This window comes from Phoca vitulina, unplaced genomic scaffold (genome assembly GCF_004348235.1).
Source record: "Phoca vitulina isolate PV1807 unplaced genomic scaffold, GSC_HSeal_1.0 scaffold45, whole genome shotgun sequence".
NCBI lineage: Eukaryota > Metazoa > Chordata > Mammalia > Carnivora > Phocidae > Phoca > Phoca vitulina.
Window position 1 is genome coordinate 1,358,732 of NW_022589748.1, and position 70,509 is coordinate 1,429,240.

The window sequence follows — 70,509 nt, forward strand, 5'->3', positions numbered from 1 at the left end:
CATCAGTCACCAAAGCCATGTCCCCACGGCTCCCCCTGATGCCCATCATCTCTACCCTATCTCCTGATCATACTGTCTTTTCTCTTTTCCTCCCTCCCCCGCTAACTTCCTCTCTTTCCTCTTTCTTTCTCCCTCCTTTTCCTTTTTCTTGCTCCCTTCCTTCCTGTTGGGATAGAACATAAATATAGTAAGGTACATTAACAGCTCGAATCTTAAAGGTACCGTTTGATCACCTTTCATGTCTATACCTGAGTACCTGCCACCAGATCAAGACATGGAGGATTTTCATCTCCCGCAAGTTTCTCTCATGGCCCTTCCCCACCCCAGAAATAACCATTATTCTGCCTTCTGTCTCCATAAATTAGCTTCACCTGATTTTGAACTCCACATAAGTGGAATCAAAAAATATGCACTCTGAAACATCGAGTTGGATGGATTGGAAATGAGAGTCCAGATATAAACCCATACAACTCTGATGAGTTCATCTTTGACAAGGATGCCAAAACCACTCAAAGAGGGAACAGAGTCTCACTCTTCCAAATCCTGGAAGAACTAGATATCTATAGGCAAAGAATGAAACTGGACCCCTACTTCACACCATAAACAACAACAACAACAACAACAAAACCCTCAAGATGTCTCATTGTCCTAAATGCAGAAGCTGAAACTATAAAACTCTTAGAAGAAAGAACAAGCATTAAAGAACACTATTAAGAAAGTGAAAAGAGAATCCACAGAATGGGAGAACATTTTTGCAAATCATGTATCTAAAGAACCTAGTATCAAAATATATAAAGAACTCTTATAGCTCAGCAACCAAAAAGATAAATAACCCAATTTAAAAATGGGCCATAAAGCTGAAAAGACATTTTTCAAAAAAAAATATAAAAATGGTCAATAAGAACATGATAAGATGCTCAGCATCATCAATCGTTAGGGAAATGCAAATCAAAAACAAAATAAAATGCCACTTTACATCCACTAGGAGGGCTATTTAAAAAAAAACAACAGTGGGACGCCTGGCTGGCTCAGTTGATAGAGCGTGCAACTCTTGATCTCAGGTTGTGAGTTCAAGTCCCACATTGGATGTAGAGCTTACTTAAAAAAAAAATTTTGTTAATTTAAAAAAGAAAAAAAAAACAAAAATAACAGTGCTGGTGAGGATGTGAAGAAAGTAGAAGAACTTCGAACATTGCCAGTGGGCATGTAAAATGGTGCAGTCACTTTGAAAAGGTGCTTTGAAAAGCAGTTGAGCAATTCCTGGAAAAGTTAAATATAGAGTTACTATATGACCCATCAATTTCACTCCTAGAAGAGAATCAAAAAACATGTTCATACAAAAACTTGTACATGAATGTTCACAGCTCTGTTACTCATAATAGCCCCAAAGTGGGAACATCCCTAATGTCCATCAAGAGATGACTGGGTAAGCAAAATGTGGTCTAGCCATACAATGGAATGTTATTCAGCTATAAAAAGGAAAAATACCACAACACAGACGAACCATGGAAACATTATGCGAAGAAGCCAGACACCAAAGGCCATATACTGTATGACTCCATTTATATGAAATGTCTAGAATAGGCAGATCCACAGAAAAAGAAAGTAGATTGGGGGTTGTTGCGACTTGGCACAGGAAGGGATGAGGAGTGACTGCTAATGGGTTTTTTTGGGGGGCAATGAAAATATCCTGGATATGGATAGTGGTGACAGTTGCACAGCCCTGTGCGTATACTAAAAGCCACTGAATTATATACTTTAAAATGATGGATTTTATGGTATATGAATTATATCTTAATAAAAGTTATTTTTAAGTATGCTATCATTTTATTTTATTTTTTATTTTTATTTTTTTTTAAAGATTTTTATTTATTTGACAGAGAGAGAGACAGCAAGAGAGAACACAAGCAGGGGGAGTGGGAGTGGGAGAAGCAGGCTTCCCGCCGAGCAAGGAGCCAGATGCGGGGCTTGATCCCAGGACCCTGGGATCATGACCTGAGCCGAAGGCAGACGCTTAACGACTGAGCCACCCAGGCGCCCCAGTATGCTATCATTTTAAAAAGTTGAAGAAAGAAGTATGCTCTCTTTTGTGTGTGTCTTTTTCTTTTTTTTTAAGATTTTATTTTTAGGGATGCCTGAGTGGCTCAGTCAGTTGGGCGTCTGCCTTCAGCTCAGGTCATGATCCCAGGGTTCTGGGATCGAGCCCTGCGTCAGGCTCCCTGCCCCGCGGGGAGCCTGCTTCTCCCTCTGCCTGCTGCTCCCCCTGCTTGTGATTTCTCTCTCTGTCAAATAAATAAATAAAAATCTCAAAAAAAAAAAAAAAGATTTTATTTTTAAGTAAGCTCTATCCCCGACATGGGGCTGGAACTCACAAGCCTGAGATCAAGATCATCGTCTTGTTTCCAATTTGGGACTCTTATAGATCTGTGAGCTCTCACACTTGTCTTTCGAAGGACATGTGATGGACATTTCTGGCGATCTCTGTGTAGGAGTGGGAGTGCTAGGTCAGGAAATGTATCCATTTTAACTTCAGGAGGAAGTGCTGCCCCAGTTTGCAAAGGGGTTGACCCACTTCACGCTCCTGCGACCCAACTTCGAGAGTTCTGTTTGTTCTACATCCTTGCCAACACTTGGCGTTGTCAATCTTTTTAACTTTAGCCATTCTGGTGAGCGTGTTCTGTAAGGAGGTTTTCATTTGCATTTTCCTTACAAGCATTGAAGTTGAGCATCTTTTCAGGTCTTTCTTGGCCATTTGGAGACTATTTTTTGGCATTTACTTGTGTGTGTGTGTGTCTGTGGTTGTTAGCTTTCCATTAAGGATGTGTAGGATTTTTAAAAAATGTTTCTCCATGAAGTCTTTTTTTTTTTTAAAGATTTTATTTATTTATTTTTGAGAGAGAGAGGGAGAGTGTGTGAGCAGCAGCAAGGGGAGGGGCAGAGGGAGAGGCAGGCTCCTCACTGAGCAGGGAGCCCAACATGGGACTCCATCCCAGGACCCTGGGATCATGACCTGAGCCGAAGGCAGACGCTTAATGACTGAGCCACCCAGGCGCCCCTAGGACTTTTTAAAAGTATATTTGGGATATGAGATCTTTGTCAAAATCTATTCCCAACACTGGGCTTTGCCTTTTCACACTCTTCAACGTGTCTTTTGCTGAGGGGAAATGTTTACTTTTGATGAAGTCCAACTTAATGCATTTTCATTTTGTGGTTGGTGCAACATGTGTCCTCTTTAAGGAATCCTCACCTGCTCCTTAAACATCTCTTGGCTCCGCCCCCTCGTCTCTACCTTCTTGGCCTCTGCCCAGCTCCTAGGGAGCATTGCTCTGACCCCTCTCCCCGTGCCCCCACCCCACTTCTTGTCCTGCTCACTGCACCACCTTCCGGCCCAGGGACAGGGTTGGCTCGTCTGTGTGTCCCCCGGACTGGCATGGGGGCTTGGCACGCCCTAGGTGCTCAATAAAAGCTTCCTAAATGAAGGCATGTCCTGTGGCCTAGCTGGGGATCATTAAAACTGTCAATTAGTTCTAAACACCAGCTCATCAGGAACATTTGAGCAAAGCCGGGGAAGTAAAAAAGTTTTGGAAAAACCAACAACGCAGGAGTGTTTCGCTTTCTCCCCAACCGGAGCATTAATCACAAAAACTCAGGCCTTGTTAGCATTCTTTATTCTCGCTTTGCCCCTGAGCTGCAGGGCGAGGGGAGCCTTTCCTTTGCACACGTTGGCTGTAGGGGGCTCCCCGGGGGTCACCCCCAAAACATGGCAGGTGTTTGCTGCCTCCAAGCGTTGGGGGGTCCCTGGCCTCCTAGTCTTTCTCCTCTCCGTGCGTGATGACGTAGCACAGGTTCCGGTAATCCAGATTACCACACATATCTGGCGGGAAAGCCGCAAACATCTGCTTGACCTGGGGAAGGAGCAGGGAGTCAGCCTGGACTCGGGTGGAGGGGGGACCAGAGTCGGGGGGGGTGTCACCCGAGGGCGTCAGGCAGAACGTGGCTCCCCTCTCTGCAGATGGAGGCAGGGATGGCCACGGGCCTGCAGTCAGCCCCACTCATCCTTGTCGTCCTCCAAGGAGTCAGAGGGGTCATCATGTCGGCGTCTAAAGAAGAGCCATCTCTCGGGGAGGGGCTGCTGAGAAAGGCCTGGGCCGGGCAGGACCTCCCCCGGAAGATTCTAGGCAGTGTCCTGGAAAACCCATACTCACCTCCTCCTCACTGAACCGGTCGGCCTGGGTCATGAGCTTCTCTTTGATGCTGCTCAGGGGGAAGAGGAAGGGTCAGGTTCAGGGGAAGGGCCACCCCGGGTGTGCACATGCAGATCCCGGGGTGGGGGGGGGTGAGAGCGGACAGGTGGTGGGGAGGCGTTGTGCCCCAGGAGGACCCCGGCCAGATGTCTGTGCGGCCTCAGATGGACCCCTCGATCTCTTCTAGATGCACTGCTGGTTCAGCCAGGGTCTTGCGCGGACATGTGCATCGTGCCTTCGAGAGTACAAGGGGCTTGCACTCGGCCGAGGCATGAGAAAGCCTTGCCCAGGTCTCCTTTGCTCCTCGTAGCCCTGAGAAGCCAGGGCTGTGAGCCCCCTTCACAGAGAAACTGCTGAGGTTCGGGAGATGTCAGGACCGGCAGTGGCAGTGCGGGGCCAGAGCTGCCCGGGGGCCTGGAGGAGCGGCAGGAGGTGACGCTCCAGAGGCCTGATGCCCCGGGAGCTTGGAGGGCTCCCCCCACCCGGCCTCTCGGGGGGCACAGCGGGCAGGGAAAGGATCAGAGGGCCGAGCCAGGCCTGAGCGCCAAGTGTCCCGTGGCGCCGGCAGAGGCCAGCCCGCTAAGGACCGACGCGCATTTTCCATTATTTATGTTACTGTGGGACAGTCACAGTTTCCGACTCTCTGAGCTGGGGACTGTTCACAGACTCCGCTTCAGCCAGAGCCTCCTCTGTGGCCTGCCTGGCGGGCAGCCACGTCTTCCAGGTCCGATAGCCCCAGGGCTGAGGCCTTCGGTTCCCAAACTGGGTCCCTGAAGTGTTCCTGGCCTGGTGTTGGGGGGAGTGAGGGTGCGTGCCAGGAGAGGGGTTGGTCCAGACCACTCCCAGGGTTGCCCTCAGTGTCTCCTGGGGGTCCCCAAGATGGCTGTGGGAAACATGGACCCTGAGGGAGGGGTGAAGGAGAGGGCCCCAGCCTGCAGGAACCCTGAACAACCCCTCACCTACCCCTGGGGAGCATAGGCCTCACAACTTTGGGGGGTGGGGGGTGGTGAGAAGGTGTGAGAGACAAGATGGACCTTCTCTGGTTTCCCCCCTGGTTCCCCCCCTCCCTCTCCTGCCCTCCCCCGCCCGCCCCCATTATGGGATGATTCTAGTGGGCAGCAAATCTAGCCTCAAAGCCAAGGCCTCAAGCATCACAGTAATCAGTCAGGAAGCATGTGCCTGGGGAGGAAATTCTGCCTGCCCCAGGCCACCCACAGGCCCAGTGAGACCTCGGAGGCTCTGAAGGGACTTCCCCGGGGACAGTTCAGTGTCCTAGCCCCTGGGCAGGCTGCCCCACCCACCACCCTCGGCTCTGCTCAGTGCTCTCACTGGGCTGAGGCGCAGAGGACATCGGGGTCCCCACCTCCGTGATGCCAGCCCAGTGGCCCCCAGGGCAGACCCGGAGTCCAGGGCCTGTTGCATGAGCTGCCCCACCCAGACCCTTTCTGTGCTCAGCCTCTCCCACCCAGTTTCCCCCACACCCTCCAGCCGCCCCCTTACCAGTCCCGCAAACGCCAAGCCCTGTCCCTTCACAGCTATGTTCTGGCATCTAGAATGTTCCCTGCCCCAGCCTAGGCAACCCTTCGTTGCCCTTCAAGGCCCACCCCTACCACTGGGAAACCCACCCCTGGTGACCCCACACTCCCTATACACTTCCACACAGAAATGGGGACACTGGGTCCCAGAGAGGGGAAGGGGGGACACTGAGCGATGGCTGAGCTGGGCAGGGCAGTGCCCTCCTGGCTCCTGGCCAGACACTGACCGAGCTGGGTGGGGGAGGAGCCTGGGCTGCAACCCACCCTGACCTCACCCCAGCTCACTGATCACCTGAGCCTTTGGGGAGAGAAAAACCAAATGAAGGGCAGAGGGGACTTACAAATCAGCCTTGACAAAACCTTTCCCTTCGGTGTCAAACACCTTGAAGGCGTGGAGAATGGTCTCCTCCGGGTCCGTACCTAGAAACAGCACATACAGGCAGGGAGAGAATAGGGTGAAGAGCACAGGCCGGGGCTGGGGGCTGGGCTTCCTCCCCAACTTCCACTCCACAGTGGGAGCAAGAGAAGGGAGATTTCTGAGAAGGAATAGAAGGAACGACCAAGAGCACTGGGTGTAGTTATGAGCAGCCTGCTCAGCTGTACACGGAGACCCCAACTGAGCACTTACTATATGCTTAACCCTCCTGATGATTGGCCTGATTTTATAGGCGAAGAAACTGAAGCTCAGATTAGTGAGGTGGGGTTGGGGTGGGGGCACTTCTGGAGCTCCCTCGTGACCCAAGATGTGCATGAGAGCTGGCAGGTCAAAAAGACTGTGCTCTACTTGGGGGCTGAAGGCTGGGCTCGAGCAGGGGCGCTGGAGGGTCTGCAAGATGGTCCAGGCCAGAGATGGGGCGGGTGGAGGGCAGTGCGCTGGAGGGAGGGCAGAGCAGTTCTGGTTTGTCACCCCCCCCACCCCCCGGTGTGGGCTTGGGGGAAAGATGTCATTAGAAGGAATGTCTATGACCACAACGGGATGGACTAGCTAGCCCCTGGTTGTACGGATGGGGAAACTGAGGCCCAGAGAGAAGCAGGGTCTGGCCCAAGGCCTCACAGCTATGAATGACAGCCGGCGACCTGGTGACCCTTCCCTGATGCTCTCTCCCCTCTCACACTGCCACCCTGCTCACTGCAGACCAGGCACGTCCCCTTCCTTCCTCAAGGCTCAGCTCTGTCACCAGTGACATGGAGGAAAAGGTGTGTTTGCTGCCCACCTCCCAGGGTCAGCTTGCAAAACGGGTCATTAATGGTAAAGATCGGGTCAAACACTGATGGGTCACGGTCGCAAACCCCTCTGAGTGCTCTGTGCCATGTTGGCTCCTGGGACCCCACCCCCACCCCCGCCACCAGAACACCCTGTGTGGTAGGTATCGATGTCCTCAGTTTGTCAAAGAAGGAACCGAGACAGAGGACCTTGCTTGAGGTCCCCACGAAGAGCGGGAGGAAGGGTCTGAAGCCGACTGGACTCCAGAGCTCCTTGCTGCTCTGTGCTCCCACCTGCCAGACTGGGGCCTCCTCCCAACAGGATGCCATCTGAGTCACTCGGCGACTCTGAGGCCGAGCGAGGGGCCGAGCCTGGAGCAAGGCTGGCACCGCTGGCCTGGGAGATCGGGGAGGGCACAGCCGTGGGCTTCCTCCGCCGAGGGCAGCAGGGAGCCCGTGTGCCCAGGCCAGAGGCTCAGCCCAGGGTCCCTCTGGGGCAGAGCCCCAGGCACTCACCGCCTGGCCTCGGAAGCAGAGAGGGGGTGCCCCAAGGATTATGGTGGGGGGCTGGTGGGAGGTCTTGGCCTCCCAGGGCATGTGAAGAGTCCTCACTGCTGGGGCGGGCTGGCTCCAACCCACCTTCCTGAGGACCAGCGGCCCCAGGTTCAGGCCCAGTGTCCGCACAGTGACCACAGTCCAATCCTCCCCTCTCTCCCCACAGAGAGAGTCTCTGCTCTGCGGACCGCAAACCACACAAATGAATGGGCCACAGAGTGGCCATTGGGAATCACGTGACCAAGTGTCCTCATCCCAGTTAGAGGGATGACGGGGCCTGCTCCAGCCCCCCAGCTCCTGTCCCCGCTGCTGGCCAAGTGTGCAGGCTCAGCTAAGTTCACGTGACAAGCTCAGACGGAGCCCCCAGGCCTGGGACCTGGCGCGAGCCAAGCTGCTCATGCTGTTTGACAAGGTCCAAGTATGGGGGACGATCCTGAAAACAGGAGACTCCGCAGCTGGCTCCTGCTATTCTCTTTCATTTTGTTTATGGCAATCTTTATAATTGTGGGAATATTTCTGGGGTCTCATGATAAAGTGACTACTCATCTTAGTTACGCCTATCTAAGCAATCATAATGCAACTAATTCCACGAAGAATTAGTTTCTATAGAACAAAATAACAAGATGGTCACGCTCTGTCTAGCACCTCTCTCTTTGCGTACTGTTTTTTAGTTTTAGCGGGAGTCAATAAGCGGAAATCAATAAAGGTCATGTTAATCATTACAAAGGAAAAATGAAAGAAGGCTATGGCTGTAATCCAGAAAATGATCTAAGATTTGGAAAAACAAAAATATCCTAACATATAAAGTTCCTCCGAGGCTGTCAGGAGGAGATGCTTGCACCCTGATCCTGTGTCTGTCTCCTCATTCGCCAACGCCGTCCTTTCCTACGAGAGACCCACCCCGGCTGGAGCTGGACTCCGGCAGGGACCGCTGCAAAACTGAGAAAAAACTGCAGTCTCTTGGCCCCTATGGGGCCCCGCCTGGCCCTGGGTCATGGCTCTTAGCTCAGCCGTGCACCCACGCGAGCTTCAGGCCTCCCACGTAGAGTCACCGGCTAGAGTCCCACAAGTCTTTCCCAGGAGCGTACCCCTGCCCCAGCCCCCCAGGCTTCTGAGCTCTTCAAGGAGGAGGCCACGGTCCTGGGAATAAGCCCTAATGAGCTTCCCAGAGGAGGGCCAGCTCCAGGCTCCCCTCGGGCCCCACGTCTGGCCCTCAGTTTCCCTGGGAGGGCGGGTCTATTGTTGGCCTTTAGCTCCAGGATCAGCCAGGACAGGGTGTGTAGAGGTTATTATACTTCCCAGCTGGCCTCAACCCACGAGACTATTAGGATTTCTCGCCAAACATAATCAGTGATGTGGCCAGGGTCACCCCTGGAGTGGGTTGAGGGTGGCCCCCAAAACATATGCCCATGTTCTCATCTCTGGAAACTGGAAATGTCACCTCATTTGAAAAAGGGGCCTTTGCAGATGTAAGGAAATGATGTTGAGATGGGGAGATCATCCTGGGCTATCCCAATGGGCCCTAAATCCAGTGACAAGTGTCCTTCTAAGAGTAAGGGACAGGAAGGTGGGCAGACAGAAGAGGGGACGGTGGGACCACAGAGACAGGGATTGGAGCGAGGCAGCCACCGGAGGCCAGAAAAGGCAAAAAAAAAAAAAAATGGGGCTCTCCCCTCGAGCCCCTGATGGAGCGTCTTGCCGGATTTCGGACTTCTAGACGCTGGAACTGAGAGAACACATTGAGGCTTTTTTGAGCTGTCAAGTTTGTGGTTCTTTGTTAGGGCAGCCTCAGGAAACCAACACAACCCCCACTTTACAGACAGAAAATGGAGGTGCAAAGCAGATAAGCCTGGCCCAAGGTCACCCCGGGGATCAGTGGGAGGGCATCCGGCAGGGGCAGCCCGAGGGTGAGTGGGGAGGAGTCTCACCTCCCAGGGCAGCCTCAGCCCAGGTTGGCCCCCTCCCTCTGCCCAGGGAAGCCTCGAGCCCAGGAAAACGCTACAAAGGGGCAGAGGGTAGCTCCCCGGGGCCCAGAGAGAAAGGGACAGAGTTGCCTGGACCGCTGCCCTGACCCCAGGCCCCCGGCCCGATGCTGCATCTCGGGAGGCGCCATGGGTAGAGCCCGGAGTCGTGGTTAGGGTTCTATCCCTGCCACTTCGATGCGCGGGTGCGTGGCACTTGTATGGTGACACCTCTGAGCCCCTCAAGCTGTTCCCTGGAAGCTGTGTGAGTGACCCTCCCGGAGCTGGGGTCAGTCGTAGTAACCTCCAGAATCCCACTCCCAGTAACCCTCCTCCTGTTGGCCGTGAGGCAGGGCAGGTAAGGCGAGCCCAGGGGTAAGGAAGTGGGGCTGGGGCCCCTGGTGGGCGGAGGGCTTTCACACAAATTGTCCCCTCCCGACCCCGGGAGGCCCTACTCCTACCCTGGTGTAGAAGTGGAAACTGGGGTGGGGCCCGGGGGCTGGCAGCTGGGGCCACACCATGCTCCCAGCTGTCTGCACACAGAGCCAGGCTGCCCAGCCCCTCCCCAGGGCCACCTGGGGCCTCACTCACCCTTCAGCTTCTCCCCAAACATGGTCAGGAAGACGGTGAAGTTGATGGGCCCAGGGGCCTCCTTCACCATGGCCTCCAGCTCCTCGTTCTTCACATTGATGCGGCCTGGTGGAGGGGGAGGGACACCCAGGAGCACAATGAGGGACAGAGGGGACCCTGCCTGCAGGCAGCCCAGGAGAGCAGAGCTCAGGACCAGGGAGCTTCCTGCAGGGTCTCCCAGCTCTACTCTCCCACATCCCCCCCCTCCAGCCCTCAGGCCCTGCCCACCTGCTGGGGGACCTTCAGAGGGGGACACATTCAGCCACAGTTAGCACTGGGCTGCCCCCACCCCCCTGCCCCCGCCCCCTGCTACCACCCCGGCCTCCCTGGACAGGAGAGCAAGTTGGTGATTATCTCCATTTCACAGGTGAAGAAACTGAGGCCCAAAGAAGCTGAAGCGCAGGTGCATAGGGGCCAGAAGACCTGGAGCTCAGAGCTCATGTGCCCTGGGAGGAGGTCATCTGGGGGTGGGTGGACTTGGGGTTCCTCATGGTCCCAGCGGACAATCACATTTCCGAGAGCTCAAAGCTTAGTTTAGACATGACTTAGTTATGCCCCCTTCCCCTGACCTGAACCCCCTCCCCATTCATGCCTTAAGTCCTCTCCCTGGGCCCTTAGAGAGGGCAAAAGTCTCCCCTGGCAGCCGAAACCCGGTAGCCTTGAGCCCTGCGGACGTGTCCGGCCTCCTCCCCCAGCATCTCCCACTGCTCTCTTGGCTGCCTCCCCCACCCCGGCCTCCTAAGCCAGGCCTTTGCAGGGGTCATTTGTGCACCTGCTGCCCTCCCTGCGTCCTCGGCCCAGATCATACCTTCCAGTCACAGGCCACCCCTCCCCTGTGCCCCCAGGGCACCCAAACCCCTCACAACCACTACAACTGCTGCCCTGGCCTGTCCCCAGGCACCCACTCTTTCCAGAAGGCCTGGGCTCAGTTCTGCCCCCAGCCCTGAGCCCCTGCAGCTGCTGGTCACCCACCCAAGGCAGCAAAGGTGTCCCTCAGGTCCTCCTTGTCGATGAAGCCATCCCGGTTCTGGTCCATGATGGTGAAGGCCTGGTGGAGACATGGGTACTGAGCAGCCTCCTACCCACTCGCCCAAGCCCAGGCCCCTCCCCAGAACCCTGCTCCCCCAAGGGACTGTCGTCCTGCACACCGCTGCCTGGGTAACCTCTGGCCAGCCGGTGTCCTGGCTCAGCACGGCCCCAGCACGAGAGCATTGGCTGACCCACTCAGCTCCCACCGCACGCCAGCACGCAGCTGGGATGCCATGCCCATCCCTCACTTCATGCTGCAGCAACCCCATTTTACAGAGAGGGAAACTGAGGCTCAGAGAGCAGAAGGACTCGCCCGAGGTCACGCAGCAAGCAAAGGCTCAGGTAGAGAGGGGCGGGGGTTGCCCAAAGACCGCAAGTCACGTCTCTGGGCTCGGAGGCACACCATGGAGGCCTCTAAGGATAGTGACATCATCATCACCCCCAGGGACTGAGGGCGACCCGGGCCTTGCCAGCCCCCTGAGTGTTTCCATGCATTGCATTAATCCTCCCGGTGGCCCCAGAGGGCACTGACCAACCTCTTTAAACTCCTGGATCTGGGACTGATCAAACATGGAGAAGACATTGGAGCCGGCTCCACCTTCCGCTCTCTTGCGGGCTCTTCTGGGTGCCTGGGAGGTGGCAGATGGGCTACTGCAGACGGCCTTCCGCCGGAGGTCAGCCGTGCACCCCGCCCGCCCCCCGCGCCTCCCCTCCCAGCGTGTCACGGTACCGAACGACACAGCCACCCTGGGTCACAGGGTGCAGCAGACAGACAGGGCTCCTAAGGAAGCCTTGTGGATAAGGGGGGGCATTTGTCCAGCCTGAGGCCAGAAACCTGGGGGCCTCCACCCCACAGGCTGGTCAGCGGCTTCCTGACCCGGTGGGGGGAGCCCAGGCGGTATAGCGGAGAGGACACGGTCCACCCATATCTCCCTGCGGCCGTCCCACCTCGGGGCTCCCCTGCGCCCACCCAGGGCCCAGCTCGGAGCGCAGCTCCATCGGGAAACGTCTGCCCAGAGCTCAGAACCCATCTCCACCGCAGGTAGAGCAGGCGAACCCCCACACGGAGGGTCTCTGGCCAGCCTTCCTGCCTCCACGTGCTTCTCTCAGGGTATCAGGGGCCTGAGAGCCCACCACTGAGCATTCCCTGAAAGCTCTGGGTCCCCAAGACCCCCCAGGGGACCTTGCCCTCGGTGGCTATCACCAAGGACTTTCAGACTTGGCTCGTGAGGTGGGAAAGCACAGCCCGGGCTTCACAGGGCCGGAGGGGCAAGTGGGGTGTCCCCCCCAGCCCAGCGCCCCTGCCTCCATGTCAGTGGTACCAAGCCTCTGCCCACCCCACCCCAGAGCGGGGGCTTCCCCTGCCTCCCCCGCCCTGGGCCCCTGTGTGGTCTCCCCTCCCCGAGCTCACGCCTGTCCCCCCAGCCCGCGCTCACCCCCACTTCCCCTCCGGCTCCCAGGCTCAGGAGCAGCAGTAACGGCTGACTTATAATTAGCTTTTACTGGGTGCTTTGTCTCCACTAATCCTTTGAAATGGGGCTCGCAGGGCAGCCAGGACGTTATGTGCTGTAAAACCTCTGTAATATTTATAAATCCCTTCAGACATCATAAAGAAAGGAACCTCCCTGCGGGGCTCATCTCACATAATTACATACACATTTCCCTCTGATTAATAAAAAACAATCACTTCCGTCTGTGGGATACACTGCCCTCTCTCTCCTCAGACCTGCCCTCGGCCTGGGTGTCCCCCAGCCCTGTCTCAGCCAGCCTTCCGTGTCCCTGTCGTGGACCGTCGCCCCACTGTGTGCCAGGCCCTCCTCCAGAGCCCCCAAGGGAGGACTGGGTTGTTCTCTCGGACTCCCCGGGGGCACCCTGAGCCCCAGGGCCCTGAGCGGCCCCCCTGCTCTCCCAGCCCAGCCGTCTTGGAAATTGCCTTTTACAATGTGCCCCTAAAGAAACGAACATCTTCCGAAGGGAACACCTCGGGGCAGAAGGGGGTCACCCAGACCTGAGCAGCCCTGCGATGTTGAGAACATCAATTGCCTGCTCTGAGCTTCAGTTTCGCCATTTATAAAACCAAGATGACGCCTACGTCAGAGCATCGGGACATTGATCAGGTGCCCGTTGCTGACCTCCAGCCAGGCCCTGTGCCCTGTCCCGGGGACCCAGCGCTGAATCAGACCCTGCCTTGTCCCCAAGGATCCCCCTGTCCAGCAGGGAGACAGATGATCAGTGGGGAGGGATGGACAGACACTGAGAACACAGAGAAGCCCTTATGCCATTGGGGCACTCAGGGCAGACCTCTCGGGGGAAGTGGCCTTTGAGCTGAGGCTTGACAGCCAGGTGAGAGTTCTCAGGCCAGGAGGGAGAGTGAAGGTGTGAGACAGGGACATGAAAGAGCCGTGCCACTGAGAGCCTGTGGGGACACCCAAGGGGCTGGAGACAGGGGGAGGGCAGCAGGGCAGGCCTCACACCAGTCCGTGGAGGACCCAGGCGATCCTGGAATATCAACCCTGCTTCCCCAGGAAACCATGTCCTCTTAATGGGAGCAGAGTCCTGCTTCTGCCATGAAACCTCCAAGCCTCGCCCACCCTGTCTCCTTCTACCCTCCGCTTCCTCGTTCCTACCTCCCCTGCCATTTCACCTCGGCAGCCCCCTGATGAGTCCAGGAAGCAGAGATGCAAATTGGGACCTACATGGAGAGACTGGCTGCTCATTAAGGACAGTCCAGGGGGGGTCAGGTGCAGGGATAACATCAAGGGTGAAGAAAAAGGTCAGGCCTAGGGACAACATCAGGTCAAGGTCAAGGATGTCAGCAAGAGGAGCAAGGTCAAGGTCAGGGTGAGTTCAGGCATGAGGTGAAGGTCAGGATCACACATGAAGTCAAGGTCGCAGGATGAGGTCAGAGTTGAGGAATGAGGTCAGGGTCAGGAGGCAGGGCAGTCCCAGCCTACCATGGTCTGGAGAGCTCCCTCTCGTCGCCGCAGGGCTGGAGGTCCTCAGGGATGGCCCTTTAAATAGTGCTCTGGGTCCGGACGACAGTTTGGAGGATGACAAAGGACAGGATGGAGGCCTCCCTGCCAGGCACCTGTTTGGGGCCATTCAGGGTGGGTGGGGTCCAGACACTGTCCAAACCACAGGATCTCCGCCTGTACTGGGCCAACCGGATCTCTGCACCCAAGGGACAGAGGCCCAGGAAGGGGCCCTTGGCCGAGAACACACAGTATATTGAGGCCTGGAACCAGCTGGGAGGACTTGGCCTTGGGCCATTTGAGGTCAGGACTTTCCAAGGCAGGGCCACCCAAACCAGCTGGGAAAATTCAAGGCTGCAACAAGGCCCGACCCCTTGAGCTCTGTGACTGTGAGTGGGTCACCGTCCTCTGGTGAAAAATGGCGAGCACGTGTCACCTCCAGTCAGCTTGGGGAGAGGGTTTCCGCCTTGTAGTTGGTTACCAGGGCTACCATGACCCCCTCCAGCCTTCGGGCCACTGAAAATGTCTGGGGAGCTGAAAAAGCAAAGAGACAGACAAAAGAAAAGTGGACGTGACCCCAACGAGGGAGAATTGGGAAATCAGATCCCCATTCCACTCTGGCCACACATATCCCCGGCTGGGGCCCATCCCTACCAGGCCTGACCCAGCTCAAGAATTCTCCAGGAGATGTGCCAAGCCAAGTCTGCACCTGCCCCTGGCAGGCCCCCATGTGTCCAGTGCAGCCCAGCAGCCCCCGGCCGTCCAGCCAAGTTGGCTCCCATGTGGGACCCGCCATGTCTGATCGGCCGCCAGGGCCGGCAATGCAGGGCTCAGGCAGTGAGCCCACCCGTCACCAGGTACTGCACAGCTTAACTGTCCCCGGAGCTGGTCTCCAGGCCTCCAGGCCCCACGACCGCTGATCCCTGCCTTGGAGGAGGGAATGTGATGATGACAATAAGAGGAGTAGCTAACATTTATAAAACACAGAAGGTCAGGCCATGTTCTAAAACACGTGACCTCACAGCGAATCCTTACCCCATTTTCCAGGTGATAAAACTGAGGCTCACACGGGTGAAGTCACTCATCCAAGGCTGATAAGCCGGGGTGCCAGGATGAGTCTCTCTTTCTAGTGGTTCCAGAAGGGAGCTTCTGGAAGATTCTGCCCAACCCAATGCTCACCTTCCTGACCTCTCTGGGACCTATGATGGAATCTTCCACCCTGAGCTGGCGTCAGGACTGCCGTGCCGTCCCCTGGCAGGGACCAACCACATGCTCCATGTTCCCCCACCCCAACCACATGAGGAGGGCTGCAGGTCTCAGTCCTGCTTGACTGCAGTGGGAGATGGGCCGTGTGAGTGTGGCAGGTGCCTGCCCCTCTCTGGGTCCACGTGGCGGGGCAGGTGGCCACTGTGAACACCGGCTACGGGGAGCCGCCTCTCCTTGCCCGGTCCACGAGCCTGGGCCTGGGGCCCCCTGGCTCTGGGCTTGCTGAATGGGAAGAGATTGGCCATCTGGGGATTTAACACCTGCTTCTTGCTGGCCGGAGGCCTCCTTGCACAAGGGCTCGATGCTGCTGAACTCCTGCCTCTGGGGATCACCACCCAGGCCTCTCACCCTTGGAGGGGCTCCAGGGGGCTCAGGACAGTCCCGGGTGAGCGGAGAGTCCCCCAGCCTGCCGGGAGGAGGGAAATGCAAGAGGGAATGCCAGTGAGAGGCGGGTAAGTCACAACAGGGCTTCCAGGGGCTTAGCCAACTTGTCCCGCTGCTTTCCTTCCCTGGCCTCCCTCCTCCATGCTACAAAAGCAGGCAGAGCTGCTCAGAAAGCCGGTAGAGGCTGTGAAAAGTCACGGGAGAGATGGTTGGAGAATAGCTGTCCCTGGGGCGAGCAGGGGTGTGGCGGGGGGTGGGCCTGCAGCGGCCCCAAGCAGGGGAAGCGCCATGAAAACGAGCTGGTCTCTGGAGTCGAGGGCCCGGGTTTGGAAAGCAGGTCCCCCCATGCTGATAAAACTCACGGGCCATCAGCCAGGTGCGGCTGGGCGAGTCTGTTGTTTGGCCCCATGGACCACAGGGTGGTGGCCGGTTCCGGGGGTCAGAGAGACCCCAGAGGGGTCTGTGCTTTCAGCCGGGGGCCTCCCGGGAGTACGTAGCTTCCAAACTGGAATTCCAGGCCAGTCCAGGGAACTCAGAGGAGTACTAAGCCCCTTGTGAAGAGCACCCCACTTTCTAGAGGGCAACGTGAGCTCCCAGGGGTCACCAAACCTAGAACGGAGCTTGAAAGACATCAACTGCCTTTGGCCTTGGCCCTCCCCCTGCAGGGTGACAGGTGTCACCCCCACCACAAGAGGGCAAGGTGGGCCAGGTGACCCCGCCTGCTACTCCTCACCCCTAACTCCCCCTTCTAACTCTTCACGGTCAGCCGGCCACCACTTTGACCTTCACCACTTTCCCAATGATTTGCAAAATCTCCTTCTCCAAACCTTTGACCCTGGAGCATATTCCCCCACCCCAACCATGCCTCCATCCTCCCACTTTCTATCACCTCTCACCTCCTCCCAGAAGCCTTCCTTGCTTTCCCTCCCCTCCCTTCTCCCACTGGAATCACTGCTTCTCTCTGACCTCCACTCTGTAGATCAGCGACTACCTACCTTTCCCTTGGGCTTGGGGCCTTATCATCATTGCTCCTTGGCCTCCAGCCACCTGGCCACTAGGAGCACAGAGGGGCCTCAGTAAATCAGGCTCCCAGGGGTTGTTCATACATAACCTTCCATGTGGGGAATCATTGTCATAGACTTTCTGGCTAGAGGGATCTCAGAGACCCAGTGGAATCCATTGGCCCCCTAAATCCAGCCCACCTAGCCCTGCTAGACCCTGAGTGTCCTTTGCAGACTCTCTCAAGTGGCTCTTGCTTGCACACCGGCTGTGATGGGGAGCTTACCACTTCCCCAAGCAAAGGCAACTCAAAATTGGCAAATGCTCGTTGATTATCTACCGTGGCCCCACCCTGGTGTTCTGGGAGACTAAAAACTCACCCTTGACAAATCCCTGGGTTTGAATCATTTTAGTAACACAGTCAGACAATGCTGAGTTTATCCATTCATTCATCAAATATTTATGGAGTACTTATGAGTGCTGAGCACTGCAGACACAGAGGGAAAAAAACAGGTATGGTTTCAAGAGTGAGGGGACAGAGCCCCATCACTCATTCAGAGGAAGCACTAGGGGCTTGGGTCCATCAAACTAGGACTTGAGGATGAGGACAAAATGGGAGTTGTCATCGCTCTGCAAGAAGAGCAGGCGGATGTATGGAACATCCCAGAGCGCCCACAGAGCTGCCCAGATATGACGGCGTATAATGTGAGGGGCCAGGCAGGAGAGGGGAGCAGAGGGGCCAGGTCGGCTCAGAGGTGGTGGCCGAACCATCCAGAGGTGACCCAAGCAGGACCAGGTAAAGAGGTCCCAGACCTGGCTTGGAGGCTCCCTCTTCTGGTTTAGGGTGACTCCTGGCCCACTGGACAGAGGAATCCTGCCCCTTTGTCCCCCTTCAACCATCAAACCCGCAGCTCTTTTTACAGCAGGATGCTGTAGCCACAGGCCCCTTGAACCGGATGCATCATTCGTGCTTCCGCAGAGCGAGCGTGTTTGCCAGCCCGCCCGCCCGGCTACAGCTATAAAACTGGCAGGAGGCATTCCGGGAGACATTCTTCTTTGCTTTAAAGGTTTCCCTGTCTTTTCTAAGTGGCTCCAAATTAGAGGAAGGCTCCAGACAGGGGCGGGCCTGGGGAGGAGGGGACACCAGGGAGTTTGGGAAAAGACAGACCTCCCCCTAATTGTCTTCAAGATCTCGGTCGTCCCATCTGGTAATTAGGGAGTTGAGAGTGCAAAAGGCAATTTCCTTTGGGGTAAGAGGGAGAAAACAGCTAATTGGCTCTAAGTCTGGTGTCTGCCTGCAATATTAACTACAGGCTGCTCTGGCCTGACCCAGACTCTGGCCCTGATCACTCGGGAGTAGGGACGGGGAAACCCATGGAACCATGCTGCCTTGGGCAGGCCAGAAAGGGCATGCAGTGGCCCCTTCTGGATTCTGAGTGGGGAGAATCATCCTCCAGGAACATGCACTTCCCTGGTACTGGGGCCCTGCCTCCTAGAGCTTATTTGGAGAGTCTCTGGGGTGGGGTGGGGGGTAGGAACTGCCCCTCTGCTCACTCTCTGATTTCATTACTGAGGATGTGATGGGGGGTGGGGATGGGGAGAAGCTAGTATCAGAACCCAGACCTCCTGACCCCCAGCTTGCAGGAGATCCTTCCCATGCACCCACATCTCCTTTCTCAGACCCAAGTGGCTGCAGAGGTGGACAGGGTTGGCCTGGTGACCAGTTACAACCGAGAGAGTTCAGGGGTCCAGCCATGGAAGCATGGGCCTCTCAGTGCAGCATTACACACCCAGAGAATGACGGTGACATGTCTTCCCAGCCAAGGTAGCCACAAGGCTGGTTGGACTGAGCACCAGCTTGGGCTGAGTTATTGCAGGGACTCAACAGCACAGGAGCATCCTAGGGACTGTAGTTCATAGTCAGCTCAACTGAGACATGTGGTTATAAAAGTGAACCTATCCTTGGGCTGCATTAATAGAGGTCTAAGTCCTCAATCCAGGGAGGTGACCATGCCACCTTCCCCTGACCTACACAAACAATAGAAGACCTGAGCTTGTTCCTAGTACTGTGCTTTAGGGAGGGTGCTTTTTGGAGGATAGCAGCATGTAGTCACATGAATCGCGGCTGAGGGGCTAGGGGCTCTCAGCTGGAGAGAAGCAGCTTTAGTGGGGAGCCTCACTGGGACAGCTTTGTCAGTTTACCAGCCAGGACCAGCACTCAGCTCTACAGCTTCCATCTTCCCTCCTCCTGGTGTCTGTAGCCAGGCTCACCACTCCTTTCCAACCTTGGCCCACCGGGAAGAACTTTCCCTCTATGACCGCACTTAAACCCCATCGTTTGGGCTATTAGCTATTGCTATGTAAAGAATCATCCCGAATTACAGTGGTGCGCTCACAGGTTCTGTGGGTCAGAAATTCAAGAAAGGCATAGCGAGGATCGCTTATGTCGGCTTCATAACATCTGAGGCCACAGCTGGGAAGACGTCAAGCTGGGGATGGCTGGCGGCTGGTGCCGGAACCATCCAAGGCTTGACGGCTCCCATGTTTGGCAAATAAGGTGGAAGCCCGGGGCTTCCTGCAAGCTAAGCTCAGAAGTCACAGAGTGACACTTCTATGCCACTCTCTTGGTCAAAGCAGTCACCAAAGCCTACCCAGTGGCAAGGAGAGACCTCATAGACCTTACCTCTCGATGGAATGCGCTGAAGAATTGGCAGGCACATCTACAACTGCCCCTCCCAGCCGGCCTGGGCTTCCGGGAGCTCAGAATGTGGCCTAAGGTCACCGACCCGGTAGGGAGAGGAGCCGGTATTCAGAGCCAGTCTGGAGGGACTCTGTCCCTCAGAAAGTATGTGAGCCCAGGAAGGCTTTCCAGAAAGTTCACCTGGGGCCAGACAGTGTGGCAGGTGGTTACTCTCTCTCCACAGCCGGAAGGCCTGAGTGTAGAAAGGGGCCAGAGCAGAGATGAGAAGCCAGGCCCCCTGGTTCACAAAGAGGCGGGCAGCCCTTATCCCATTGGACAGATTGGGAAACTGAGGCCTGCAGTAGGGAAGGGCGGGTCAGGGTGCCACTGGGAGGCTTACACCCCAACCCCCAGGGGCTTCCTAGGAGCAGAGCAAGGGGAGGTGAATGGGCCCTCCCCAAGACGTGGGGCATCCCGGCACCACATGGTGGCTCAGGCAGTGCCGGGGCTTGGGGCCCTCCCAGGGCCCCGGAGGCTGCCAAACAGGCCCAATTTGCTGTACTAATATGTGCTTTCTGCTGCTTGGAGCTTCCTCACACCCTCTCCTGTGAGCCAAGCCAGAGGCAACAGAACAAACTATAATTATGTCAAGCCACACCCTGCTGCCCTTGCTTAGCAATTAGCCAGGTCGCCCAGCATCCAGAAGCTTCCACCCCAGCCTGGCTTGGGGTGGGGTCAATCAGAAGCTGGGCGGTGGGTGGGCTGCTTTTTAAAGCCCCCCACATACCCTCCCCCAGAAATGAAACTGCAAATGGGGCTTCCTTCCCCAGGCAGCCACCTATGACTCCAGCCAGACCTCAGTCACCCTGTGAGGGAGCTCACCAAGCCAGGAACCACCCCCTTCCATACACACACACACACACACACACACACACACACACACAAGCTGGACCCCCCACGGTGGAGGGGACAGTGGAGAGCAGAGCCTCCCTGGAAGACATCCCTCCGTGCTGCCCAGGCTCATGGGCTGATCTGTAGGGAGCCTGGCAGGACAGCCACTGTCTGAGCATGACTTTGAAATCAGATAGACCTGGGGGCAAGTCCTGCCAGCTGCACCTGCTCTGTGACCTCACACATCACTCAAATTCCCCAAGGTCACCGTGTCTTCACCCGGAACACAGAACGAGTGGCGTTCCCTTTGCAAGTTTTGTCACGAGGCTTAAGAGCATTGTGTCTGGAACGTGACTGGTGCTTATCCTCCGTGGCTACGAACCCTGTCTGGTCATTGGCAGAGGACGTGGCTGTCAGTGACAAGGTCCCTAACTCCCCCCAATTTCAACTGCGCGGCCCAACTCTCCTCGGCCCTAATGTATATGCGGAACATTATGTCACTGAGCCTCCAGAAGGTGAATTCCCGAGGAATGCTGGGTCTGCCTCACCCCGAAGTGAGGCTGCCTGGCTCCCCTCAGTGGGTCCCCCAGTTCCACAAGGAGCCAGGTTCTTTATGCCTTATTCTTGGCCTCTCTCCCTGCCACTTTCAAGGGATGTGGGGTGTCCCGCTTGTGCAGAACTTTGGCTTCTGGAAGGAATGGCAGGAGGGGAGGCCGAGGGTCTCATCAGAACCTTGTTTCAGCCAGGTTTCGGCCCTTCGTCTCTCTCCTGTCTTTGCCCGGGCCCTGGGTTCCCCTCTTGGCCTCTGTCTGATTCCATGCCTCAATCTGACCAGTCCTTTTGACCTAGAATCCCAGGTGTCCAGTGATTCTGAATGTTGCCTCTGCTGCAGGAGACCAAGGCTCCTTGGACATGGCCCACAGTGACCCCCATGTTTCAACCTTCATTCCCACACCTCCAGAGCCAGTCACTGAGGCAGGGACACCATGCACTGCTCCAGGGGGATACTTACATGTACTGCATCCACCTAGAACCTAGACTACAATAGAAATGGTGACCTCTGCAGCTGAGCAGTGCACAACCCAGATGGCTGTACATGGCAAGCCTTCTCCAGGGTGCATATTCTCATCTCCTTCTCTCAACCAAATATGATACATGTCCTGAGGGTGCTGGTCCAGCCACCCAACTGACCTCTCCTGTGGGACTGCTATCCCAGCAGGATGACGCTCTCTGTGAAGTAGAGGAAAGACTCCCTCTCCACTTTCTTCTGGGTTGGTGCTATCCTAGAGTTCTGAATACAGTTCTGGCCGACTTTGTGGGAGAAACAGATACACTGAAGGAGAGTTTGCTGGAACTCGGGAGACATTGTCTGGGTCTGGCTGGGGCTGTGAGTCAGCAGATGGCCCAGCAGAATTTCTCAGACCTCAGGTTTACAGAACTGGATTCATCATGATTATTGCTCATGGGACACCCTCATCATTGGCTCATGCTTGGCATTTTCTTTTTCTTCATTTAAATGAATGATTGATTGATTGATTGATATAATGAACACCCATGAACCCACCATCTGACCCAGTAACTAGAACATCACCAAAAACGTCTATCCTATTCATCTGTCAGAAAACATCCTGAATTTTGTGTTTATCACTCTCTTGCTTATTTTTATTTTATTACATATTCATGTATGCCTACATAATATATTGTTTAGCTTTGTTTATTTTTCTTTTTTCTTTCTTTATTTTTTTAAGTAAGCTCCACACCCAATATGGGGCTCGAACTCACAACCCTGGGATCAAGAGTCACATGCTCTACTGACTGAGCCAGCCAGGCGCCCCTTGCTTTGCTTATTTTTAAACTTTAATATACAAGTACAGCAAAAGTCTTCCGGGACTTGCTTTTTCACTCAACATTATATTACTAAGTATGGGAAATTGAATGACTGGCTCCAATCTTTCTCACCTCACAGGTCAGCACCGTGGGTAGACTATTTCCCTGCCCCGAGACTTCGGGCTTGGCCACGTCATGCTGTAAGGTTTAAAAATTCAAGTCCTGCCTTTTCATCTTTGAGCAGAGTGGTGCTCATCAATCCACAGACTTTTGGCTGAGGCAGGGCTGCCAGCCAAGCTCGGTCTAGATCAGCCGAGATCAACCGAACCCCAGCCAAGCTGTAGATACATGAGAATGAAGGACTGTCACTTTCACCATTGGAGACTTGGGGTGATTTGTTATGCAGCATTATCGTGTCCATAGCTAACCATTACACCGCAATTCATCTGTGTTGTCATATGAAGCTGTATGTGGCTTATTCTCATAAACCATGGTCATGACCATAGCACCATGGTCACCCCTTTGCTGTCATGAACAATGCTGCCTTGGACATTCTTACAAAGGTCTCTTGGTGCACGTGAGCAAGAGTTTCTCTTGGGAATATAGTGAGAAGTAGAAATGCACAGGGTAATGTCAAATGGTTTTTCAAAATGGCTGTATTGCTTTTCAGTCTCACTAGCTGGGTATGAGACTCTGGCGTATGAGCCCCATCCTCTCCAACGCCTAATGCCAGACTCATTCATTCTTGCCCATTCAAGGGGTCTACTTGGTATCTAATGGCATATGGGTGGAATTGTGTTTCCCTGAATAGATATGTTGGGATCCTCCACCGAGCCCCCCTCCCCGACCTCAGATTGTGGTCTTATGAGCCCACACCGTGACCTTGGACTTCTGGCCTCCGGGAGCTGAGAGACAATGACGTAGCATTGTTGAAGTCCTGCAGTTTATTGCACTTTGTTACAGTTGCTCCTGGAAGCTAATACACGCAGCGATCTTAATTCGCAACTATCTGATTACTTCATGGGGTTGGACCTGTCCTCTTGTGTTTGTTGGTCGTTTTTTTAAATCCTTATATAAAATGCCTATTCTGGTCTGTTGGCTATTTTTCTATTGGGTTTGCTTCATATTGACTTACAGGAATTCCTTATTTATTCTCAATATCAGCCTTTGTTGGCATTTTCTCCATTTACAGCTTGTGTTTTTATTTTCTTTAGAATGTCTTGTTTATGGGGGTGCCCAGGTGGCTCAGTCGGTTGAGAATCTGGCTTTTGATTTTGGCTCAGGTCATGATCTCAAGGTCATGGGATGGAGCCCCGCGTCAGGCTCTGCACTGTGCGGAGTCTGCTTGTCCCTCTCTCTCTGCTCCTCCCCCCACCCCCTCTCTCAAATAAATAAATAAAATAAAATCTAAATAAAAAAATAGAATATCTTCTTATGAATAAAAGTTCTCCATTTTAATGTAACTAAATTTCTCCATCCTTTCTCTGAGGACTGATGTGCCTTCTTTATCAACAGCAACTAACACCAACAACAGTTGGCACTACATTTTCTCTAATGGGGATAAGTTACATTATGTCAAATTCACACGCTAACATACTGCATTGCAGTTATAATCATATTTCAGGTGCATATTATGATATCAAAAGACAATCACATTATAATAAGTAAAAATAGCAAGTGACAAAATATCACACAGGAATTCTATTTCGGTGTGTGGCTGGAGGCACTGAAACCTGCCCACCTTTCAATAGGCCCAGACTCAGAATAAAAAGCAAATGATTCGAGTTGGGTCCATCCCTGCAGGGAAGAGAAGAGAGCCCTTTACTGCTGGGGCAGGTTTATTGTGATCAAGCCGGGCTCCCGCCGGCCAATCCACCCCTCCGAAGGGAGCAAAGCCAAAGCCACACTGCCAAGGGTAGTATATTCACCTTGATTTGAAATTGGCCTGTGTTCTTCTGAGAAAGAAATCATGAAAACAATGCCTGCTTTGGCAAGATGTGCGTCGCTCTTGTCCTTCTGAGGACGATCGTGTAGCTCCCTCCAGCCGGGCCCAGGCGCCCACGTTCATCCCAAACAAGGCACCAGAATGGGGGGGGGGGGGGGTGGGGTGCAGATAGGGAGGGTCAGAAGTGCTCTATCAGGGAAGTTTAGGAGCAACATTCTGTTGGAAGGAAGGACTTGAATTAAAGTTAAAATTCATAGAGGGGCGCCTGGCTGGCTCGGTCGGTAGAGCATGGGACTCTTGACCTCAGGGTCCTGAGTTCAAGCCCCACATTGAACTTGGAGACTACTTAAAAAAAAAAAGTTAAATTCATTAACAAATGCCCTGATTACCTACACTGTCTGTTTCAGCGGGCGGGGGCGGAGCGGAGGGCAGGGCAAGGGGCGGGGCGGGGGGCTCTTGTGGAGACTGGTGGGAGACCTAAAATCCCCTAAAGCCACCACTTGTGCCTTGTCTGGTCTAGAGCCAGAGGGTGAGAATTTCTTTCGCCGGAGGGGAGGGGAGGAGTATCCAGGACAGGAAGGCAAGGCCCGGGATGCATCAGACAGAGGGATCGCATGGGGAGTGGGGAACAGGGAGAGGGTGGGGGGAGGGCCCTTCCCCTAAGGAGGATGCCTCCCTACAGATGATGAACTGCAGAGTTTCATGTGTTCCAAGTTTTCTTCCTCCACACTGTCCTGCCATCCAAAATCCCAACCTCGGGGGAAAGCGGGGAGGGCCCTCTGGCCTGGACGTCCTACCTCCCCATCTACCTGCCTGGGGGACCGTGATAGTTAATTTTGTGTGTCATCTGGACTAGGCCATGGTGCCCAGATACTTGGTGAAATATTATTCTGGATGTTTCTGTGAATGCGTATTTTAGATGGGATCAGATCCGTGGACTTTGGGTAAAGCAGATGCCCTCCATAATGTGGGTGGGCCTCATCCAATCAGTTGAAGGCCTTAATAGAACAAAAACTTACCTCCCCTCAGCAAGAAAGAATTCTGCCATCAGATTGCCCTTGGAATCAGACTGTAACTTTCCCCTGGGTCTCTAGCTGCCGGCCTACCCTGCAGATTTTGGGACTTAATAGCATCCACAATTACATGGGCCCATTCCTTAAAATAAATCTGTCTCTCTGTCTCTGTCTCTCTCTCTGTAGGAGGAAAAGCTGCAGGAATCAGGTGAGCCTGGGCTGGCTTGGGGCAGAGGGAGAAGTTAGGTTTTACTCCACCTAGAGAGGGATACAAGGTAGTGAGCTCCCCCATTGCTCCCAGAAGCAACCAGGGGAGGAAATGTTAAAACCTGGCATATAATAAGTGCTTAATTAATATCGTCAGATGAATGGTGAGTGAATAAAGGTTGTGGAGGGGTCTCCAGCCCTGTGGGATCAGAGCAGGGGGTGGGGGTCGTGTGCGTACAAGACTGAACTCTCAAAGACAAAGACAGACAAGGGCTTTCCCTCTCTCCCTGCCCCACCTCAGACCCCAGGCACATTGGGGTTTGTAGGGAAGCCTCCCAAGGTCATGATCCTGCTCCTACCCGACCCTGGGGCACAGAGATGCAACCGACGCATTACATTGACCTCAGGGTACTCACACTGTGGGGAGCCTGCAAGGCGCCCCGAAGTACCAGGGACACTGTTTGAAGTCCCGGCACCTTCTAAGGATTGAGTTTAACAAGCTGGGTGCTACGGGCACCTGGATGAAAGACGTTATATAAAAACAGGAGATAATTACCAATTAAAGCCATTTTCTTAGAAACAGGAAGGTCCCATTTGCCAAGAGTGAACAGTGGGGGCAGGCCCTGCCCGGGCGGAGGACTCGACGGCTGGGAGAGTCATTCTGGGTGGGCTCAGAAGCCAGTGTGAGTCAGAGCACGGGGTCAAGTGGGGCCAGAGCTCCTTCCCCCTGAACCCTGCAGGTAAGAAGTCAGCAGAGATGCAGCAGCAGGGCCCCCCAGGACCTCCACCCTGCTGCCCTCCACCCTGCCCAGCAAGAGTGAAAGAAGGACTGCACCAAGCCCAAATGGTGGGGCTGCTCCCTCTCATTCAGGGGCACCCCGACATCCTCTGCAGGATGTGACAGACAGGGGGAAGCTGGCCCTGTGCCTCCTGTTTCTTCATGTCACAAATATCTATTGAGCCCATCCTGTGTGATGCTGGGTGCTCGGGTTATAGCAGTAGACAAGAGACACGCGTGCCTGCCATCCCAGGGCTAACGGTCCAGCAGCCAAGCCTCACTGGTGCATACGATGGACCAGGTACTATGTCCAGGGCTTTAGCTGGGCTGGCCCAACTAACCTTCACCTCAACCCTAGAAAGTTACGGCCCCATTTACAAAGGAGGCTAAGTGACTTCCCCAGATCACCCAGCTAGTAAACCAGATGCCCCAGGCTGGGAGCTCATAACCACTGCAGGGCAGTGCCTGCCCGGAGTCCCTGCCCTGCCTGCAGCTGGAGGCTCTCCAGCCCTCAAGGGGCCCGCGTCCTGCAGACTCCCAGCCTCCAGGTGGACCCGGACCACTCCCCAGCCCACACTTCTCTCCCGGAAACCCCTCAAAGCCAGAATGAGAAGTCAGGCTCTTCCTCCGCAAGCCCAGGCTGGCCATATCCCCATCACTGAGAACCATCCTTTCAACCTTCCAACCCAGCGAGCTGGGACCAGCTCCGGCCCCTCGTACCCCCTGCTCTCTGCCTTCCGTTCACACACAGACGGTATGGGCTACGTGTCTCTCTTTTTTTTTCTTCAAATTCTTATTTCAATTCTAGTTAGTTAGCATACAGTGCAATATTAGTTTCAGGAGTGGAATTCGGTGATTCATCACTTACATAAAACACCCAGTGCTCCTCACAACAAGTGCCCTCCTTGATCCCCATTCCCCATCCAGCCCCCCCCCCCCCCACCTCCCTCCATCAACCCTCAGTTTATTCTCTATCATTAAGAGTCTCTTGGGGTGCTTGGGTGGCTCAGTCATTGGGTGTGATCCCAGGGTCCTGGGATCGAGCCCCGCATCAGGCTCCCTGCTCCGCAGGAAGCCTGCTTCTCCCTCTCCCACTCCCCCTGCTTGTGTTCCCTCTCGCTGTGTCTCTCTCTGTCAAATAAATAAATAAAATCTTAAAAAAAAAAAAAGAGTCTCTTATGGTTTCCCCCTCTCTTTTTTTCCCCCTTCCCATATGTTCATCTGTTTTGTTTCTTAAATTTCACATGAGTGTAATCATATGGTATTTGTCTTTCTCTGACTGACTTATTTTGCTTAGCATAATACTCTCTAGCTCCATCCATGTTGCAAATAGCAAGATTTTATTCTTTTTGATGGCTGAGTAATATTCCATTATATATATATATATATATATATATATATATATATATACACACACACACCACCTCTTTAGAGGCTTCACATCTTGGAAGAGCCAGTTGGAACCTAGAGCCAGGACCTGCAACCCAGAGCAGAACCAAGAAGAGACTCGGCTCTATTTACCACCTGCCATGGTGACCTGGTGACCTGGTTACCACTAGCTGCTGGTTAATTCCTGCTTCCCTGCCCAGTGGGAAAGTTCTCTGTAAACTATAAAGTCCCTAACAATGGACGTGGGTATTAAAACATTCAAGTCAAGGAGCACCTGGGTGGCTCAGTCGGTGAAGCCTCTGCCTTTGGCTCAGGTCATGATCCCAGGGTTCTTGGATCAAGCCCCGCATCGGGCTCCCTGCTCAGCCGGAAGTCTGCTTCTCTCTCTCCTTCTGCCCCTCCCTCCTGCTCATGCTCTCTCTCTCTCTCTCTCAAATAAATAAATGAAATCTTAAAAAGAAAAACCCACACACTCGAGTCAAATGTATAGGCATAGTAAAGTTTCCCAAAGTCACATGGCACGTGGAGATGGTTGTAGTCAACATTTCACAAAGGAAGTGACCTACTGCGTCTGGCACCTATTATGTGCAGGCTGCCATGCTGAGTGGATCTCAGCTCTTAGCTATGACTGCCCCCACCTTACAGGTGAGGAACTTGACCTTCAGCAATAGGAGTGCTGCAGTGGTGAGAGACAGCTACATCAGAGATCAGCTCTTTCTTCGATGCCTCCTGAATTAGCTTTCTATTGCTGCATAAAACATAACCATGGATTTAGTGACTCAACACACATGTTTCCATGGGACAGAAGTCTGGGCAGCTGAGTTACCTGCTCAGCATCTCCTAGTCAAGCTATCAGCCGGGCTGTGCTCTCATCTGAAGGTTTGATCAGGGAAGAGTCTGCTCCCAAGTGTATTCAGGTGGCTGCAGAATTCATCCCATTTCTGTGACTGTGTGACTGAGGGCTTTGTGTGGCTGACCGCTGGCTGTTGCCTCAGGTCCTAGAGACCCCTGCAGTCCCTTGCCCTGTGGCCTCCCCCAACACAGCCATTTACTGCATCAGGCCAGCAATGAGAGTCTCTCCCCAGCCTGCCAAGATGGGGTCTTACATAACGTAACAATCATGGGAGTGACATTCCATCCTTTTGGCCATATTTCTTGGTTAGAAGCAAGTCACAGGTCCCCCCACACTCAAAGGGTAAGGATTATACAAAAGCACAAACAACAGGAGGCAGAACTCATTGGATGTCACCTTAGGGTCTATGACTGATATGCCCCAGGAGGGGTGAAGGGCACACCCAAGCCCAGTGGGGTCGTCCTAGGCCAGGCTTCCAGAAGCAGACACCGAGACCAAGTTTGTGATGCAAGAGGCTTATTAAGGATCATGTCTATGAAGGGAGGGGGAAAAAGCAGGATTGGGCAGGTCTGACAAATCCTCGGCCATTCCGACAGGACGTGCTGCAGCAAAGGAGGGCCAACTGAAGTCTCCCACGTGGGGCCGAGGTGGCCAGACCTTAGTCCCTTGCCTCGCTTGGTCTCCAGATGTGGATTGTCCCAGGAGACCGTGAGCTTAGGAGGGCAGACCCCGATGGCAGCACATTCTCCCTCGTGCAGGATTGGGAGGCGCCCCTCCAGCTGGGCCCCAGGAACCTTCCAGAGAGACTCTCTATCCACTAAAGGCAGAGCTGTTTTTGCTTTTGGAGCTCATCTGTTTCTAAGAAATGCTGCTCTTCTTGGAAGAGCACTAGGTAATGTCCAGTTTCCCGGCCCCCACCCCAATACACACACCTCCCCCCAGCAACTTCCCCCAAGTGAGACTACATTCAGAGCTGGAGACTTTAAAGACGCAAGGAAGGTTAAACGGGGTCATAAGGGTGGGGCCCCAATCCAGTTGGACTGGTGTCCTTAAGAGAGGAACAGGCTCCCGAAGCGAACCCACAGAGGAAAGGCCACGTCAGGACACAGGGAGAAGGCAGCCATCTGCAAGCCAAGGGCAGGCCTCAGGAGACGCCAACCCTGCTCACACCTTGCCTTGGACTTCCAGCCTCCAAAACTGTGAGCGATAATGTCCTGTTGTCTAAGCCCCCCACTCAGGGGGTCTTTGTTATGGCGGCCCCGAGCAGACAAACACAGGACCCAAGGGAGGCAAAATGTCTGGTGAGGAGCAGGCCCTCAGCCCCATCCCTGGGAGCCTGAATGGGAAGTGACCAACAGCTCTGGTGAACGGCTGGTCCTGAGAGGCCCCGGGTGCGGAGTAAGGAGTGGGGAGAAGAGAGGGGGTCTGAGGCCAGGTCGCCCCTGGTTGTGACAGGGCTGAAAGCACCCCTCCTCTCTTTCTCTTCCTCAGGTCTCAGTTTCCCGGCCACAGGACCAGGGGAAGGGACCAGAAGTTCACAGAGGCCCTTCGAGCTCTCACTTGTGGTGGCAGAATCCAGCCTGAAGCTTGGCCTGTGGCTCAGAGAAAGCTCCTCAGATGAGAATCCAAAAAAGTAAGAGCTTGTTATCAGGCCTTTGATGTACACCCAGGCAGGAAGTGACCGGGGGTGTGTGTGCATTGGGGTGGGGGCTGGGAACATGGGCATTTCCAAGTGTTCTTCCAAGAAAAGCACATCACATGTCCTGATCTCAAGCTATATTACAAAGCTATAGTAATCAAAACAGGATGGTACCGGCATAAAAACAGACACATAAACCAATGGGACAGAATTGCGAGCCCCCCAAAACGAATAATCAACAACATAAAAAGACAACCTACAGAATAGGAAAAAAAAAAAAACATTTGCTAATCATAAGTCTGATAAGGGGTTAATACCCAAAATATATAAAGAACTCCTACAACTCAATAACGAAAAGACAACAAACGATCCAATTAAAAAATGCACAAAGGACCCAAAGAGACATTTTTCCTAAGATCTGTAAAAGGCCAACAAGTTGGTGAGAAGGTGCTCAGCAGCTCTGATCATCAGGAAATGCAAATCAAAACCACAACGAGATCTCACCTCACCCCGGCCTCAAAAAGACAAGGAATCAGAAGCACCAGCCAGGAGGTGGAGGAAAGGGGGCTCTTGCTCACTGCTGGTGGGAGTGTAAGTGGGTGCAGCTGCTGTGGAAAACAGGAGAGCAGTTCCTCCGAAAATTAAACATAGAAATACCATATGATCCAGGGGCGCCTGGGTGGCTCAGTTGGTTAAGCGACTGCCTTCGGCTCAGGTCATGATCCTGGAGTCCCTGGATCGAGTCCCGCATCGGGCTCCCTGCTCGGCAGGGCGTCTGCTTCTCCCTCTGACCCTCCTCCCTCTCATGCTCTCTGTCTCTCATTCTCTCTGTCTCAAATAAATAAATAAAATCTTTAAAAAAAAAAAAAAAAGAAATACCATATGATCCAGCAATCCCACTTCTGGGAATATATCCGAAGGCAATGAAAACACGATGTCGGAGAAATATCTGTACCCATATGTTCGTAGCAGCATTATTTACAATAGCCAAGGCCGGCAACAACCGGAGTGTCCACCAACAGATGAGTTAAGAAAATGTGGTGTATATAAATCCATAGGCAATGGAATATTATTCAGCAATTTAAAAAAAAAAAGAAAGAAAAGGAAAGGAAATCCTGATGTTTGTGACCACATGGATGGACCTTGAGGGCATCGTGCTAAGTGAAGTAAGTCAGACAGAGAAAGACAAATACCATACGATCTCTCTTATATGCGGAATCTGAAATAAAAACAAAACCCCCAAAAACCAAACTCGTAGAAAAAGAGAGCAGAAAAAAAAAGAAAAAGAAAGAAAGAAAAAGATCAGATTTGTGGTTACCAGAGGCACTTTATTATAGGCCAGTTATATGTCAATAAAGCTGGTTTGAAAAAAAATAAATCCTGGGGGAGGGAAGGGTGGTCTCACCTGGGGCCAGGGTCCCCCCACCCTCACCCCAGCCAGAGCCTGGGCCTAGGAGGTTTCTCCAGTAGTTGACTTTCTCCCTTCCATTCTCTGGCTCCATTTCGGCTTTAGGTAAACTGCCTTGGCCTCCCAGGGCTGCAGGGAAGGCAGCAGAAAGAACTGTGAGGGAGGGTGACCAACCATCCCAGCTCCCCCAGACCAAGGGGTTTCCCAGGATGGGCTTAAGGAGCTGGTGGCCCACTGTGGCTGGGTGGGCTGGCTTAAGGACTTGCTGGCCAAGGCCCACAGGGTGGGCACAGGGAGGCCATAGGAGTCCCTGCTGCAGCTGGAGGTGGGCACGCTTCGGGAAGCGGCCTCCCCAGGGAAGTCTCCTAAGCACCTCGGAGAAGCTCTCTCCCCTCCCTTTGCTGGAGCCCTCTTCCTCCGCCTGCTCCCCGACAGGACCGAAGCCTCGAAGCCTCGGGAACACTGAAGTCACCCTGCTGGGAAATGGCGGGGTTGGGATTCCAGCCCAAGCAGCCACACTGGTAGGCCCTGCACTCCCTGCCTCTCTATCTGACTGTGACTGAAATCAGGCAACAGGCAGCTTCGTCACCCACCCGCTTAGTCACCTGCCACTCCTCTGGGGACCAGCTTTGGCCCTCTGAGCTGGGGGGCTCTGGAGGAATTCCACACCCCTCTTGCCTCAGGAAGCCCCACTCTAATGGGCAAGATCCCGTGCCTCCCAGCAGCTGCGAGAGAGGCCAGGCCAGGGTTGCACCAATGCCCATTCTGCTCTCCTTCCCTCCTACAGAACCCTGACTCCGTGCCTAGCCAAGATGTCACATTTCTCTGTCTCTCTTGAAGACAGAGATAAGCATGTGACAAAATTCTTGCCCAAGACAGGTGAAAGGCATTGAGTGCTATTTCTAGGAAAGTGCCTTTGGAGGGAGGCACGGACTCAGATGCACTTCCCCCTTCCCTCTTTGTGCCACCGAGGATGTAGACGTGATGGCTGGAGCAGTAGCAGCTATCTCAAGGCCAGGAGGGGACTCTGATGATGGAAGGCACATGGTAAGGATGGTGAAGAGGACAGAAGGAACCAGGTACATTAAGAACATCGTGGAGTTCCAGCACTAGCCATGAACCTCCTGTTTGTTACATGCTAAACCGCTAGTTTGTGTAAGCTGCATTTGGAAGACAGGCTCTGTTACTCTGTTACTGCAAACATGGTCCCTAACTGGTACAAAATGCTTTTTGGAAAAGGTAATGCCGGAGCTTCATGTTAAAGGAAGCAGGTCAGGGGCAGACTGAGCCCAGCTAACACCAGCACCTTTCCGGCCGCAAAAGAGCTTTTGGCCCGTTGTCCCTGGACATCCTCATGAGGTCCCCTGAGTGGGAAACAGGGCAGGGGTTCCCATCCCTTCATGGGCCTGAGGAACCCAGGCCTCCTGCCTCCACCCAGCTCTCTCGCCACCCTGCTGCTCCAGGCCCAGCCTCGCCCCTACGCCACCTGTCCCTGCCCTGTGGAGACCAATGCGCAGCCGCAAGCCCGCGCCCGCTCTGAGCCCTGGAGGAGTCAGGCCCTGCTTCGCGGCAAGCGTGTTTCCACAGCCTTGTTTACAGTTGTTGAACTACTTTTCGTCAAATTAATTAAATACATGCTAAATCCTCTCTGATTTGTTGTGCGATAAATTAAGGATGCTGAGATTGTGAAATGCACAACAAAACCTGTTTATTCTGATAAAAGCCCACATGACGGCCCGAGTCAAACGTCAGACAGGCCGGAATCTGTTTCTGCCATGGTTTCATCGGAGCGGGGCTCCTCAGTGGCCAGGGTCCCCTCGGCTCCTCATGGCTACCCGAAATGGCAACTCGAGGCACAGAGGGAGGGGACAGGCCCCAGGTCACAGGAGAAGACGATGCACGGGGGCCAGGACTGCAGAATATAGAGTCTTTCCTCAGCATCTCCCAAAGGGCATCCCTCTGCTCCCCAGGGGCCGGTGCATGTGGGAATAGTAACAGCTCACATAGGCGCCACTATGCACACAGGATCCTCTTCTAGCTCTGGCTTCCCATCCCAGGCACAGCTTTGGCAGAACCAGTCACCACAGGCCAGACCCACACACAGAAACCCTCTAGGGTCCAGGACACAGCCCCCCCCCCCCCATGCTAGAGTCCTAGAGTCTGCCTCTCTCTCTCCCCGCTCTGGGCAAAGTGTGCCCCGTGGGTCCATGTGAACATGGCAGGTCCCTTTGAGAGTCCCCTTCACACATCCCCTTCCCTGCAGCTGCCTGGGAGAAAGAGGGCACAGGCATTCCAGCCAGAGAAACTGAGGCACGGAGAACTCGCATCCATCAACCAGTGGCCCAAACCCGCACTTTCCCAAGCACATGGATATACAGATTCAAAGCGACTCCACAGCACTGCCCACGTGGGTCACTCGGCACACCCCCAGCTATGTTTTGTTATTCCCATTTTGTGGATGAGGTAACAGGCCCGGAGAAGAAAAGGCACTTGCCCGGCTCCCCTCGAGGAAGGATGGAGAGCTAAGTTCAGACTCAGAAGAGCCTTAGCTGCCGGTGCCCAAAGCCCAGCTCCCCACACCAGTGCACCCTGGTCACCACCCTCACTCAGCCCAACCCTGTGCTCTGGGCGTCTTGGGGCTGCTGTCGGTGGGGAAGAAGATGAGAACAAACTGGGGGAGCTCCAGGCTGGCCCCTCCTGCCAGGGGGGGTGCTGCCAAAGGAACACGTGAGCAGAGGGGATGCTGAAGCTGAGGTTTTGAGGGATGAGTTGAAGTTTTCCAGACAGAGATGGGAGGCTGCGGGGTGGAGTGGTGAGGGGGATTCGGATGGCCTTTCTGTAGGACACTGCTTTTGCCTCTCATTTTTTTCCAGAAAGATCACTGGTGGGGAGTGGGGGGAGCGTGGTGGGGAGAGATCTAGTGTGGTTGGCATAGGACCCAGGACAAGGAAATGGCAGGGACTTATCTGTGAAGGTGGGGAAGGCCAGGCCCTGCAGGGGGCCCTGAACCGCATAGAGCGGCCTTGGTCCCTTGTGCATGACTGAGAGCCGCAGAGAGATCTGGGGCAGAAATGTGAGGCCAACACGGGCCACAGCCACAGAGCTGGACCAGAGCTAGAACACCGAGTCTCGGATAAATTGTGCAGATAAGAGGTGAGAGAGGACCGGATGGGGCGAGCCTTAGCTGGGAGGGCATTGACTGAGGGTCAGTAATGGGCTAGAGCCAACAGGATGTGGCCTGTGAGCGAGCAGAGGAGGGAGGGAGGCAGGCATCGGGCTGCCCCCCACTTGCTCTGATGTGGATAACAGGGTGCCTATGGTTTGGGCTCAATCAGGGAAGCAGAACCACCGTGAGTTTTATAGCGCAGGCATTAGCCTAAACTCCCCTGGGGAAGGGCTGGGACGTGAAGGTCCGAAGAAAGCAGTTTTACGGAAACCGGAGGGAAGGTCCCCAGCCCTCCAGAGGCAGAAGTACAGGTGGGGCTTGTGGAGAAATCTAGAAGTCAGGCAGGTGGGGCTGCTGGAGTGGGAGGCTGGGGCCATGCAGACATTGACGGAAGTCTAGGGAAGGCTGCCTGGTCTTTGTCGCCTCCCCCGCTGTGAGATCACAGCCAGGCATCTGGTGGAAGTACTGGGTCCCCGGGTCCCCGTGGGTCAGCGGGGCCGGCAGTCTGGAGGAAGAGCCGGCCGTGGATCAGAAAGAGGACACGCAGAAGAAGGAGTGAGGACAAAGTGGCACGTGCTGACACCTCCGCGCATCTGTCCCTCCCATCTCCAGCCACGGGGTCCCCCGCTCCCCAGCACAGATTCACCTTTGGGCTAATGCTAACTCATGGACCCATTGAGGGGAGGGGATTCTAGGAAGCAAGTTTCCTGCCAGGCCACTTGACTCTGCACAAACCAGGGAGGTTTGTGGAGGGAAGACAGAGCCACTTGCTGAGACCAGGCACCCGGCGGGGGCAGGTACAAGGCCAGGGGGGCGGTTTGTGTATGTTGTTCACTGCTCAAGTGCGCTTGGCGAAGGCATCGGTGGGAGCCGCAGCCCTGACCCTGGCCTGAAGCCGCTTCTACCTGGAGAAAGGGCCTAGGCCCCGGAGGGCAGGGCTAGGCCCAAGGGAATGGTGCTAGAGCGGAGAGAGGCCAGCCTACTCAGAGGGAGAATTTGGCTGTAGGCAGAGCTATTTCAGAGAGAACAAGCTGCCTTTGGAGGTGAGGAGCTCATGATCACTGGAGAAGTGCAAGCAGGGCTGGACAGATGCTTGGTGGGTTTGGTCCAGGGGATGTCATGAGCATCGGGCGGCTGTTCGGCTACCTGCCCCTCCCGGGGCCATGAGTCAATAAGAAGAGAGGGCCTCTGAGCATGGGAGGTGGGGTTCCCCCTAGCCCTCCCCCACCCTTCTCCCTGCTCACTTCTTTTTGGAACCAGCTTGGGTATTTAGAAGATTAATTTCATGTTTGTGCAAAGCAGGGGATTAGGAGGGGAGGAGAGTGAAGTTCTCTGTAGGTTGTTAAGGAAACATCATCTAAAAAAAGACTCTGGCAAAATTGCTGTGGATGGATACCAGTTACAGCTGAATGCGCCACTTACCTCCAACAACCCAGGGCTTTTAGCTGGTAACTTGCTGTCGTTCCCTGCAGTTCTCGAAACCCTTGTGTTCTGGGACATTAAAAGACAGAGCATGGTGGGGGTGCCTCCTCCCTCAGAGCAGGAATCTGGGGGGGCGTCCTACCACCACCCCTGTCCAGCCAGGGTCCGGCTCCAGACCTCACAGAGAATTCGGCCATGGGGATTCCCGGCTCGTCTCCTGCATTACTTCTCAGCGCACCTGGGGGCTCAGAGAGGGCACAGCTCACCCCAGCACACACAGCAGGGGCTGACTCTGGTCCAAAGCTGCAAAGCTCCTGCTCTGAGCTGCCACTTACACAAGGGTTGGAGGTGGGGTTGCTGGACCACGGCCAGCCTTTCCCTGGGCCTCAGGGACACAGCCCCTGCCACCTGCCTCCGATTTTTTTTTTTTTTCCCGGCAACAGCTTTATTGAGCTATAATTCACGTACCACACAATTCACCCACTTCAAGCGTACAACTCAAGGGCTTTACGTACGTTCACACGGTCGTGCGGCCCGTCACCACCGTCAGCTGGAGAACATTTCCATCTCCCCAAAAGGAAACCGTGAACTTCGCAGTAGGCACCCCCAGCCTCGCCTTCCCACTGCCCTGGCAGCCACTAATCAGCTGTCTCTGTGGATGTGCCTATTCCGGGCGCTCCATACATGGAATCCCACGCTCCGGGCTGCTCTCACCTGGCACAGCGTCTCGAGGTCCCTCTGCGTAGCGTGTATCAGTCTGTCCCTCCTTTCTACGGATGAGTAATATCCCATTTTACGCATCTGCCATCTTTTGTTTATCCCTTCTGCCAAGGACAGACATTTGGGTTGTTTCTCCTTTTTGACTATTGTGAAGTGCTGCGACGGACATGGGTGTGTAAGCTTTTGTGTGGGTGTGTTTCTAGGTCCCTTGGGTGCTCCTATCCTTTCGAAGAGAAGAAATGAGCAGATGGGAAGTGTTCGAAACGAACCTGAGGGTGGGTGAGAAGGTGGGGCAGGAAAGATCACAGAGGGTGGGGTGGTCTTGGCAGGCTTCCTGGAGGAGGCAGCACTGCACTGGGGGCTGGAAGGGAAGAGACAAAGGGGCTGGGAGAAGCATTCCTGGTGGGAGAAGCAACCTGAGCAGAAGCATGGAAAGGAGGCCATGGGGCCCCATCCTGGTACCTTGGCATCTTCTGAAATAGCCGTGGACCCAGAACCATGGGAAGTGGGAGGTGGGAGGCCCTCCCTGCTCTGTGGACCAGTGGCATCAGCACCTCCTGGGAACTTGTTAGAAATGCACATTCTTGGGGCGCCTGGGTGGCTCAGTCGTTAAGCGTCTGCCTTCGGCTCAGGTCAGGATCCCAGGGTCCTGGGATCCAGCCCCACATTGGGCTCCCTGCTCGGCGGGAAGCCTGCTTCTCCCTCTCCCACTCCCCCTGCTTGTGTTCCCTCTCTCGCTGTGTCTCTCTCTGTGTGTCAAATAAATAAAATCTTAAAAAAAAAGAAAAAGAAATGCACATTCTTGGGCCCCACCCCGATCTGCTGAATCAGAAATGCTACTGAATCAGCAACCTGTGTTTATGGAGTCCTCCGGGGGACGGATGCTCTCTGGGTGTAGATGCTCTGGGCTGAAGGCAGACACCCAGGTGGGAACAGCGTGAAGGGAGAAGAGAAAGAGAATCAAGAACCCAGCTCTCAGGCTCTGACTCTGCCCACCCCTATCCGAACAGCTCCCAAGCCCTATCTTTGCCCTCCCCCAGGCCCTGCCAGACTGCTATTCCTACCAGAAGCTTCTAGTCCCCCCAAAGTGCCCCCTTTGCAATATTGTCAGATCCAGAGAACAGCTAATCGGTAAACTAGGTTCTGGGCCAGCACCCCCGCTCCCACCTAGGAGCTCTCCCGTCTATCCAGGCATTGGGCTACCCCCTCCAGATATTCAGGCAGGTCAGATCCAGGTCTAAGCAGAAGGCAGGCAGGGGGGTAGGGAGGTGGGAGGCCTCTAGAAGGAAGTGGCTGAATGACTTGGTGATCTCCATACAAGCCAGAACAGGGGATGCTTCAGGCGGCTGTCCCCTCCCCCAGCACCCCCCAACATCCCCAGCATCCATGCATGCCCTTCCTCAGCCTTCAAACCCTGCAGCTCAGCTCAGGAATTGTGTTCATTCAGTCACTCAACAAACCTTCATTGGGCACCTGGTGTATGCTGGGCACAGCACAGAGCATGGCCAGGCTTCAGCATGCGTGCAGCCCTGGATCATTGCCCTGTGTGAGTACAGCATGTTTGTGGCCATACAGGAGGGGCAACATCCCTTTATGGGGTCAGAGGGGGCTTTCTGCAAGAAGCAGTGCCTCCTCAGAGGATAGGAAGACGAGCAGAACCTGGCCCAAAAGAGAAGAAAGAGAAAAACACCAGCACCTTCCGTATCAGCCCTGGGCTCAGTCCTGCGGGAAGGAGCATGCACAGTGACGGGGAGGTGGACTGGGTGGCTGGCGGGTTCTAAGGAGCAGAGCCCTGGAGACAGACCAGACCGTGGTAGGAAAAACAATCACAGAGATCTTGAAGCTGGAGCCCAAGTGGCCAGATTTGCATTCTTAAAAGATGACGCTGGCTACAACGTGGGGAGGGAGCTGGAGGGATGTGGCTGAAGGCAGGAGGAGAGGACAGTGTTTGGACTTAGGTGGTGACAGTAGACATCACAGAGGTTGCTGGTGTTCACCAAAGCCACTTCCTTGTCTTTCGAGGCACACGACTAAGTTTTCCAGTGTTCCTTGCAATTAGGCGCAGTCTCCTGACGGAGTTCTGGTCAACCCAGGTGACGGGAGGTGATGTGCACACTTCAAATCACCCCCATGCAGTTCTCTGCGCTCTTCCTCTTTCTGCGGGCTGTAGGTTAACACCCAGGCTGACCTTGGGGGCGTCCAGCGGAAGATTGTGGAGTTGCCATGAACCCGTGAATGAGATGTCGGGAGAATCCAGAAACATGGGGCTTTTCAGGGTTTGAAAAATCCAACTAGTTCTGGCTTTTAACTTTACATGTGTTATATAAAATTTACCCTGAAATAAAAGCTCTCCAAGGAAGCAGACCTAATTCAGGGGTTAGAGGATCATCTTAACAAAAACGCCAATTAAAAGCCCCAGGGGATTCAATAGGAAAACAAAAAAGAACTGTAGGAAACTTAAAATGTGTTTGCTAGAATTTCAAAAATATAATAAAAGTTACTGATTAAAGTTGCAGGAGAAAGAAGGGAAAAAGAGAGAGAGAAGAGAAAAGGAAAGATTAAATGAAGGGGGTCAATTAAGGAAAATCTGTGGCTAATATTGGGAATTCCAGAAGGAGAACACAGAATATGGAGGGAATAAATTATCAAAGACCCACCAAAGAGAAGTTTCCAGAACAGAAAGTCCATGAAGCTTCAGATTGGACATGGCTGAGCATCCAGCACAGTGAATGATTCTAAAGCAAAGATATGTAGACACACCATAGTGACGCCTCGGTAGGCACACCATGGTCAACAGATGGTCCTTAACATTTCTGAGGGGCAGAGGCAGAAACGAGTCACCTACAGAGAAACTATGAAGCAGCCAGCCACGGAACTGTCGTTCACAGCCCCATCTACCAGAAGATAATGGAGCAACGCCTTACACCTTCTGAGAGGAAATGATTTTTAACATAAAATTCTAGACCCAATCAAACCAGCAATCAAACCAGAGGACCGGATCATTTTTTATTGGGCATGCGAAGTCTCAGCTAGCTTATCACTTACCCACTCTCCCTCCTCACCCCGTTTCTCCCACCAAGAGGAAAAAAAGTAAGTAAACCAAGAAAGAGGAAGAAATGGATTATAGGGCAACAGTGGTTCCAGCCCAAGGGGACAATGAAGGAAAGTTCTAGAATGCCAAATCCTCTTTGCCAGCCTCCCTCACGGCCAGGGTCAGGTTCGGCCCCGGCTTTGCTCAGCCAATCAGATGCATTTGGTTGAAGTGAGATTCAAAAGCCATGGGATGGAGAAGCAGACGCCTCACAGATTCCGTTCTGGGAGGCCGAGGGTGGGGGGGGGGGGCAATAGGGGGGGCTCCCTCAGCTTCTAGAAGGGGCAGGGAGCACAGAACAGGGTCCAACATTGGGGGTGCTGGACATATAGGCTGTAGCATCTGGGGTCCAGTGGGGGTCTTCACCAGGCCAATGCTAAGGCGTGAACTGGGGGGTCGCTCCACCCCCCGGGATCTCCAGCCTCCTATTGATTTTATGGACCTCCCAATATGCTTCTAATAAGTGCTCTTTCTACCTAAATTACCCAGAATTGGTTTCTATTGCCTACAACTCAAAATGATGACGATGCAAGTGGTTATGAGCTTGTTCTTAGAGATGGGAAGGTAATCTCCAGGTGGAAGTGAAGACAAAATAGTCACAGGTACAGGGTAACTGAGGAGTGGCGGCTGGGCGGGGGGTGGGGGAGGGTCAGGGCACCACTGCTTTTCCTCTTCTAAGCCTTTCTGTGTGATGCTTTTCTTTAACCCACGTGCATTCATTAATCTGATTACTATCTATCTATCTATATAAATATATATATATATATTTTTTTAATTTTAGAGGTCAAGTTCTAGCTGCTGATAAGACTCAGGTTGTGACGGTGGGGGGAAGTGGCTGAGTGCAGACAGGAAGCGCCGGCTGGGTGTGGCATAGGTGACCCACCAGGCACGCAGGCCACCAGGCTTGTGGCACGAGAGAAAGCCTGAGTGGGGGGGCCGATGTCTTCACTGCATGCCGGGTGCTGGGGGTACTTGAACTGGGCCTCCAGGGGTCCTCAGAGCCTGCTGCTGCAGGCCAGGGAGACCGGGCTCTGAACTTGGTCCACTGCCCCAGCTCATCTCCCTGCCCACCTGCTGGTCCCTCTCGCCTCATGTCCACACCCACTCCAATTCTGACAGAAACCCGTGAGCAACACTCCCCAGGCCTCATAACGTCCCACACTGGCATGTGCATAGGAGGGAGCGGGTTTGCTTTTCAGACAGGTCAGCAGTGATGCAGGGAATGAAGGGAGAAACTAAATACATTTCCCCGGAAGAAGACTTGGCATGGGAGGAGGGAGGACAGGGCTGCCGGTGGCAAAGAGCATATCCAAGGAAGAGAGGTAGACTGTCTGTGGTCGGGGACCCCCGTGGCTGGAGCCGTTGGCAATGGGTGGATGCCAAAGGCAGTCGGACTTGGGTTCAGATAAGTCCACTTGGAGGAGTGAGTTCCCTGTCAAGGGAGGTGTGTAAGCAAGCAGAGGCCGCACCTCCAGCCAGGACTCCTGCATGGGATGAGCATTCCCGCCAGCACTGAAACTCTATGAAAAGGACAAGAAGAAGAGCAAGGGGAGTGAGGGGAGAGCGAAACGGGGCCCAAGACCAGAAAGGAGATGGTACCATAGCAGCTGATGGAACAGCAGCTCAAGATGGAAACATGCCTTTATTTGCGAGGAATTCGTTTCAGCAAATGAGAGACAGTGATGATGCTCAGGCTGTCTCCTGAAATGAATACCATCTGGGGAAAAAAAAGACCAAATTCAACAGGACCGATTTTTTTTTTTTCCCACTAATGAACTAAGCCAAGTTTGGTGCCTGTCCTGATGCATCTTTTCAGAAAGCGGCTCTTTATGCCCGTGAGCCGGGCCACCCTTCCGGCCAGATGAAGGAGAGGTTCCACATCTGAGGCTCTTTGTAAAACGATGCTTATTGTGAAATATATTATTCCAAATTTCAGGTTAATTATTCCCTTGCTTTTCCTTTAAACCACCCACATTTGTATCCCTAAATGATACATTGTTTCATTTGCTTGTCTGTGACCTTAAGATAAATGGACGCAAACTGCATACATTACTCTGTGACTTTCTTCTTTTGCTAAATATTGTTTGGAGGTTCATTTACATTGGTGTGTGTAGCTGTATTTAATTTGTTTTATTCTCAATGGTATTCTATCTGGTGAATATGGACTTTTTTTTATTGACTTGGGGATTGAGAAGTTTTTCTGTTTAAATTTCCAAATATATACTGTCTTTTCAATTATTGATTTATCATTGATTTCTAAATTAATTTTGCTGTGGCCCTAAAATATAGTCTTTTGATACACATCCTTTGAAAGTTGAGGCTAACTTTGTGAACGAATGTGATCATTTTTCATAAATGTTTGTGTGCCCTTGAAAAAAAAAAATATTTGCCTGTTCCTGGGTACAATGTTCTCCGTATATCCACTTGATCGAGTTTGTGGTATCTACTGTTAAATCTTCTAAATACTTTCTTATTTTTATCCACTTGATTTATTATTTTTTTTTTTAATGATTTTTTTTTTAAAGATTTTTATTTATTTATTTGAGAGAGAGAGAATGAGAGAGAGCGAATACATGAGAGGGGGGAGGGTCAGAGGGAGAAGCAGACTCCCTGCCGAGCAGGGAGCCCGATGCGGGACTCGATCCCGGGACTCCAGGATCATGACCTGAGCCGAAGGCAGTCGCTTAACCAACTGAGCCACCCAGGCGCCCCACTTGATTTATTATTGTAAGCAGTAAGTCTAACTGTCCCATTCTAATATTGGACTTTCGTATTTCCTTTTATATCTGTCAATTCTTGCTTTAAACATTTTAGGCTATGTGATTAATGTCTAAAAGATGCGAATTGTCTATCTTCCTGTTGAATTAACTCTTTTATTTCTCATTCACCCTCTTAATCTCTGGTAATGCTTTTGGCCTGAATTAAAGTCTATTTTTTTTCTGATATTAATATAGCTATCCCATTTTTTTTCATTTTCCTAGAACATATCTTTCTATCCTTTGATTTTTCAATCTTTCCGTGTCCTTATGCTTTTTTGGTGTATCCCTTATAAATAGAATCCAATTCATTATATATATGCTATTTTAATGTTCTTTGAGACTCTTTTTTTTTTTTTTTAAAGATTTTATTTATTTATTTGAGACAGAGAGAATGAGAGAGAGAGAGAGAGCACATGAGATGGGGGAGGGTCAGAGGGAGAAGCAGGCTCCCTGCCGAGCAGGGAGCCCGATGCGGGACTCGATCCAGGGACTCCAGGATCATGACCTGAGCCGAAGGCAGTCGCTTAACCAACTGAGCCACCCAGGCGCCCCGAGACTCTTTGTCTTTTAACTAGAGAGTTTAAGTCCATTTATGTTTTAGTGACTGGTGATCAATTTGGAAGGTTCTATTATTTTTTTTAAGATTTTATTTATTTATTGAGAATTTATTTGAGAGAGAGAGAGAGCATGAACAGGGTGGGGGGGCAGAAAGAGAGGGAGAAGCAAACTCCCCACTAAGCAGGGAGCCTGATGTGGGGCTCAATCCCAGGACCCTGAGATCATGACCTGAGCCAAAGGCAGATATTTAACCGACTGAGCCACCCAGGTGCCCCAATAGTTTCTATTTTTTTATTTTAAAAAAAGATGAAATGAGGGATGTCCAGGTGGTGTAGTAGGTTGGGTGACTGATTCTTGGTTTCAGCTCAGGTTGTGATCTCAGGGTGGTGAGTTGAGCCCCATGTGGGGCTCCATGCTCAGTGCAGAGTCTGCTTAAGACTCTCTCCCTCTCCTTCTGCCCCTTCTCCCCACTCTCTCTCTCTCTCTCGCTCTCTCTAAAATAAATAAATTTTTTTTTTTTAAAGGATGAAATTAAGTCCAGAAGTGTTAAGTGGCTTGCCTGGGGCTGTCCCATTAGCAGGTGCCAGACTTGGGATTCAAACCCATGCAATTGGTCCCAGGGCTGGAGTTTGTACTATGCTGATCAGCCCCCACGGTCTCCAGCCCCCAGGGATCTCTGTACGGGAGCTGAAACAAAAAGGCAATGTACGGCCTTGCTCGACCTTCACAGGGAACAGGTGCATTGGGCAAATAACATTTTCACCAATATGCGAATATCCACAGATGTCAGTAAAAGCACCATGAGCATGGACGTTGGGATTACAAATCAATTTTAGTGAGATGAATTCATAAATATGGCATCCACAAATAAGGAAGCTTGACTGCATGTAATCTTTTATTCTCTGCCACAAAATTGACTCAATCATTATTTGCCCATTTCTTTAAGTACATTTCTGGGAGTGGCTGTGCTTGGCACATCTCTGTGCTCCAGGATCTTCATCTATAAGATCGAAAGAATAATACAAGTTCAAAGAACCACATGGGATCATGGACAAGTGCTCGCCAAACAATGAAGGGGTTACTGCTTCTTGCATCCTTGTAACGGTCCTGAGCCCACAGTGCAGGGACAGCCTGGTTCCTCGCACCTTTTCCAGTTACTCCACAGAATGGAAGTTTGTGTCGCCAGTAAATGTCCTAGGAACTATCTGACCCCACTCCACTTCTCTTGTTGCTCATTTAATAAACTCTAATTGAACATTGATTATAAGTCCAATGCGGAGGGGCCGCTTGGGTGCAGGAACATCAGAGCAGAACTAAACATTCCATAAGGTGACATTGGGTGGGGGGTTGTTGCACTGCCCTTTGAAGAGAGTCTCAGAGTCCTGCCTCACACCCATTTCACAGCTGAGGAGACTGAGGCACACCAAGTATTGTAACTCGCCCAACATCACACGGTATGAGTCCCCCGCAGAGCTGGGCCCAGGCGGTCTGGCTCCAGAGCCCACCCTCGTTACCCCAAGTATCATCCACAAAACTCTCTTCAGTCGTCCTTCCTGGGTCCAAATCTTCAGGAATTCAGCTCCTGCCTTGCCCAGTCCAGTCCCGTAGGCCTCAGGCCACCATCTGAACCATCCAGGGGCTGTTAGAGAAGGGGAAGGTGTTGGCGACAGAGAATAAATTGCATTTGTCTCTGGATACCTGGGTAGCTCAGTCGGCTAAGCGTCTGTCTTCGGCTCAGGTCATGATCCCGGGATCCCAGCATCGAACCCCGCATGGGGCTCCTTGCTCAGCAGGGGATCTGCTTTTCCCTCTGCCCCTCCCCCCACTCATGCGCAGATTCTCTCTCACAAAAATAAATAAATAAAAATTAAAATAAAAAAAAGAAATTGCATTTGTCTGAAGCCGCCCTAGAGGCTGTGTGGGAAAGGGGGGAGGGCTTCAGACCCCCCATCCCTGGCCCTGACACAGCCCTGTGTTGGGTTCATACACCTTCCCGGTAAGATTTCATTTGAAACAAGGGTTGCTGAGGCAGGAAATGAACAAACCAAAAGGTCTGAAAACCAAAGGCCTCGAATTCACTGGTTTTGCAACTTGAGCGTGATGAGAATCTCTGGGGCCTCATTAACTTGCGTGTGGACAGGACCTGGGTACCAGCTGTGTAGGAGGCCTGGGAGATGCTGGGGGGCTAGTCACAGACCCGAGTGGGGAGAACAGCCTCCTTCTTAATAGACCTTGTAGCTGGTGGTCCCTGGGTTCTGCTGGGCTCCCCATCCCGGCCCTGCCTGCAAACACCCCTATCTGAGCCCGTCATTAACCCACACCCAGACCTTGGCGCCCTGGGGTGAACGGTGCCCCCTAGGAGCACACCGTCACCCCCTCTGACCAGCCTGGCCCTGAGCTCTCTGCAAATGCCTCTCATTAGTGACCAGAAAGCTGGGGGGGTGGGGGGGGAGGCCCCACCAGTTCCCCGGGCCTAGCAGGGGCTGAGAGGCTGTAACAGCAGCCAGCCCCAACTGCCTTCCAGCAATCCATCATTATCCCTTCCCTGGCCCGGTAATTCCATTGTTAATTAAAATCCTGCAGCCTTTAATAACACAGCTCATAATTGCTGTTTTTACCAATCCTGGATTGGCTGTGCAGGCTTTGAGGGGACCTGGGGCTTGGTTTCCCAGGCTTGGCCTTGACGAAGCTCTCTGGCTATATATTCACTCACTTGCCCTCAGCCAGGAGCCCCCTGTGGGCTTCACAGTGGGGTAATGGGGCCCAGTGTCTCCCACCCTGAGGGCTACCCCTGGACCCCCTTGACATCTCCAAGGAAGGAGGCAGGCTCTCTACCTCCTGGAAGGCGGAACCCTCGGCAACACATTCCGGACGACGTCTGGCTCCTGCACGTACAGTTGGCCCCATGGAGGCTCTGGGGCCTCCTGCTGGCCTTGTCTGCATGTGGCCATGCTCTTTAATACCCACATCTCCTCTGATGCTCCCCACCGCCCGAGCCACCCCCCTGTGCAAGCGAGAAAGCTGGAGATCAGAGTGGGAGAAGGATTTCTCAAGGCCACACACCAGGCAGGCTACAGAGCTTGGCAGGCCCGGAGGCCCCCTCTGCCCCCACCTACCCGCACTCACCCCAGCCCCTGCTTCTCTTCCCAAAAGTCCCCCTAAAGTCTGAGGGATTATCCCCCAATTGCTGGGAAGGTGATTGCATTACCCTCTCTGAAGAGAGTTCCCCCACCGCCCAGGCCAGACCCCTTCCAGGGGCAGCCCACGCCCATGAGTTGTGAGTGTGGGTCTGTGAAGGCCCAGCCCCAGCCCTGAGGTTGGCTGAGGTCTGGCTGTGAGGCCGGCTCTCCCTCTGACCCCTGCTGCTGTCCTTCCCTCCCAGGTACTGATCCCAGGAGCATCCCCATTAACCATCCTGCACGCAAGTCTCCATCCAGAGCCTGCTTTCTGGGGACCTGATCTTCTAGAGCTGCCCTAACCTTTGGGATTCCAGGTCCTGCTCCCTTCACTCTGCCCACCCCCCATTCACCCCAGGGGCCCCAGACCCTCCCCACACCACTGCCCATTACCCAAGCTCCTTATCCAGTTCACACTCCTGGTCCTCTGCTCCTTCAGAATGGAGAATACAGGCCACTCGGGCTATAAATAACCTCAGGTACCCCCAGATGAAGGTCACTTGGAGGCCAAGGACTCCTTCAGTGTCCTTCTCGCCTCTGAGGTCGGCTGTGTCACGCCCATTTCGAGTGCTCAGTTCACAGCTGCCTTGACCAGCCTCCTAAAAGACCCCCAGCCCCCCACACTTGCTGCTGGCTTTGTGAGAAAATCAGTCCCCAAAGTCCCCAGCCCTCAGTGATGCCTCAGGGGGAGAATCACGTTCAGAGAGGACAGCTTTCATTCACTCCTGTCATTCACTCCATCACTCACTCACTCAACAAATGTGCTTTGAGCACCTGCCTTGTACCAGGCATTGTGTTTGGTACCAGGGACACCTCCGTGAAGAAGATTCACGAAGTCCCTCTCCTCATGGAGCTAAAATTCTACAGCAAGAGGCACAAACTATGCAAGATACAGAAGTAAAATAAAAATATAACAGGCTAGACGGCAGTAGGTGCTGAGCAGGGAAAGGGACATGAGGTGTCTGGGGTGGGGCGGGCGTGAAAGTTGCGGCAGGATGACCAGGGAAGGGTCCCTCTCCCCCCGCCCCGGGAGGGTGACGTTTGACTACCATGCGCAGGGCCCAGCCGTGAGCCCTAGGGCGGGGAGAGAGCCCTTGTCCTGGGCTCCTGGACCCCGCTGGCCCTGGGAGGTCTCCGAATCTGTAAGAAAGATTCGGTGGGAGTCAGAAAGGAACACTCTGCTCGGGGCTGGAGGGCAGCTAGGATGAGGTTAAGCAGAACCGGGCAACAGTCACAAATTCACGAGAAAGAAAACTGATGTGGATGGAGGAGCAGGATCCCACTCCAGGATCCCAAAGTCAGGTGGACATGATCACCCCCTTTTTCCTCATAAGGAAGGTGGCGTTCAAGGAAACTAAGCACATTACTCAATGTGGGCATTCAAACCTACATCTTACCCACAACCAAAGGGCATCTTCTGTCCAAGAGACAGCGCATCCCTCCCCCCCTCCCTGGGAGGCATGCACCCCCCTGCTGGTGGGGGCGCCCAGGGCTCTGATGCGGGCCCTGCAAGTGAACCTGCCTTGCTTGGGGCCACGGGCGAGCTGCTGGAAGAGCCGAGGAAGAGTTTTGTTCAGAGCTATGGCCAGAAGGGGAGCCCGCCTATGGCCAACAGGGTCAATTGTCCCTCCCTGCTTTGCGTCTCTCCACCCCCTTCCTCAGGTTCCCAGTGTGGGGAGGGGGGTGCTCTCCCCTCTCTTGCCCCCACACTGAGGTCACTGCAGGCACCAGCAGGAGACAGTGTGGAGCAGGATGAGAAAGGCTCTGGAGTCAGGCTGATCTCGGATAGCCCCTAATACTGTGCCGTCTTGGGCGAGTTACGAAGTCTCTCTGCGCCCCATTGGACTAGTTTTCTCCGGCTGCTGTAACAAGTTACCACAAATGTAGTGGCTTCAAACAACACATATTGATTATCCTGCGGTTCTGGAGTCGGAGATCGGACATGGGCCTCACTCCACTAAATTCAAGGAGTCAGCACGGCTGCGTCCCCCACTCTGGAGGCTCTAGGGGAGAATCTCATCCACTTACCTCTCCCTCCTTCTGTGACTTCCACCTCCCGTGGCCCGTGGCCCTCCTCCATCTCCAAAGCCAGCTGGTAGCATCTTCAAAGCACTAACTCCGACCTCCTCTTCTGCCTTAAAGGGTCCTGAGATGACATTGGGTCCACCTGGATAATGCCGGATAATTCTTATCTTAACATCAGCTGATCGGTGACCTTAATTTCCATCCGCAACCTCAATTCTCCCTTGCCACGTTAGGTAACCTATTCACCTGATCCAGGGATCGGAGAGTAGACACTTTTGGGGGGGGGTGTTGGGGGTGTTGGGGGGGAGGGGCATTCCTCTGCCCTCTTTACTGAGTGGTGATGGCTTTTTATAAGGGCCCCAAACATAACTATCATAAACAGATGTTTCACAAATGATCCCGGTGAGTATGTGTTTTTATGCTAATTGATTTAAATAAAAAACAAATGTAAGAATGTAACCCTCACCAAACGGATCCAAAGCCTTAAAGGAGCCAGGGCACGTCCTCCCTCCGGGCCCCCATGCCTGACAGTAAGGGGGTCCCTCCAGGAAGTGCTCCCTCCAGCCCAAGATTTAGACGCTGGCTGTTAGGGTATCCCCTTGAGAAGTGGGTTGTACTGAACTGTGTGCCAGGATTTAATTAATTCTGGCACAAACACACCTCCAAAGCCAGACTCCGGAGCTGTACTGGAATTATCCACCCCAGACCTGGCATTTTCCCCCAAACAGCCCCCAGGGGCAACTAGGTAGGGGCCTACCTCCCAGCCAGGCAAAGCCAGCTGGCTCCTGGCCTCTGGAAGTGTTAGTACTTGGGGTCCAATGAGCTTTCTGACTCTTCCTCAGATGTTTCAAAAAACCCTGGCCCAAGTGAATTTGCTACTTGAGGTCTTATGCATTTAAGTGAAAATCAAGTCATTGATCCCAGAGTCTAATGTCACCAGCTTGTCTTACAAAAAGATATGCAAAGTCCTTGGATCCTTCAGTTCTTTTCCTTGAGAGACAGGAAGTCAAGTTTCTCTTATGAGACAAGCCCCGAGCCTCCAAGGGTCTAGCTACAAAGAAGAAGAGGTCAGGCTGCTCAAGTCTTCAAGTATGGGGGCAAGCCTCCACTCCTATTTACCATGGGCAGTTGTACACTCTACACTGCACAAATACACCCAGCTGAGGGGTCAGGGGAGTGAGCATGGGGCCTGAGAACCAGCCCCCACTGCACTTACCAATGGCATGTATTTCCCCCAGGGTTGTCTCCTCCCAAAGGGGATGCACGAAGGCATAGTACAGGCTCACACTCTGCTTCTCAACCTAGATGGTCATCATGGACAATATGTGGTCCCTCAGCACATGACCAGAATGCTGCTCAGGGCAAATATGACACACCTCACAAGTTGACAGTTGTATTGTATACTGTCTATTTCCCATTTGAAGAGACAAGTGCATGGATCAAAGCTTGGCTGTCGTGGCAATGTCAAATTTCGATCCTAGTGTCTAGAATTGCTCTATTTTTGTGCTCATCTTGTACCAACCAGTTAGCTGTTTGCATAGCCCTGCTCCTTCCCATTGTGGGTCCCCCAGGGACACTCTGGGGCCTCTTGGCCACACGTTTTGGGAGATGGCCAGAAACCAAGGGCAGAGGTAAGGTGTAAGCATGACTCCAGGTGAGGGAGGGCTGTCCAGAGGGAAGGGTAAGGAGAGTCTCCTTCCACAGGCCCTGGCTTTTCACCATATCTGCACATGATCTTGGTGGTGGCTTCTTAGCTGGTGTGGAGGGCTCATCTCAGAGAAGGATCTTCTGACGTGGCCTTGGAAGTCACTTGGTCACATCCAATACATTCTATTCGTGCATACAGGGCCAGCCCGTATTCAGGGGAGAGGGCGGTAGGAGGGCATGAACACCAGGAGGGGGGCTCACTGAGGGGGCTGTCTTTGAAGACTATCTACCACAGGGAGAACCAGGCCAAAGGCAGAACAGCCCGACAGTTCCCTCTGGCTCAGGGCTGAGCTGGACTTTTTCAGAAATGTTATCCCCGACTGATTTCACAACTGTGCTCTGTTGCCTGCCCCAGTTATGACAGAGCACCAGCCCTGCCCTTGGGGTGCCTAGAGTCACCAACTATCAGGAATATAAGTGTATTTTTCCTATAGGAAATTGTGCTTCCAGGTGGAGAAACGGTGTGAGATCTTCCTGGCCTCACCACTCAGTCCGATCATTCATTAAATATCTATCATGTATTAACTACAGCCCACTCCATGGTCCAATTAGTTTAGAAATGCCCTGGAATTCTTTTTTCCTCATGCACAGTCTCAAAATTATTTAACTCCCTCGTGGATTTTCAGCCAAACCCAGGAAGTACACAGCTCTATATTCATCTACTGCGTGATGCTGATCAAGCTTTTCCCCCTCCAAGTGTTGGTTTTCCTCTGGAAGAAGAAGGGTAATGGGAGGGAGATGAGGTTGACCAGATGACTGGACTCCAAGAGCCACCATTGTGACCAATGGGCTCCAGCTGTCTCTGTGGCCTTGGGCAAATTCCTACCCCTGCCAGGCTCTTCATCTCCCACCTGTAACATGGGAAGTCGGACAAGATGACTCTATGGGTCTTTCTAGCACCATCTGCCCCACTTCAGCACATGCAGGAATGCATCCATTGCTTTAGGATTGGGATTCAAGCCCGGCTGTTCAGCGCAGATTGCTATTCCCAGATCCAAGGCCCCTAGCATTTCAAACCATTGCAGACAGGCATGTGCAGCCGCAGAAAGTGATCTGCAGTCCATTCCTTGGCCCCCAGCTGCAGCTAAGTGATGAGGCTGGGCAGCAGCCTGGTATAAGGAGAAAAGATTGAGATAAGAAGTCAGCCAGGCTGGGTGAAAATCCAGGCTCCTACTGGATGATGGCATTGACCTTGAGAAATTCCTTAACCTTGATAAGCCTCAGTTTCCCCACCTGGAAAATGAGGGTGCAAGTGCACACTTCCGAGGAGAGGTCCAAGGATTCAAGAGCGTATCTGAGTAAAGCTCGGACGTAGGGTCTGTTATAATTTAAACCGCACACTGGAAAGCAACGTCTGTTTCGAAGGCGTGGTGCTGATTCTTGTCACCGGAGCAGAGCCTTCCCTGAGATAATTTAGGAGGTCTGGGCTTGGGAGGGCTCCCTGGGCAGAGGTGCCACCTCCCCAGTCGGCCGCAGGATGGATGGGCCCCGCAGCCTGGCTGGAAGGGCCATCTGCGCCACCGCCCCCGAAGATGTCCTGGGCTGTCACGCTTTCTGTCACGCCGTGCTAAAAAAAATGACTCCAAAGAAAAGTAAGCAGACACTCCAGGCCATAAATATTTCAGAGCCGAATGACTGTCCTTTCCCCAGCACTGACTTGCCATATATATTATTTATAAAACCATAACTTGAGTTGAAAGGTAGTCATCGAAAGAAGAGAGAGAGTCTCACTCAGATTCACTTGGTGATTGGAAAAACAATCTAGAAAGGGAGAAAATAGTGTTGGCCAGATGAGGTCACAGGAGGTCATCGGGTCCCACCCCCGGCTCCAGCCCGGCCCAGAGGGAGTGTGGCCAGAGTGAGCGCAGGGCACATCCAGGAGAGGCCCTGGACGCCGCCAGACTGCTGGGTCCACACAGCCCGGGGCCTAGCTGGATTTTCAGGAAGTTTCCATTACATGACAAACAAAAGGCGACGTGTTTTTTAAAAACCTTTCAGTCCCCCTTTATAATAGGGAGCAGGGCTTGTCATGAGAAAACAGGCCGAGGAGGAGGGCAGCCACGGGCCGTTGAGAAGCAGAAAGAGCCCCCGGGCCTGGAATCGGGAGACAGCCAGCAGGTCACGGGGCCTTCCTGGACTCAGTTTCCCCATCCATGAAATGGAGGACCCAGCATTTCTGTCCTATAACAGATGCTTGGTGGCACCTCCCTGTCTCTCCAGAAATGATGTGAACTGACAATATGACCTATTCGCAGATATAACTTTAAAAATCAATATAATAATGCCTTCACTTGTGATATCAAGGAGAAATAAAAGGAACGTGATATATAATCAAACCACATTTTGTATTAAATGCTTCGGCACGTGTACCCAGAGGTCAAAGTGAAGGAGTGGAATTGGGGATGGGGGCACCTGCTCGTCTACTCACCATGAATGTGACATTTCCAAACGCAGGCTGGTACCGTGAGGCGACACCAGACACTCAAGTACCACGAGTAGCCTTGCGTCTGGGGAAGACGTGTCTGGAACAGTGGACACTCTCAGTAAGTTCCCGAGACAGCACAAAAGACGATCTCTCCTCAATGTTCGCTGTAACTGCACGCCTTGGAGATTCCTTTTTTGTTAAGACTGTGCAAAAAAAAAAAAAGAAGAAGAAGAAGAAGAAGAAGAAATGCTGTGTGTTATGTAAAACAGAGTCCAGTTCTAGGCTCGGACCATTTTAAGCAAGTTTTTCACCCATAGGAATGTCTGGCGGGACACCGGTGGTGTGCGTGGGATGCGGGAAACATCTTTCACAGAGCGGGGCCGTGGGGCTCATGGGACGTTAGAGAGCCCCGGGCATCCCTGCCCGCCAGGTGCCAGTCCTCCCTCCCAGCACTGTGACCACCGACAAGTGTCCCCCCCACACACATCCGAGACACCCCACGGAGCCCCCCGGACAAGCTGCTCCCAAGGTCGTTCTGCATTGCTCTGACCATCGGATGCCACCCACGAATGGCTTGGTGACAAACACTCACCTAGAGGCCAGGCTGGCCCCACGGTGGGCACCTCAGTTCCTGCCCCACTGTCGCACCCTGGTGACGGCAGCAGCGGGACTTTGCAGACACACCCAACACTGCTTGAACGGAGCCTGCAGCCAGAGTGTGCGGAAGGGATCCGCGCTCCTTCCCTCCCCCAGGCCGCCCACTCAGGAAGTCGGGCACCTGCTGGGCACAAAGGGAGCCCAGCCCCCCCCTCCCCCGCCGGGAGCCCAAGCCGCCCAAACTGCAGTGCCGTGAGCACCCTAGGGACAGTGAGGCCATCTCCTGGGGCGGTGAACGCCCACACCGGCTACCCCTCACCACACCCCAGCTGTTGGTCTCCAGCACCCCGGCAGAGAAGATCCAGGTCTCTACGGGCCACTGTGCAGCTGCCTGGCTCAGGGGACAAAAGCTCCCAAAGTTCTGAGGATCATGCCCAGCCCCCGGGCTCACAGCTGCATTAGGGAGGTGAACTCACCCAGGAAGCCACAAAGCCACAGGGGGCCTGCACAGGGTCTCAGGGTGGCCTTGCTGCCCCGTCAGCCTCAGTTTGTTCAGCTTTACAATGGGCATAAAAGCCGTACCCACATTGTAAGCTCACTGGGAAGACCCACTGAAATGCTGCATACAAACTATGCAAGGAACACTCACCCTTGGAATATTTTTTTTTTTTAAGATTTTATTTATTTATTTATTTGAGAGAGAGAGAGACAGCGAGAGAGGGAACAGAAGCAGGGGGAGTGGGAGAGGGAGAAGCAGGTTTCCCGCTGGGCAAGGAGCCCGATGTAGGGCTTGATCCCAGGACCCTGGGATCATGACCTGAGCCGAAGGCAGATGCTTAACGACTGAGCCACCCAGGTGCCCCTCACCCTTGGAATTCTTATGTCCAGCGTTTCCCGGGCCTCCCCATGCCGGTTCCCTGTAGTAAGTCAATCTCCCTGACTCTCAGCCCTGCTGATGTAAGACCTCCCTCCTCTAAACCTCGCCCAGAACCTAGAAGCACCCTGGCGTGTCCCCTGTGAGTCCCCAGTTTTCTCTGCTACCAATGGCATGGCTGTGGTCCTTCCTCCCTCCTGGCCAAGACCACCTGCCTGCACAAGAACCCCTTCCTCATGGCCAGAAAGTAGGCCCTGCCTCCCCGGGCACCGTCATGCTCATGCTGAGCCGTGCCTCCCTGTCACCAAGGGACTGGTACCTCGGGATCCCACAGCTCCTCAGGCCCGATGCCAGCCACAGGTCTTGCCTGAGGCCACCTCCCCACGGACCAGACCCCAGGCCAGGGACCCGGCTGGGCGCAGACTTCACCTTTGCCCTCTGCTCAGACTGCCCACCCCACCCAACATCCCATGCACGCTGGGACGTTTTTCCATGCCCACAGTGGACACGAATCTGGCACCCGGGACCGCATATCATGGTACTGAGCAATGGGAGGTGGGAGGAGGGTGGGGGAGCGTACATGGGCTGGGAACAGTCTGGATTTCTCAGGGACAGCAGAACCTAAGCTGGTAAGGCCTGGGCCATGACGGGGCCTGATGTCAACAGAGGACCTCCCAGGAGAGCCAGGACGTGCACCCAGGGCTACAGCCAGAGACAGTGGTCACCCCACAGGTCCCGGGAGCTGAATCAGGGCACGCTCAGGCTCTTGAAGATCAAATACCTTTTGTATCTCCCAACATTTGAGGGGGAAGGAGCATATGGCCCGGCTGAGAGGGGAAGGGAGCAGGGTCTGGTGTCACCGTGTCACTTCTCAGAGGGTCAAGACCCCTCCTCTGTGTCAGGGGGTCTGCAATACCTCAGAGGTAGATGTGAATATGAACATGAAAGCCCTGGGGCCACAGGCCGGGCCCCACTGTGCCCGTGACTGCAGTGTGGTCACTCACACACAGGAAGGCCTGGCAGAAGCTTCCAGACTGGTGTCTTCTGGCACTGGGACAATCTGCCCCAGGAGGCCTACTCAGGCCCCAGGAATCCTCCCCCACTTGCTCCCAGTGGGGCTGTTATGCTCTTCCAGCTGGTGGGCACAGAGAAAAGTGTCCGGGAAACATGCTCAGGGGTAGCGAAGTTCTTCCTCAAATATGCGTTTCCACCCCCCCTCCCCGGGTCCCAGCAGGACCCGAGGCCGTGTCAGCCTACAGGAGCAGCGGCCCCCGCCCCCCCTGCTTCAGCCGGGACCCCACTTCCCTTGAAGTCTGTGCTCAGCAGCTCCCGGGGCCTTGTCGAGGCAGCTGCTCGGCTCCGGCCCCGGCCTCTGCCACCCTCTGTCCCCACCCCCCTCACCCCTCCCCACATTAAAAAAATAGAAATAAAAAACTGGACGAGTTAATTTGCTAAAATGGAACAGAGGGCAATAACTGATTACATTTTTCCCCAAAGGAAACTTGAGTTAATTTGGCCGGTGACTCATATGCCAGGCTGCCAGTTACAACACACCACCCCAGACACAGCTCCTCGCTGGGCCCAGCTGGCAGCCGCCCGCCCCGCTCACTGCTGCGGGCCCCCGGGTCCCCCCTCGGAGAGGCCCGCTGGGTCCCGAGCTGCTCGTGGCGCCTCTGAACGTGCGGGGCGCACACCCGCGTGCGCACAGAGACACGTGCATCTGCGCTCACACCAGGCACGGAAGAGCTCGCACACACACACACACACACACACACACACGCACACTTGGGACATTGCCAGCACCACTCTGGCCTGGGCCGCTCAGTAAATCATTCAGTAGTAAGCTCTGCACACCAATCCTGGGGAAAATCCAGTTAGAGTCCCTCATTACTAAGACGTTCCTCTTTTTCCCAGCATCTTAAAGCTTCTGGGGAGCGGAGAGAGGGGATTGTGAGGTGCTCATGTGAGCCCTGTGAGCTCTGGGTGGAAGTTCCCGGCCCAGCATCCCATGGGTGGAGGCCCCAGATGGGCTTCTTCATCTCCTTGGGGGTGAAGGGCAGCTTGGGACCCCACTCTACGTCCGATACTCCTCACATGGCCACCTAGTTAATGAGAAGTGACACCCAGCTCCGGCAGAAGCCCCCAAGGCAGGCCTTACAGTCAAAAGACCCACTTACATGCTGTGTGACTTTGAGCAAGACACCCTCTCTGAGCCCCAATTTTTTCTAGAAAATACCTTCATCATCTGGTTGCATAATAATATGAATGTACCTAATAGCACTGAACTGTACACTTCAAATGTTAAGATGGTAAATTTTTTTTTTAAGATTTTATTTATTTGACAGAGAGAGAGAGACAGTGAGAGAGGGAACACAAGCAGGGGGAGTGGGAGAGGGAGAAGCAGGCTTCCCGCGGAGTAGGGAGCCCGATACAGGGCTCGATCCCAGGACCCCGGGATCATGACCAGAGCCAAAGGCAGACGCTTAACAACTGAGCCACCCAGGCGCCCCAAGATGGTAAATTTTATGTTATGTGTATTTTAACACAATTTTTTAAACTGAAAAAAAGAAGAAAAAAGAAAGGCTTAAGCTTTCCCCCTTCTTCTTTCCTCCTTGCCACTGGCTGGGGTGTAGAAATGATGGCAGGAGCTGCGGCAGCCTTTTTGGACTCAAAGATGGAAGTCACCTTTGAGCATGGCAGTCCAGCGGGATGAAAGGACACTGTTCCTATGACACTGTAGAGCTGCCAGATAAGCCCTGGACTGTTTGTGTGCGAGAAGTAACCTTCTATGTTGTTTTTAAAAATATATATGCTCACACTTGAGAAAACTAAAACCATTTGGAGGGGTTGATTGGGACAAGGATGAGAGATATTTCCTAGGACCCCTTTCCTAGTTATCCCCAGCAAGGGAACATGGCCCAGGGTTCTGGGTTCTGGCCCAACTCACCTGCCAACTTCTGTGTGACCTCAGGTAGATCAATTTCTTCCCTAAGCCTCAGTTTCCCCACCTGTCTTTTGATACTAATACTACCAGTCTCAGTTTTTCAAATCTGGTTAATGAGAGGCCCCAGCAGGGAAATCGCCTGGCAAAGGACTGGGAGCAGCAAGAATAGGATCCAAGGAGATCTGATGGAGAGCCAGAGCAGAGAGGGTAGAAGGAACCCCCAGCACCCAGCACTTGGTCCTCTCGATAAACCCATCTTACAGGAGAGGAAGCTGAGGAAGAGCATGGAGGTCTGAGAGGCTGGCCAGAGCCCGGGGAGCAGCCAGGAAAAGCAAGAGGCCCAGGACAGGAGCTGCAGTCCCACAGGCCAAGCCCCTACCACAAAGGTACTGGTGGTCAGAGTTTTCTGGAGTCAACACCCTCCTCCCAGATAAGAAAGTAGAAGCAAAGTCCTCCCCCCACCTCGTCCCCTCCCCTGGTTCAGGACTCTGTGTGGCCTCTGTTAGGCCCACACTGTGGGTCTCCCTGGGGCCCTGGGGGAGGAGCTAGCCAATCTCTTAGGGGAAGACATCGAGGACCCTAGAAGCCAGTCCCAGCACTTGGGGTGCAGAAGGAGGAGGAAGGTAGAGAGGGAACTGCTGGGAAGTGGGACGGGTGGAAAGAAAACGTTTGCTGGTTTCCAGGAGGGCCTCTTGCCTCCCTGGAGGAAACTGGGAGTTGTTATCAGAGCGAAGGACAGAGATGCCTGTCCCTGGATAAGCTCTAAGAAAGTCTCCCTGTGGGCTGACACATCATGGTGGGTGGGAGAACAGTGCTCAGAGGGGCAAGACCCCACTCCCAGACTCCTGCCAAAACCGAGCGCCGAAGGCCCAAGCACAGAACCATTGTCCACGCGTGACACCCCAGTTGGGAGCAGTGGCCAGGTGCCTGGGCAACAGGCACCAGCTGAGGCCACTCTGAGACACACCCAGGCCCCATCATGCCCCACCATGCCCTCCATATTGGTTGGCCCTCCTGCTATTAGGCATCTACACAGCCCTGGCATTGGTCAAGCCAGCTCGAATCCTCCCTCTGTCACTTAGAAGCAGGGGGACCTTGGGCAAGGAGCTGTTATAACCTCGCCGAGGTTCAGTCCCTGCCTCTGTAAGGAGATACCCACACTGGGGGCTGAGCTAATGGTCCTCAGCCAGTGGGAGCCCCCTCCCCCTCCGTCGTGGACATCTGTGGCCTGATCGCTCCTGGGAAGGGCATCACATATGAAAGGACAAACAATGCTGGTCACATTTGTGGTCACCATCCTCCAATTTCCTCCGCCATTACTGTTTCACGGGCTGACATGTCCCTTCCTCTCCAGCAGGTAGACTCCCAGAGTGGGGTGCTCACGGAGCATGGGTCTCCAGTCCTCCTCCTTCGGGGTCTGGAGCATCAGGTTCTGGACTTTTCCAGGCCCCGGACACAGCAGAAGAAACACCCTCGTCCTCATGCACCGGGCTTTTTAAAACACACAGCACATGGCTGCTGAATGTCCTGATTTTCCACCTGAAGAGACTGAGGCTGTGAAGCTGGGGGGCCTCCGTGTCCAGCTTTAAGGAGTCATTTCCCTCAGCGGCCACAGCCCAAGCCGTGCTGACCGTGGGACTGTGGGCTGGGGCTGGGGTGGGGACAGAAGGGGCCCCACGTGGGAGCAGCTTGCTGGGGACATAGGAGGGCTCGAGCTGCCCCAGGAGGGGGTGCAGGGCATGGAGGGCAGGCTCATTGACATACACACTCACACAGATACACAGATGCACAGTCACCACCACCACGCTAATGCCCCCAACATCATGAAGCAGGTGTGCACGGCCTTGCCTCCCACTGACGTTCCAGGAGCACTGGGTTCCCGCTCAATCCTAGGCCCCTGGACCACCGACGCCTCCGGTGTTTCTTCCTGCCTGCCCTTCCGGACTTCTCCCTCCTCCTGCTTCCTCCTCGGGCTGAGCTAGGGGCCAACAGCAGGGACCAGCGTCAAGGTCAAAGCCTGCTTCCCTCCAGCTCTGCCTCCACCCCTTCCGCCCCTTAAGTGTCAGGTGTCACCGCCTGCTCCTCTGGGCGAGATGGCGGTGGGGGGGGGGGGGCACTCCTCCTTTCTCTCCCCTGGAGGCGCGGAGGAACTCGAGGAACTTGGGACCCAGCCCGCGGGCCGGGATAAGGTCGCGCCGCCGCTTCCCCAGAGAGCCGCTAGGTGGCGCCGCGCTAACGAGGATCGGACGGACGGGCCGCCGCCAGGGGAGGGTAAGGGCCCGAGAGCCCAGGTGCCCAGCCGACCTGTCCCACGCGGCTGCTCACACCCGGGGCACCATGTCCCCAGACCCTGGCCCATGCTCCCTTCCAGCCCCAGGCTCGGGCTGGGTCTCAGGGCACAGGCCCTGGGCCCCCTCCACCACCCCTACCCCGCCCCCTCTTCCCCCCTGGGTGGCTCCTTTGGCCCTCCCGTGGCGCAGACCCCACAAGACGACCCTGCTCCTGGGGCACAGCGCAGAGGTGGATAAATAGGAAGCTTGGCTAGGGAGAAGAGCCTGAGAGTCTGGGTTGGGGCTTCCTCTCTCTGAGCCTCCGTTTCTTTATCAATAAATGGGATTGGTCCCCGAGAACAGAGTAGATGAGGTCAGGGTAACTCCTGGCACAGACCCTGTGCTCGGCAAGCAACGGTGCCTCAGTTTCCTCTTCATATCTCCCTGGGATCACCTCACCGCTGCCTCTGGCCCCTCAGTCGCTGAGTGTTTGTGTCCCTCAGCATCCTCACTGCAGCAGGGGCTACAGCTCAGAGCCTCTAATGAGCGGCTGTTGGAACCCCCCACCCCTGCACCCCCAGAACAGGAAGACCATGTTCCCTTCCTTGGCAAAATCGCCCAATCCCCACCCCTTGTTAATTCGATTCCTGTGAGGAAGAGACAGGGCGTGAACAACACATATGGACCCCACTCTGTGCCAGGCACCGTGCAAGGGGCTTCTTTCCTATATTCTCCCAACAATTCTGCGTGGTTTACAGACCACAAGGCAGCCGGGGCTCAGAGAGCCTGAGGTCACACAGGGGGTCGATGACGGCTAGGGTTGCCATGCTCCCAGGGGGCCCCGGACCCTCGCTGTCTGTGATGAGCCCCTCTTTCCCTGCCTGAGACTAACCCCCGAGGCGTGGGTGATAGGCCACTCCCAGACTTCCTGACTCTGGGCTCCACCTCTGTCCCTCTGAGGCCAGCCTTTGCAGGGGCTGATCATCCTGCCAGGAAATATGTCTTTCCAGGCCTCGTCCCTGGGCCCACCTGCACCACCTCCTGCAGGAAGCCTTCCATGACTCCTCCTTAAGTGGAGGCTTCAGGGTGGACCCTCCATGGCAGGATGCCCTTAGCTTAGCGCCTCACTTGTCCGTGGCTCAGACACGTGTGCACGCAGCCAGCTGTCAGGGACCACACCAGCAGCAGGGTGCTGTTCCCTGGGGGATCCCGCACCCCATGCCAAACCCAGTTTACAGAGAAGCCTTTAGATGGGCAGTTAGGGGATGTCAGGGCTTGAATGTGTCCCTCTAGCATCCCCAGTGCGGGGATGGTGGGGCCTGAGAAGTGATTAGGTACAGCTGAGGGCATGAGGGTGGGGGAGTTCCCCCCCCCACAACCATGCAATGGGATCAGTGTCCTTAGAAGAAGAGGAAGAGAGACCGAGCGCGTTCTCGGCTACGTGAAGACACAGCCGGGAGGCGGCCGCCTACAAGCCCAAAGCGCCTCTCACAAAGAACCAAATCTGCCTCCAGAACCATGAGGAAAAGATTGCCTGTTGTTTAAGCCGCCGGTCTGTGGTGTCTGTTCCAGCCGGCTGAGCTAAGACAGGGGAGATGATAAGACCAGGCCGCAGAGGGGCCAGGCGACCCACACGGTCACACAGCAAACCAGAGCAGCGACGAGACCCAAACCAAGATCTGTGGACACACATAGTGAGAGAAAACATATGTAAGGAGAAAGGGAGGACTGAGAGGACCATGAATTTAAATCACACGCATGCTCCCTCAGGGGGCCGGGCACTGTGATGTAGAATGCAGCTGGGAGGGAGTGACTCACAGCCAGAGATGTCCCGGGCTGGGCCCTGAGCTTTATCACCCACCACATGGCATCTGTCATCACCTGGCTTGTGTAGCCAAGAAAGCTCGGCCTCCAGTTCCCAGGACTAATGCCCCTGATCACCTAGGGGTGCTCATTTCGGTGCTCGTGGCCCCCCCCTGGTGCCCCTGGGCCCACCGGGCCATGCAAAGGAAGGCCACGACCTCTGCTCTTCCAATCTGTGCTAGATTTCTTCTTTCCCTTACACGAGCACTGAAATCCATGCTGACTCCCCCCACCCCTTGCCCGTCCTCCCTGACAGGTGCCTCAAGCATATCTGGTCCCAGAGCATCCCTGCAGGAGACAATATTTTAACAGTCACCTCTGGGCCCCATGGGGACCATCAATAACGGGAGGGGCTGGTTTCTGAGGTTCCACGTAGGGAGACGCAGCAGCGAACTCAAGCCACAGAGAGTCCGTTCACAGCATCCCCGGCGACGGCAGAACCGATCCATCAGTCAGGTCGGAAGGCAGGGCCCCTCACGAATTCAGGCAGCACCAGAATGGAGCTGGCCTAATTTGGACATGGGATCAGCTAAAGCAGGCCTTCGAACACTCTAGAAAACATAAAAAAAGGCCTTGCTAAACTCTACTCGGGATCGCAATGGAGATGCTTAACCTACTTAAGGAAGGTGATCCCCGGGCGCCTGGGTGGCTCAGTTGGTTAAGCGACTGCCTTCGGCTCAGGTCATGATCCTGGAGTCCCTGGATCGAGTCCCGCATTGGGCTCCCTGCTCGGCAGGGAGCCTGCTTCTCCCTCTGACCCTCCCCCATCTCATGTGCTCTCTCTCTCTCTCTCATTCTCTCTGTCTCAAATAAATAAATAAAATCTTTTAAAAAAAAAAAAAAAAGGAAGGTGATCCCCTTCAAACACGTTTACCGCGTGCATCCAGACATACCAGAACCGACCCCCTGATCAGGGCCTGCCCTCTATCGTTAGAGGCCGACCCCCTCCTTAGCCCTACCCAGAAGTCCGGACTGGTGCCCTTGCTGGACATCAATGAAACTCCCTTTTAAGAATAGCCAGCCAGCCAGCCAGCGGGCTTCCCTCTTTTGTTTAGCAATATTTACTAAATGAGGATTAGAGCCGAAGCCTGCTGAGTCCACACACTCGACACTCTCCGTGTCCCACCAGCCCCGCCACCCCCTTTGTGGGGTCTGACTGCAGAGGCCCTGGGATGGGGCCACAAGTGGCCCCGGGTGGGTGCAGCGCCCTGGCTGACTTCCCGCCGGAGCCTCGTGGCGGCTCAGTCACCCTGTGCTTGGCGAATGCTGACTGGTCCTGCGCACCCCAAGCGAGTGTCTGGCAGGGCGGCCTCAGGGGGCAAGCCAGTAACTGCCTGCCCGGAACCAGATCAGTGGCTTTGCATCAGGCTCCAGCGGCCAAACCGGCTTCACCAGTGCAGTCCAACGCAGAACCCCAGGACGCAAAGAGGATGCGCGCAGGGCGGTTCTGGCCGACGCGCGTCCGGCCGGCTGGCCCTCTGCCTGGGCCCTCTGGATCTCCCAGCTCTGCTGGCTTTGGTTTCCACTGAAACCTGCTTCTCCCTGCATCTGGGAACCTGGGGTTTAGAGGTCACTCCAACCTGGGGAGTGTAAAAAAAGTACAAGAAACAAAAACCGGAGGTTACAGTAACAATCCCAAAACACTGCTTCCTGGGCTCCAACCTCATCTGCTTCGCCCTATTCCCTCCGTGGATACTCTGGCTTCCCGGAGCCCCAGGATAGAAGAATCTTCTCGTTTCCCACCTGACGGGAGCCCTCTTCGCTCTACTGCTCCCGGTCACCGTGGGGATGATGTTTCTGGTTATAGCTTCTACCGAATCAGTGCCTGGAATGCTGAGGCCTGCAGAAGACACCACTGTCCCTGCCTGCACCTGGCACAGACCAGGCCAAGGAGCCACACCCCGTGACCACACAACTGAGAATACATCACTCAGTCATTCAACAATACCTACGTGCCAGGCCCTGTCCTGGGCACCAGGGACACAGTGTGGCCCAGAGACAAAGCTGCTGCCCTCAAGGAATGTGACATGGGTACTGGAAAGGATACTGGGAGTTCTAGCCTGGAGCCCTATGTGTACTTAGGAGAGTAGGAGGGGAGCTATGGGGCACATGGAAGGAGCCTGACTCAATCTGGGGATCAGGGAAGGCTTCCTAGAGGAAGTAACCTCTGACCTGATACCTGGAGAGTTAGCCAAAAGGAGAGGACGCAGGTGAAATGCATTTTGCCAATGAGAACAGCATGTGCAAAGGCCCAGGGGCAGGTGAGAGTTGGAGAAACCGTGGGAGGAGCATGGGAGCTGGAGTTTGGTGTGTCTTGGAGTGAGAGGGCCAATCAAGGGCCAGGCCAGGGAAGGCTAGAGAGGGGCCTGCAGAAGTGTGGGCAGAGGCCCTGGGGAGGGTGGCAGTCAGCTTTCATGGGGAGCTAACCTTTTCAGTGAAGGTTGCACTGTGCAGGGCTCAAGACAGGGTGGCTGTGGGAAAGCCAATGGCCGTACCGGGCCAGGTGTGCCTTGAGGAAGGACAAAGAAAGGCTCATTCTTTGTGTTCTGGTGCCCCAGAGCCCTCGGGAAGCAATTCTGAGTCTGTACCTCCCTTCCCCGAGGCTCTCGCCTGAGACTTGGACACTCCTGGGCTGGGCTTCTGGGCACAGCCAAGCAACAGCCCCAGCCCACTTGTCCACAAACAAGGTCACTGCCTTGATTTCCCTCACTGCCCTGGATTTCAAATGGTGCTGGCCTGAGGGACTGTGGATCAGATCCAGGGGCCTGGGCCCTCTCAGCATGCGTTCTCCTATGCTGCCCCAGGCAGGGGACTGCCAATGTGCCCCTGGGTTGGGAAAGTGTGCAGAACGCTGCCCTCCACCTGTCCTGGTGCCCGCCTATGGGGATGCACAGAAGGCCTTGCTCCCAGGCCTCAGTCCCTGCAAAGAATGTCTGTCTTCCTGCAGCTGCTTGGGGTCCCTAGGGCCCCATGGATATGATGGCTGATCCAGTTTCCCTATTTGCTTAGGAGTCCGACTGTCAGGCCCAGCAAGTGGCTCTCAGGCCATGCGATAATCAGAGCAACATTATTATTTACTGACTGATCATTGGTCATGTTTTGAGTGCTCCTTATCGATCACTATGTTGCCTGCTTTCCAGGTTTCTTATTTGATCCTTGTGACAACCCAAGTTCTGTGTTACCCCCATTTTATTTTATTTTATTTTATTTTTTTAAAGATTTTATTTATTTATTTGACAGAGAGACACAGCAAGAGAGGGAACACAAGCAGGGTGGGGGGAGAGGGAGAAGCAGGCTTCCCGCCCAGCATGGAGCCTGATGCGGGGCTCGACCCCAGGACCCCGGGATCAACGACTGAGCCACCCAGGCGCCCCTGTTATCCCCATTTTAGAGATGAGGGAATGAAGGTCAGAGGTTATGGCCCCTAAATTCCAACCAGACCTGCAAACTGCTTCCTTTCCCCCCACCCCACCATCACTTCCCCCTTGGGTTCATTTTCCTTTTATTTTTCATCCTATTGTCTTCATCACTGTATACCTCGTGAAATTCCTTTCCAGACGAGGTCGATAACAACTAACCAAACAACCAAATGTAAAATGAAAATGACTCCCCACCCCTACCCCCTAGCACTGAGCCGCCGTCCTCCACCCAAAGGTGTGCGTCCGAAGGCCCAGGTGACTTTATTCCCCGGGGAAGCGCCGGGCTCCTCCTGCAAACAGACCCCGGGCAGGCCTGCCCTCCAGTTCTCCACATGCCCCACAGAGGGCAAGGCTTGGACCAAGCCGGGGTCTGGCTGCCCACAGCCATCCATTCAATTGCTCACTCATTCGTTCATGCGGCGCACACGCACACAGTTGGTCCACGTCTCCACTGGGGTCCCCAGTCTGGCTCACCCATGGGGGGAGGCGGGTCTTAGAGGTTGGTGGATGGGGCCAGTGGGGTGGGGGCGATGCTCTGGGTCCTGGAGGAAGAGTTGCCCTGTGCCTCCAGGGCTGGGATCTGTCCCTGGGTTGCACCCAGCAGCAGATGCATGTCCCCAGGTCAGGCCCCAGCGAAGGGAGCCCTGCCCAGTGCAGGAACTCCCTCACCTGCTCAGGCAGCCCCAGGCCTTCCTGTAGACGGAATGTCAGCCTCCCGAGCCCCACACCGAGGCTCCCTAAGGACGAGCTGCCACCCCGCAAACACCAAGCCCCTTCCTCTCAAAGCTGCCCCAGGCCCCCCCGGACCTGGGCTCAAGGCACCTGGATCTGGGAAAGGATTTGAGACCCCACCTGCCTACCTCTGACTCCTTCCTCAACTTGGCTGCTCCTCTCCAGGATGAGAAGCAGCAGGAGAAGGGGAAGCCTCCATTCCTCCTTTGTGGTGACAGACAGACAGAGAGACAGACTGGTTTGTCGGCACTGTGGGACTCCCAGGCCTGGCAGAGACTTTGACACAACAGGGTGGCAGGTTTCCACCGTGGTGATGAGGACGGGGGAGCGGCCTGCAAGGGGCAACACAAAGGTGGGGCGAGGGGGTCACCGGTTCCCCCCGCCCCGGGCCACCCAGCCATCCCCCCACGGGGCTCCTCTGGCTGCTGAACTCTCCATGGCTCCTGGAGAGCCCCTGCCCTCATGCTCCGGGAGGGCGCCTCGCGGGCCGAGAGGTGGGGAAAGAGTGGCGCATTATTGTGCACTTTTTCTTAAGTCTGTGATAAGCTCCTTCTATTAGACTATAGATCTCGTCACATAAAATAGATTTGTGGACTCACAGCCGGGGAGAGCCACGTTCCTGAGCCGTGGAAATGGCTCATTTTTCCCCTCTTCCTTGAGTAACTGATGGTCATGAATTTTTCACCCAAATGTCGCCACTAAAGATGTCACCAGCCTCCCTCCCCTGGAGGTTTTATGATCTGGCTCTAATAGGGTGGGGGTGGGGGGCGTGGGGGGAAGGGGCTGTGTCCTGGGGCTGGAAAGGGACCTGGGAGTGTAGGGGAGCAGGGCGAGGGCCGGAGACTGGTGACAGAGCCCAGCTTACTGAGCAGTTGCTGTGTGGCCGACCCACTACCTCGTCTCATGTTCCAACAGCATGGGGCCGGGGGCGGGGGAGGTAGCAGATGCGCTGGGACTCAGAGAGGCTGAGTAACTTGCCGAAGGTCGCAAAGCTTGTGAAAGTCCCGGAACCACTGGCAAACCCAGCTCCAGGAGGGCTCCAGAGGCCGGGCTGCTGATGGCTGTGTTTCATTCACTGCCTCTGTCCCAGACGCGGGCCCCGGGGCAGGGGGTCCCCTTCCCCATTCTGGCTAAGGACCTCCGTGAGTGAGTAGCACAACCTACAGAGCGGTGGGGCTGAGCGGCAAGGCAGACGCTTGCATTCCCGCCTAGATGGAGGCGTGAACTCTGCTGCAAGGGTCAGAGTCAAAGTCACATTGTAGAAAGAGCCTTTCCTCCTGCAGGGCTACACTCTGAGAAATTGAGACGCTCCTTGAGATGCAAGGTGCGTTTCCCTTTTGGGTGACATCCATAGCTGTTGTGAGAGAGGGGACAGAATTGGGACTGGAAGCCCCCGCCGACTCCCCCATGCCAATGCCCGAAGACCAGGAGGGATGGGACGACAGCTCTCTACCCTCTGGGGAGGGCTGAGGTGCCGGATTGAAAGAGAGGGGTCTGGGAAGCACAAGGAGGAGAGAGCCGAGTGTGGGGAGCAAGAATGTTTTTGGGTTAAAGCTCCCCAGAAGTCAAGGTGGGTGGGGCCAGGTGCAGGGGGAAGAAAGGGGTCAGTTAAGGACCCACTCCCTGGTCCTCCTTCTCTGAGCCACATGATCAGAGTTAAATTACATGGTACCTTCATCACAGCCCAGTGTCTGTCTGGACTCCAGACACTACCTCCCAGCAGGACAGACACGGGTGAGGGGTTCCACCTGGGAGAGAGGATGGGGGCCCCGCAGAGGAAGAGTTGGTTACCCTGCCCCGGGTAACTAAGTGGAGTCCTTGCCATCACTGGTCACGCTGAGCCAGGAGGACCCTCAGTCAGGTGTCAGGGGGCAGGTGAGTACAAGGTTCTGCTGCCTCCCCCCAGCTCTGCACCGGCAGGAACAGAGGGGGCCCTGTGTGCCTGGAGGTGGGGTGCCGCTGAAGCCTGGAGTAAAGGAAAGAACTCTTTCTCTCTTCTTTTCTATTTTTTTTTTTAAGAGCTCAAGTTTGTTCTTTCGTGTGTGTGTATGTGTGTGTTGATTTCTTCTCTTTTTCATGATTTATTTTATTTTATCATTTTGTAAAATTTATTATTTTTTTATTGAAGTATAGTTGACACACAACGCTGTGTTAGAAAGGAAATAAGTCTTCAAAGCCACCTCCAGAGACTTTCCAGCTGGAAAGGACAGAATGGCATCAAAGGCTTGCATCTTTTTAGAGCCTCCCGGCAGGGGAACTCTCTAGCTCTTGCTTTCACCCTACCAGTGACGGGGAACTCACCCCCTCCGAAGCTCAGTCCGTCTGCTTATAGCTCTAACTGGAGAGGGAAATGGAATCAGCCACGCCTCCCCCCCCCCCCCCGCCTCCTCACTGAGCCATTCTTCTGGGGACTCTTGGGGACCCCGCGGGGACCTGCAGACAGCGGTCATCCAGCGATGCAGCCCTGCCACATACCAGAGCCAGCTTCCTGGCTCCTGGAGCACCCTCCTGCCCACTGTCTACTCAATACACCAGCCTTTGAGGCAGGAAGAAGCCCAGGCCCTGGTCACTGTCCCATCTTTCAGATGAGGGTGTTGAGCCACACGGGGAGGCAGTGGGGGATGGGTCTGGAAGAGCAGGACTCTGTCCTCTGCTCTGGGATTCTGTGCCCCATCCTTGCCCCCTTCTTCTGGCCCCATCCTCATGGCCCCTGCTCAGAACAGGCTCCAGCTAGTCTCCGGTCCTGCTGTGGGACCAGCCCTGACCCTGCTCTGAGCCCTCGGTCACACTCTGCCAGGACCCAGGACACTGGCTGGCGAAGCAGGGTTACCTGAGGAGGCCCCGCAGGGGGTCCCCTGCCAAAACCTCTCCATAGGTTGCCTTCAGCCTGAAAAGCAGGAGGCCCCAGTTCTAGTCCCCGATCCCTCTCCACCCCACCTCAGCTTCCTCCTCTGGAAGATGAAGGAAGGGGCTTCTTCTCCAACAAGATGAGACCCCCATACCTGCATCCTTGTGGCTCAGCACTTGTACATGAAAATGCTGGGGGCCTGAAGGTGGGGGCGGGGACATGCCAGCCGGGCCCGGTGAGCCGTAGCGAGGTGTCCAGGAAGGAATGATGGTGGCCCTTCAGCTCTCCTGGACAAGGGTCCAGGACAAGTGGAGGTCTGGGCCCTCAGCCACTCTGCAGAGCCCTCTCCCAAGGGTGAGGAGGCCCGGCTGGGGGTCTGCATGGAGCCCGTGGGAGGTGGCAGCAAGGCTGAGGGGTGGGGCCAGTGGGAGGAGCAGAGAAATCCAGCACCGAGCCCCTAGAAGGAACTAGAAAATGCCCATGGACTGATTGACACTTTGCAAGAATCAGACGCTTAGCACGTGGCTCCCGGGCTGCAGCCAGATTATTGCCCTATAAATGAGTAAAGAACATGTTGACTGATTCATGACCAGGAGGACTCGAGCCTGAGACGAGTAAACAGGTGATTATAGCGCTAATGGGTGCTGCAAGAGGAGGGTGCTCAGGTGCATGCTGAGCAAGGTGCTAACTCTGCCCGGGGGGTGAGGAGATGGTCAGGAAGACTTCCTGGAAGAGGCGACAACTCAGCTTATAGCTATTAGCGGCACTTAGACTGCAGTTTTCCTAATGGCAGAGAGTGGCTGACACCCTGAGCGTGGTCGGTTGTGGGCAGCAGAAAGTGGGTCTGTTGCGGAGGGAAGAGGCTTGGGGGCAAGCTCAGAATCACTTTGAAGCTTTCAAGTTTTATCTTGAAAATATATGCAAACTTTGCATTCTGCTCCACAGTATATAGCCTTAGTTTTAATAGAAAAACGCGTTTTCAAATTACTTACCACATTCATGAGTAGATAGGTCAAGGGGACAGAAAGCAAGCCTAGAAATACAACCCCCCACACACTGGAAGTTAGTGTAGGATGAAGGTGGTTTCGGGGAGGTAGAGTTGGGAGTTTTAGTAAATGGTGTTGGTACAACCGGGAGACCGATTGAGCTGGATCTATGCTTCATCAGAACACCACCAGGACAACCTCCAAAGGGATCCACGATTTAGAAGTAGAAATTAAAACCCTAAGGGGGCGGGGGTGCCTGGCTGGCTCAGTCAGTTAAGCGTCTGCCTTTGGCTTGGGTCACGATCTCAGGGTCCTGGGATCAAGCCCCACATCAGGCTCCCTGCTCAGTGCGGAGTCTGCTTCTCCCTCTCCCTCTGCCTGCCGCTCTGCCTACTTGTGCTCTCTCTCTCTCAAGTAAATAAATACAATCTTAAAAAAAAAAAAAAACCCTAAGGGGCGCCTGGGTGGTTCAGTGGGTTAAGCATCTGACTTTAGCTCAGGTCATGATCCCAGGGTCCCGGGATCAAGTCCCGCGGCAGGCTCCCTGCTCAGTAAGAAGTCTGCTTCTCCCTCTGCCTCTGTCCCTACCTCTCCTTCTGCCCCTCCCCCTACTCCTGCGCTTTCTCTCTCGCTCTCTCAAATAAATAAAATCTTAAAAAAAAAAAAAAAAAAGAAGAAGAAATTGAAACCCTAAGATAATCAGAGTGACTCCCTTTATTAACCCGCGGCATGGGGACACTCTTCCAACAATGACTTGAAATGGAAAAGCCAGAAAATATGATAAATTACGTCAATAATAATAGGAAAAGGAATACAAGCAGCCCTTCAACCTATGAAAAGATTGTCCACCTCATTCCTGTGAAGAGAAATGCGCAGTAAGACTATAACAAGGATACCATTTCTTCCCAATCAGATAGGCAAAACTCCAAAAGTCTGACAACCCAGCCTCTTGGTAAGGCTGTCGTGCTGAGAAACAGACACTCTCCTACGTCGCTGATGGGAATGCAAAATGATACAACTCCGATGAAAGATGATTTAGGCGTTCTTATCACAGTTACAGATGCACGGACCCTGGTGACCCGACAATCCCGCTGCTGGGAATTTACAGACACACGTGGAACACGTGAGGAAGGATGTACGTGCATGCACATTCGCCAAGCTGTGTGTAACAGCAAAAATACGGCGACAACCAAGGGTGTGTGTGAGAGGAGTAGGGAATTAGAGCATGGTGGACCACAGAGTGGAATACTCTGCAGCGGTCACATGAGGAGGAGGTGGAGGAGGAGGATGGGGAGGGACGAGGAGGACGGGGAGGAAGAAGGAGGAGGCAGCTCTCTATATGCAAAAGTCTCCCACATACATTACTAGGTAAAGCACAAGGAGGAGAGCAGGGCATAGGTATAGCAAATACGTACCACTTTATGCATTTATGTAAAGAAATACTGGAAGGACCCACAAGAAACTAAATGTTTCTCTAAGGGGCAGGGGGTTGGGATGCGGGGACATGGATGGAAATGCG

The 70,509-nt window shown here is 54.2% G+C and overlaps 1 protein-coding gene across 1 annotated transcript; it reads right to left on the reverse strand.

Moving 5' to 3' along the window:
* Positions 1-3,806: 3,806 nt before the first annotated feature.
* Positions 3,807-36,046, reverse strand: MYL10 (myosin light chain 10). The gene is made up of 7 exons (XM_032431182.1): positions 35,997-36,046; positions 11,694-11,786; positions 11,101-11,176; positions 10,090-10,194; positions 6,121-6,199; positions 4,206-4,254; positions 3,807-3,905 (listed from the first exon to the last, which is right to left on the reverse strand). Exons 2-7 carry the CDS (start codon positions 11,727-11,729, stop codon positions 3,807-3,809), a joined length of 444 nt encoding a protein of 147 aa, XP_032287073.1. The 5' UTR covers positions 11,730-11,786; positions 35,997-36,046.
* Between the last annotated feature and the right edge of the window lie 34,463 nt (positions 36,047-70,509).

Bases quoted from the DNA above. Each gene is read 5' to 3' on its own strand.
- MYL10 (XM_032431182.1), bottom strand. From the start codon at position 11,729: ATGTTTGATCAGTCCCAGATCCAGGAGTTTAAAGAG. The intron at 11,177-11,693 runs GTTGGTCAGTGC...TGTCTCCACCAG, and splicing joins AGATCCAGGAGTTTAAAGAG to GCCTTCACCATCATGGACCA. The intron at 3,906-4,205 runs GTGAGTATGGGT...CTCCTTCCCCAG, and splicing joins ACCGGTTCAGTGAGGAGGAG to GTCAAGCAGATGTTTGCGGC.